This window comes from Parasteatoda tepidariorum, chromosome 3 (assembly GCF_982258835.1).
Source record: "Parasteatoda tepidariorum strain Cologne lab strain chromosome 3, Ptep-v5.0, whole genome shotgun sequence".
Classification (NCBI taxonomy): Eukaryota; Metazoa; Arthropoda; class Arachnida; order Araneae; family Theridiidae; genus Parasteatoda; species Parasteatoda tepidariorum.
This window is the reverse complement of record NC_141757.1, coordinates 67,052,556-67,113,503: the sequence shown is the minus strand read 5'-3', so window position 1 is coordinate 67,113,503 and position 60,948 is coordinate 67,052,556. Positions and strand designations below refer to the sequence as shown.

Sequence of the window (60,948 nt, the reverse complement as noted above, 5' to 3'; positions counted from 1 at the left end):
ATTATAAATTTGAACAAATGAATCTGCGATACTCCATTAATCCAAATAAATAGTAGAAAATATTGAATTATAGACGTTAATGTGCTTAGCTTACGCAATATATATATAATTTTTCAGGAAAATATATACTTACATCAAGTAAACACCACTACACAAAGAAAGTCATTATGAAGCAAATTATTTAGGTTAAACGTTATCTACGAAGAGCATTTATTTCATCATTTCTTTAGTTATCCAAATTAACCGTTTCTTACTCATAAAATTTTTTTTTGGTTTGCTTGAAATTAGAATTGCCTTAGATAATTTTTCACTGAGAGTAGTTTGAAGAAACTTTGTCTGTAACAGTTTCTTTTTAGAGTATTTCAGATATAAAACCTGCTAACTGCAATTCATGTAAGAAAATTACTTATAATAAACAAAGATTTTTAAGTATTTTCTCAGCTTCAATAATGAACATATTCTTGTTTTAGTTTGCATTAGCCTAATGTTTTAAATTGCTAACAATGACCCTTTGACGCAGATGGATTACTGGTGTTTTTATGTATTTTTTTCTCCGACACTCTAATTGCAAGCAAATTTTAACAAAACAGTCTATTAGTCACTAAAAAAAAATATCTGTCAGATTACCGGAATTGTATTTGTACTCCAACATAAAATTAAAAAAAATTTTTTTTTTCTATTTATATTCAAAAATTTATCAATAATTAATTTTGTAAATAAAAGAAATTTCAATCATGTTCATAACCGTTTCTCTTAAATTTAAATAACTGCAAATTGTTTGGAAGTGAGCGATGCTTGGAAGATTTTGCTTTTAACGCAGAAAGAGACACCGGCATTTCACAATCATACTTTATTAAAATGCTAAATATAATATTTTTCACTTATTTTGACCTAAATAAATACAAAACAATGAAAAAAAATTAAGTTCTGCGTCAAAGGGTTAAGCTAATGCAACCTTATTTTTTTCTAATTTTCGAAGCACAATTTGCAATAGTTACATCGATGTATATAGCAAATCAACAATTTGCAACTGGGATCCTCGATTACTTTCTCAGGATTCTTAATTTTTGTTTGTTTAAATATGTTTAAGTAATGCCAATTGCACTACTACTACATGATGTGAGGAATATTCTAACTCGACAATATTTCCGTTGGCCTTACAGAGCGACCTAATTAAAAAAAGCTCTTTCTGCACCATTAAAACATACTTTTCAAAAAAGCAGGTGCATAGAAAAACTTTCATTTCTCGTGAGAAACCTATTGAACTACAGAAATTCATAATTTTCATCTTCCAAGTGGAAATAGGAAAAACACATTTTTTTAAATAAAATTTCTCGACGTCACACCTTTCCCCCCCTAGAAACATATGCCGTGTACTTCCGCCTGATCTTGATCATGTGGCAGGGGTCTATCGGAAGTACTTTGTTGTAAGGTTGAACACCCCCTTCTCAACAGCTGGTTTATACAATAAAAACATCTTCCAGATGGAATATCCATGGAGTAGTACGAAAAATTGTAGCAGGTGTGACCCCATTGTAGTTTACTACCCTTGTCTTGCTCCTACTACGGTTTGTTTACATTGAGCAAGAGCGAAACGATTTCCGAGCCCAGCGTTGAAAACAAAATTCGAAGTAAACAAGTTAAAATATAAAGTACAGAGTTGTTGATAGAAATGACAAGCTCTTCTACCAATTCATTATTTCATAATAGCGATTACGAAATTTTATCTTAACTAGGAAGAAATTGCCTGCGTAAGCTGGAAGAGGCTTACAATACACTGCAGAAACTTACAGAATTTTCCGGCTCTTCAATGAAAGTTTTTGTAATAAATATAAAATTTGTTAAGTTATTGCAAAAAATTGCGAAGCGCAAGTACATAAATAATTTGTTTCTCAATGGTAATTGAAGGTTCTAAATCAACACAAACTTTTAAGTTAGCAGACGTAAATTTGAAAAAAAAAATCAAATAAAATTTTTTACAATTCATTATATGTAATTTCTTCACATTTACACTGAGTGCAAGGTAATTACAGATATAGAAATTCAATAACAATATTGTTCAATTTTAACCTTCATCTTTATTTAATAATTTGACAGAATAAACCCATGCTTGATTTCACTATATATTATCGTACAATTGGAAAAAACTCAAGTGCTTCACGAATAAGTTGCAGGTACTTTTTTTTTCCAATTGTGAGGCAGTATACATTTTAAATTCCTTCGTCATGGTCTTAAATCCTAGGAATATTAACTTGTTCACAACATTAATTAAAAATAAATTTAAACCATTCCTTCAGGTTATTTTTTATAAGAGAGAAAGGTAAAATAAAATTTTTTATTATCGTTTCCATAAAAGCAATTTAATATTTTTTAAAGTTAAAAAAAATCAAATTATAGATTATTTAGTTACTGTTACTTTTCTTATGCTGTTACCCTATTCCGAGATGATAAATCTATCTTGATTTAAAAATTTCTGTCTCACTAAAAGTTGCGTCATCTAGTTTATTATCTCGCTTCTTTTAGAATAAAATTTTAAACATTACACAACTAGGTGTTAGAAACCACACAAATGTCACAGAAGCATATTTTTTGGGGAATTTACACCAACTTTTTCGCCAACTAAAATAAGTAAACCCTTTATGCTTTTACTAAACTCTTTCCAAAATGCTACGTTATCCTCTAAATTAATAATATTAACAATTTATAAGAGATTTATTTTCTAATTGAGGGAAGCAGCGTTGCTACAATCACCCGACCTTTTCAGCAAAAAATAAGAGCCTCCTTTTCACCTTGATATGCTTACATAATTATATTTTATCACATTATTATGTAAGCATATCAAGGAGTCACTTATTTTTATTGAAATGTGTCTTTAAATTGAAATAAGCAGAAAAATATTTATCCAAAAAATTCAAACTTTATTACTCAATTGTAATCATAAATACACAAGCTAAAATAGCTTGAGTCACTGTGGCACTCGAAAATAGACAAATGATATATAAAATAGAAAATTTTTCAGTCTGCATATCATGATATTTTTATTTTCCACCCTAGCAGAAGACAGCCAGTTGGTCTGTCATAGCGATAGGCATAAAAATAGCTTTTACACATACATTATCACATATTCGATTTCAACTATTGCTTGTCTCAATATATTTACAGGAATGGACACATAAAATACACAATAAAATTGGAACCCTATAAAATGAAAATTGTAGCAAACATTGGACCCCTTTTTTTCATAACCAGCTGTCTTTCAAAAATATATGCAGAACAATAAATTCGCTGCAATTACATTTGATGAAGATGATAATGAATAAATGCATAGAATACGTGAAAGATGCCATCATATATAACAAGAAAAATATGTAAAGATAGGCACTTTTAAAAAACAGCACTTAAAAACACATGGCAGTAAACACTACAGAGTCAAGAATCACATTCCCATACGAGATAGATGTGTAACAGTAGGAACAAGTATAAGAGTTAAAACATTTAAATTTCCATCTCCACTTTTCAAACACGAAAGAAATTACAAAATACACATTAAAAAAAATCAATCTAGAAAATATTAAATATGATGTTTAATTAATTAGAAAAAACGAAACACTTTTACACTTAATGAAAATAAACTGCCCAAATATGAATGATTTTTTTTTTCAATATAGGTAAATCGCAAAGATAAATTTAAGAAAAATAAAAGGAAAATAAAAAATTTCACTAGTGCCAAATCTGACAGAATTAACATGCAATCAGAAAAACGAAAATAAATATATTTCGATACGCGATAGAATCTTTATCATGTAGATTTTAATGTGAAGAAAATTAAGTTTATTACTTGATGGTTAAAGTTATTAATTAAAATAATTTGGCACCGATGAAATTTTATTTTAATGAATTGATTTAAATATAAAATAAATAAATGATCACATTAATCAGTCTAATTTTATTAATAAATACTAATAAATTCTATCTTCAATCAAGTATGTAGTACATACTTTTTGATTGCAATTTCTGCAGTAGACTGCACAGTCAAAATAAATAATTAAATTAATATCACACACCTTCATAAAAGGGCATATAGAGCATTATTGCACAATTATCTGCAATTTAAAAAAAAAATCTGTTTTTGAGGAAGGGAGTATGTTGAAAAGTCTATAAATGGAATGAATTTAAAAAAAATCTTGTGTAAACATGATATAAAAATATTTGAGCTTTTTGTTTTAGAATTATAAGTTACACAAATGTTGTTTTTCAATGATAAAGGCACTTAATGATTGTGGCAGCATTAAAACTGTATGAAAAGAGTTATATCAACACACATTTCAACTTAAATGTGAATGGACACAACTCTTAGTCATTAAAAATGTTTCATTATAAAAGTCTTTTCAAATTTAATCTAAAACTCATTAAACATCTAAACCTTTTCCATCCAGTCTCCTTGCAAAGTCATTGATGACATCTCTGAAATTTATCGGATCCAAATTTTTCGACAGCAAGTCGATGAGAAGCCAGTCACCCAGTTTGCATTTGTTGATGATTGTCTCAAGATAATCTGGATTGGAAAGACGCGCTCGGGAACGAGTAACCATCAAACGGGATCTTGGGTAAAAAACGATCAAAGCTCTGTAAAGTAGGACCATTCCGGAGAGAATAGCAAGAATGATGAACCAGAACCAGAGGAAGACGTAAATTTTTTCGTTGATTATGTTGATTGGTAGGATACACATAGCATCGTGTTTCTGCACATCGCCAGAAGAACCATACCTGTGGAAAGTACACTTGGTAAGACGCGGGAATACTTTAATCATGGGATCATAGCGAACAGACCAATCCCAACCAGTGAATTGGATTACTTTAGATCCGTAAGTAGAGAATTCACCTCCAAGGAAGGCATCCATTAGAAAAATCTGCCCAACCACATTCACAAAGTTCATAACTTCAGCCAAGGCATAGCTCATGAAATAAACACTGTGATTGTTGAGATTGCTATACATGTACTCGATTAAAAGCTTTCGGTTGGTCGTTTTGGTCTCCTCTGGTAAAATAGGAGAATTCAGGCCCAAAATAAGATTTTTAACCCTACCGCCTTCCATAGCTTTCCAGAAGTATCTAGGCACATAGAACAAGATAGCTTGCAGAAACAGAACGAAACAAACCCACTGATAATAGGCATGGTAGACACGTTTTTCACCTGGAGTATATTTATCTACTCCAGGATATGGCACTTCCTCACCAACTTTTTTGAACCACGCGTCCGGTAAACTAAAAGTCGTATGTATCCAACAAAAAGTATCTAATAAGTCCGACGGTATGTCATCTTTTGATATGCAATCAATTGGGTCTCCAATATATTGCCTGCCTGTTACAAGAATACTAAAAGCAACAAGAATTACAGCAGTAGCTTTGTAATGCAAACGGAATACATTGTTGTCTATTGTTGTAGCATCTGTTTTAAAGAAGCTCTTCAAGCCAGAAAACAAATCCATGGTCTGTTACCTGAAAGATCAATTTTAGAAATCAGATATAGAAGATAATACTTAGATTAGGATACAGAAATAGAACAGCAGTATACGAGTATAAAACCAACAGTGTCCACACATAAATCATGACATGACACTCTAATCATTATATCGAAAGTTATTATGGCCGCTTAGATTTCTCATTATTTACACATTTTTTTAGGGGGCACATCCGAAAATTTCAAAAGTGAGATTAAACTCTAAAAAGAAAGGACTTTTTTAAGTTACTAGTCTGTTTTATGATCAGGTTCTCTAAGTATTTTTCATACATAGTTAGGAAGCTCCATCCAATGATCTCTGCTAACCAGCCATTGCTTCGCATTTATCATTGTTTTTCTCTTAGAAGTCGATATCCCTCCCGAAAAAAATAAACAATGCACATTTTGTTCTTTTAATAATTGCATGTAAAATCATTTAATTAGTATGTTAACTTCAACGCCTGGGGCGATTACCCGAATTTGAAAATTAATCAGCTGTACTTTAATGTCAAGACTTCGCATCTAGCAACATTTCGCATTTTTTCCCCAAATGTTTTTTTACAACATCAACTTAAGTATGAGCTTATAAAAGTAAAAAAAAGAGAGCATAAAATTTCAACTCTACAGCAGCATTTCTGAGTGTAGCAGAGTGGCCTGCATGGTATTTTTTCTGCAGGTTAAACAATTAACATTTCTCGAATTAATTATTGCATGTTACATCTTTTAATTTCGTGATACTCCCGCTTTCCATTTTTCGACACATCTTCTTAATTTCAAGCTTTTAATTCTTATAGTTTTTGAGCAGTTGAACACTCAAAACAGGGCGGTTCCTGCGATTTCTAATACATACAGAGATAAAAACTAAACAAACATTTGCTACTCATTCTCCTCACTTTAGACGAACTGCGTAACATAATAAAAAATTTGCTTTCGCTTAAGTCTGCTTTCACAATTTACATTTTATATTTTAAATCATTTATTTAAAGATTATCAAATGATAAATACTGAATTACAATGTGATAATCAATCTGATCAAAATCAATTTAAAAACTCATGAATAGAAAACCCACATCGTACACTATCTGTCAATGGAGGAAAACATAAATTAAACGCCATGAAAAGATATTTCAGCGACAACAAATAACCTATAAAAAATTTCATTTGTTCCAGGCTGTTGCGTTTTGTTCACTGTGCCAATAAGGTGGAGCACTTTATCACATTTGTTTGACGCGCAATAATTAGGAAGTAATTTGCGCTGACGGAAAAAAAAATGATAATAAACGCTACTAAAAGATGACAACGGCAAAACAGAAAGAAAAATAATACACCTGGGAAAAAGGGTGGAAATTAGATTAGGAAAAAACTTGCTACTGAGCTTGTATTCAAGACTCAAGGTTGACGAAAATATAGGTTCCTGTCACTGCTTTTAAAAAAGACATCTATTTCTATTATTTAGAAGACCTTAAACATGTATTAGGTGTGGGCGTTATAACTACTACAACAATAAGCCTAGAACTTGAAGATAAATTTTTTGCTTCTTTAGGTACGAAGAAAAACACTTAGAACATTTCGCAATGCTAACTTGTTGTTAGAGGGGAGCATAGTAATAATGTTAATGAAGTTACGAAATCAAACACAAAAATGTATTTTATTTCGTAGACATAACTTTAAAAAAAATAAATAAAAAAAATTAAAAAAAATAAAAATAAAATAAAAAACGACATTGTATTTATAATAAGTCCGAATTGTGAATATAATGTTATTTTTTGTACAAAAATATACCTCAATTATTTAAAATAAGATATTTTTTCTTTTTGGTTACAAAATTTTTGATAACTATGAATGAACTTCCGGTATCGTTAAAAAATAAGCAAACAACTCCACTAATTAAAACTAATCACAAATTAAATTAATTACCATTAGTCTTTTAAAGTACACAAAAATTTTATTTCGCCAATTAAAATTGCACAAAAAAGAATGTTGATTAATTAAATAACAAATTCAATCTAAACAATAAAATAATATATTACACCATAAAACAGAAATTATTAATAGCATATAAAATTTTTATTACATAAAATATAGTAGTTCTGCAGGGACGTAAATAACTATGCTGCAAACATAAATTGTTCTAAAGGAATTTCGATTGTTCAGCGACATAAGTTACAATTTCGAGCACTTTCTGCTTTAGGGCACAATCATACCTCAAAAGATAAATTAAGCTTTAAAAGAGAGCAGCCAGGCTAAATAGTAAGATTTTTAAGGGACGCGATATAATGAAGAAAAATAGAATTACCCCTATGAAAAATAATTGAAGCCTTTCAATTTTCTGAAAATATCTGAATATTATTAAATTTAAATTACAAATTACGATAATTTTTTTTTGTAAATATATAAACATAACATGATTGAAAATTATGCTCTTTTAAAATCTATGCATGGAAAACCATAACAAAACATCAGGCTACAACCCTAAGCTATTTACAAATCCTTTCCCCTCGCTTCGAAAGCACAGAGGTCTCATATAAACTATTCAAATGTACAATTAGGTACCGCAATGAGCCGCAGGTTGAGCACACCTTTTCCATTTTCTATGAATAAAATTCACTTCTTTTATAAGTAAATTAATAAAAATAAATACGTAACATTAATTAGTTGCAGATAGGAAATGCACAAGAAACGGAAATGATTAACTTTAATTAAATGATTTAAACTTTATTTTGGGATATAATTACTTATTATTTCATTCAATAAAATAATTAGCATACAAAAAAAACCGTAGGAAAAAAAACGATATTTTTTATATTATTTTAATCTCTATTCATACGAAAAAAAAAAAAAAACTTAAACCTGAAATTCTTGAATGTAAATGTAACAAAGCGTGAAATTAAAATGAACAATAGATTAAAAGAAACAGTAAGTCTAAAATAATTTTCCAAGACTTTCGATTCCGGCAAATTTTCAGAAAAGACGCAAATATAAAACTGCATATTAGGTCAAGAGTAAAATTAATGATAGTTTCTTTTTTTCTTCACAGAAATGAAATGAAGTGGAACGTACACAATTTTCTTTTTTAACTCATTTGAGTAAGAAATCCCATAATGTGATATAAAATCCAACGTTAAGGAATTCTAAGTGAATAAATAAATACACCATTGTTGCAACGATAAAAAAAACTTTCATTTAAAATTATGTAATTGCATTCAATATTTTGATCAATGCAACCTTGGTGTTTAGTAAACATTACTAATTTCTCTTTAAAAGCTTTCAGATTGTTTTCTTTGCTTTACTATTAATTTTTTTTTAAAGATTCTGTCCAATTCTAAGTTTGATTTAAAGCTTACAGTTTTAAAGCTTACTGTATTTTTATCATTTAGACAAATATAAAAATAGATACAAAATTCTTGGTAATTATCTTATGAAAAATATTCTTGGGAATACTCTTCAGGAAGAATATTCTTTCAGTAAATATGTATAAAATTAATGGCATTTTACTTGTGAATAACCAACTCAAAAATTTTAAATAATTAGAGAACAAGCGTAATTATTAACAGTTAACAATTTTTATCGCATCATTTGTAAATTATTAAAACATTTCAACTATGGTTAAGAATAAAATAAGATTATATTTAAAATGAACCGAGAAATATTTCTTGAGACTTGTTTTCATAACATTGAAGTAATAAAAATGATCAATTAATAAATTTGAATACATTTAAAAAAAAATCAATATATTTCATTCGAGATGATAGGATAAAATAGCTATAGTGCAATAAATTAAATAGAACATTCTCTGAAAATTGACCTCAAAACATTCAAAATTATTATTTAAAATTAAACGAATGCCCTTGTTAGATATCATTTTTTATTTTTGAATTTTAAATGTTAAATTTTAAAATCAAAGGTATTTATTTATTTAAATCCGTTTTTCAGATCAAAGAGGAAAGAAGGCTTTTATACTTAATTTTTTATTATTATATTAATATAATTTTTATTATTATAATTTTTTTAGTATATATATATAGTATTATATTTATATTATTTTTATTATTATAATTTATATCCATAAGTAAAAAGAATATTCTCGATTACTCGTCAAATATCAGCCTCATGTACGCCTCAGATATGTAGTCAAAAATTATTTTTTCCCAATATTTCGGCAATTATTTTTCAAAAAATAATTTACTGATAGCACACACAACTTTTATAATTCAATTAAAAAAAAAAAAAAAAAAAACTAAGCCCAATTTATTAAATTGTTACTTAAAATTATTGAGTTCTCTCACAGCGTAAAAGGGCTCCCTTTCTAACTCAACATGGATAATGGAACTAAAATAAAGAAGTAAGGATCTTAGACAGGGTTAAATAGCAAAAATGCATTTTTTTCTTCCAAGCTTATGGTTTGGTGTAAATGTCATTTTTTAAGTTAAGAGAAACGTTAACACACAAATCTGATCTTTTAACAGAACATCCTCACATACAAAAATTAAAATTCTGACCGCTGTTTCGGATTGTCGTTATAATCTATGATACAACACATTTCCGAAAATTCAAGTGAAAAAAATTATATAAATGAAATTTAGTGTAATACACATGTCGTTCGATAAATGCAGTAATGATTCTTTGATTTAAAATTACAGTAAAATAAAATAGGGCTCTTGAAATAAGATCCTCTTTTTTAAGGGTCCGTTTTGATGATAAACCAAATTTCTCCCACACAAACCCCTAAAAAAATTTAGCTACCGAATTAAATTTATATTTAAAAGATGTTGAATCTTTTACTATAAATTTAAAAGTGTTGTTGTTATCAATTAATTCTTCTTGATCTGGCATCAGTCAAATTCATGAGTCTGTGAATCCCAAAAAGATCAAGCACCAAAATAGGAATAAGTTTTGCAAGGAATAAGTTTTTAAGTTCTAGATTTATGCAAGTAAGAATATAATCGGGAGAAGCTGGATTGATCATGCACTTGCACATGTAGGGAAGACACTGTTTCTAGACTCGAAGGTCTAACATTTCAAATGTCCGCTAATGTGTAAATTAAAAAAATCTTTTCAAAAGGAAAAAATATATAACTAAATTTTTATGATCTAAATTTCAGTACGTAAATTTTAATCAGTTCTTATTAGTACGACTACAAAATGTTTTTTATCCCAATACAACGATATAATATAGATTACAGAATACAATTTAATGTTTATTTAAACTACTTCCAGAAAATCTTTCATAATAAATTACTTATTTTCATGTTAAAGACAATTTCTCAGAAAAATCTTTTTGTTAAAAACAAAATCTTCACTAGAGAGAGAAAAAACGAATTTGTCTCACTTAAACATTATCTCACTTTCAACATATTTATTATTTAATCTAATAAACGGCATCACTTTTTTAGACCACTTTAAAGCAAAGATTAAGGCATCGTATTACAAGTTTTACACCCTACAAGGCTGAAAAAATTCTATTCCCATTAAAGTAAACAAGAATGGATACATAATTCGGTGCCACGTGACTGCGACCTTGTCAGGGGCATATCAAAACTAATATCGGATGTTACGAAATCAACAGGCTGCGGAATCTATCAACTAAGTTGAAAGGTCCTGTTTATGTTCTAGATCTAGGGGGACTAGCAATGTTAAAACTTATGACAACGTTGCTCCTTATTAGAAAATATCTCATTAATCTTTAGCACATTAACTGTAAGTGTTGTATCAGTTTTAACCGATTCAACTGATGCAATACAAATCAAATTTATAGCACATAATAAACAGACATGTGACCCAGCCAGAATGATAAATACTGAAAAGGCGTAAAAATACCAATTTGTCAGCACATTTGGATACATTCATGCTTAATTATACAAAAAAGATACCGCAAATACTGAATCAGTAAAAATACACTGAAAAATCACATGCCTGTGTTAGAGCTTAGATCTGTTTAAAACTTAGTAAACGCACTCGTTTTATTTTTTCTTTGGCGTAATTTTATGTTGAATTTCAGAAATAATTACTAATGACAAGTCTGCTGTGGTCTTTTAATTTTGACTGTTAAGTAATTAAATTCGGATAATTCCAATTTTGGAAAATAATCGTTCTAATGATAAAGGACCGACACTAGTTCATTAGATTTACATTAATGTGTGACACATGCAGATTCAAAATTTTTTTCTTCTTTTTTTTAATGTTTTATGAAGTTGATCTAGGCATTCCTGGACGAGGGGGAAATGAAATGACATATTTTATAACAACGCATTAAAAATTTTTTTTTTATTGCTGTTCATTAGACAACAGGTAGCTAAATTCTGTTCGGTTTGAAAATGCAACCAGCAGAGCTACTTATCAATTGTAAGCTTTATGTTTTAGCTGCAACTGGTTTATATTCTACAATTTTTTTTTACATTTTTTTCATACATAAATTTTTATGATATAAGCATATTTTATTAATGATTCTCGTCAATAAAAAAAAAATGTTAAATTCTTTTTTAATGCACAATTCTTTTCACAACTTATTAAGTTGCATTTTCATTGCAAACAATTATATTAATAAAATTAAGCATAAAACTATCATTAACCATTTGACCCTTTCATACAAGTTTTACACGATTTGCATTACTTTTGATTGCAAAAAATTACCCTAAAAGTTAATAATAATTGTGATTAGTGATGAAAGTAAACTTATACATAATTATTCATTTAAATTATGCAAAGAAGGCTAAGGTATCCGCCCTTTTTATAAAATAGAAAGCCCCTTTTTAAACTTGCTGTCCTTTTTTTTTAAAGTATAGTGCCCTTTTTTTAGTCCAGATTGAACCCTGGTTAAAAGTAATTTTAAAACGCACAATTTTTTCCGTAAGGTATGAAAAGCATATCACTATATATTTTGAGTTTGGACTAGAGCTTTAAAAAGCCAAAACATAACAACTGAAATGAAATCCTGTAATAATAGAAATAATGCCGCGTAAAAGAAAAATCAACGCAAACGGCAAAAAATTCAAAATTGAGATTTTTATATATTTGGTATTTCTGTTGGATCCATTTATTGAAAATTATTCTTCTTTTCTTCTTTCCAAAATTAAATTCTGTTTTATCAGTCATTTTATTTTATAACTGTTGTTTAACAGCCGACCCAATTTTTGGGTGTACGACTGCTAATGTTCAAGGCAGTAGTAGCCTTGTAATTATGAACCCAATCCAGAAAACAAGGAAACTCCTGGATCAAGTATTGGGAGAAATTTGCCTTCGTGGAGGACTTTTTGATGGAACTAACCAACATTTGCGTTACATGGAGAGGAAGACCACGAGATTCTTCCACGGTTTGCCTGACGACCAAGGGGACTCTAACCCATGATCCGTCTATCACTAAGGATATTTCACGTCAGCACTGTGGTCATTGCAAGCCGGATGCGGAATTCGTATCGAGCAGTCAGCGCTGGGGTTTGAACCCGGTTCACCTCATGGGACGCTCTATTTGAGCCCTTTTGGCTCTTCGTTAGTTATTTGATATTCTATTTCAGCACTCATAGTATTAGTAAGCAATAGAAAGAAAATCGCTGTCAAGTTACTTTTCCCGAAATCTGCAGTAAGGCACGCTGTTTTTTTCCATTTGCACGGCAGAACAGACACCACGATTTCGTTACTTCTTAACACGCTTAAACATCATTAACCAGTTTTAGTATGAATCCGAAATTACACAGCAGTCAACAACTTAAAAAAATAAATAATGACGGAGGGATTTAATTTTAGCGTCACGAACAAATAAATAAATTCAAATAAGTAAGAGTAAAGTTTCTCAAGCAAAATAGTTTTTATAAGAAATTTCCTCACACTAACATTAGGTTAAATAAATAATATTCTCTCTACAAGTGTCTTTTAATCCGCCCTTTTATTAAAGAATTTTTATATTCTTCTAAAATTCGTCGACCATTTCTGCTGGGAAGTAATTGTATCAAATTACATCAGTAACACTACATTGTAATTCTACTACCCCTACGTAATTCTACATTTTCAGACAGTTTTCTAACAAAATACAATGTGGCATTTTGTCTGTAATCAGTGTAAAATTTATAATATAATTGAGCATATTTATTGACCTTTCTGATATAAACATTATTTACAACAAGAGCTCTAAGTTCAAGAGTATAGTAAATGCAAAACATCTTATTATCACATGATGACAAGTACTAGGAAGATAACATAGTGAATATTGTATTTGTTCTATCTTTTGAAAGCCCGTGGAATGCCGGACAATTATTTACGATCCTAATGCGATAAATAGAATACAGTCCGGCCCATAAAACAAGAAACACGAAAGAGAGATAACCGTGACATTTTCGACGATGGACTCTGACCTCAATATTTTGTTGTTTTTACACTACGATTTCATAGGATCATTTACGAACAGGAACGACAGCTTACTTGTAAGAGGCGTCGCGACTTTAAAGTCTACACTAAAGTGGCGAAATTAAATAAGAAAATGGAAAAAAACTTAATAGGAATAAAAAATGTTTTTTTTTATAATAGTTTAGTTTAAGACTGTCAAAAAAATTCCTTATTTTTAAAAATTAGTCAGGTGCTTTCCAGTTACAAACTAGAATGCTTTTCATAAAATAAAATCATTAAGTTCATTGATAAAATGTTAAATACATTTGGTATTTTTTTGCTTAGTATTAAAATTAAGTATAAAAAAATTATAAAAACAGAACTATAGAACAGAACATGTTTTGGACGCAGAGAGCGAGTGGTGGGGTAGGCATGAATGAACATTTCTGAAAGTTATACTTTCTAATTTTCTTTACATATTTTTAATGCTCTATCACAAAATTTAAGACAAACTTGAAGAATATTTTCCCCTTAGACCTTCAAGAAACAATTATAGAATATAATAAAAAGTAATTATAATAAAAAGACAAATCTATACACAATAAAACTCTTATTCTCAAAAACCATTCAACTGAATTCTTTCAAATTTTAGATTTGTCATAAACAATTGCTATGTAACACCACAACTTTTTCGAAGTGACATAAAAAAATATTCGCATTTTATGTAGTGCTACTAATTTAAAAAAAAAGAAAGAAGATACTACTATTTTAAATAATGATTAAAAAAAAAAGGAATGTTTTGCAATTCCATGACAAATGGTAGGAATAACGCAATAGATTTTTATTCAAACATTTTATTTCTGCCCTTTCAGTGTTATATCAATGAACATTAGATTGTATTTGAAGACTTAAGAACAAAAAACATCCTTTATTCTCAGGATTTAAGCTCTAAAATATAACATTTTCTGCTAAGCAGGGAAAAGTCTTTCATACAAAAACCTTTTTTCAGTTAATACAAATAAAAGATACAGGAAAAAAAAAACTTGTCAATGAAAGTTAATTAGCATATTTTTTTCCGTAATTATCGAATTTAAAAACGAAAGTTTGCAGTTTTTTCTTTGTTATTAATGCTTAAACAAAAATTAAAAAAAAACTGTTCTTTTGCTCTCATTATTATATTTAACATGACTAATTCTAAATTTTTTTTAAAAAAAACTTTAATAAGTGATGAAAATTCTGTTTGAATTGCTGTTTTTAATAAATTTAAATCAAAAGCATAATGTATTGAACACATAATTTTTTCTTTCAACTAGCATGATTTTCTCTCTTATTAAGCTGTGCAAATAGAGTATCATTTAGGTAGAAATTAAATGTTATGACAAAAATTTTGAATTTTTAAAACGATGAAAATTTCTGTCTCTCTTTCTGTTATTAAATATACAGAAAAAAAGACATCTTCCATAGGACCTCAAGAAACAAAAATCTCAAACTAGTTAGAAAAAAAAATTGGGTAACATGTCAAACATAAACGTTTCTAAATAATGAAAATTTACAACTACACAGCACTAAAGTAAATAATACATTTATGTTATTATTATATCATTGCATCATAAAGGAATGGTGTAAAATTTTTTATATGTGCTTAACTTTCCAATTAAAAAGGCTTGAGGCCAGTGGTTTAAGACTGCTGTAAAGTTTAATTGTTTCAATTTTTTTAAACCAAATGTAATAAATAAATCTAAGAAATATGAAAATTAAGTTTATGTCAGTTATTAAAACTTAAATACCTTTACTGATTTGTAATGCTATAATAAAAAATCATATTATAAAAATTTTGCTCTTTATAATTTTCATATTCCAACTAAAAATGGATAGTAAATAGTGAAGATCAAAAAAAAAAAAAAAAAAAAAAGTAAGCATTGAATTCAGTTTTGACTCCCTTATGGCTAATTATTTATGTTTAAAGCATGTATTTAAAAATTAATACATATAAATTGGATATTGTGTGACTATGATTATAAATAATTATTGATGCAATATTTACAAATTAAGTTAACTACAAAAATTGGTTAAAGGGAAGAGAAAAAAGAATAAAGTTCCTTGACAAGATAAAAGGAATATAAATAAAGAACAGAATGGAATAAATTTTTAAATAGAGCTCAAAAGAAAAGCACATAGCACTAAACTGATTACTAAAATATTAATTTTATCTCTATGTGTGAAATAAATGAAGACATCCCTTTACTAGTAAAATCAACATCAATCAGATGACGCTTAGAGTCTAGACTGAATTTAATAGCCTTTACTAATGGAACAATGATCATAGTCAAAGATAACATTGTTTATCACTCTGAAGTTAAATATGAATTTAATTACTTCAGCAATACCAAAAAGTACAGTGAGATACACTGGATTTTGTATAAAAATACATCTATATACTATATAGGATATGGCGTATTAAATAAGACCTAGTCACAATCATAGTAAGTCTTCATATAGGATAATTAAGGAAAAAATTTAAATATTTCATCCTCAACATTATTGGATACTAATTACAAAATTGCTTACTAAAGATGCTACCTAAAGATTCAACTTTAAAATAGTTAACTAAAAATAAATAAATAAAAGAAACTGCTTTATTTTAGCCGATGGTCTGGGCCGACCACTGGGCAAAACCGGTCCAGCAGCGAACGTGAAGGAATTCATTATCTGTAACGCCACAACAATTTCATCATTTTACTAGCAGCTAATACATTTATAGATCTACAACTTAAATCTAAAAACATTGATTTATTAACTCACCCTTGTGTGCCACAGTAATGTTGTGTTAAAAAAAATCCAACAAGGGATGTGGATTTAATATCCTCAGTTAACTTAAATCGTACTTGCTGAGTGGTTTACACGATGAGGTTTCAATTGTAATGGCGGCTGCGTAAGAGGACACTTGTTGAACTGGCTAGTTGTTCACGCCCCTTCTAACTTATAGCCAATGGAAATGCGAGATAGGATCATTATTATAGAGAAACATTAACCACAGTGTTGGTGACGTCACAACTCTTTCTGTTCTTTATGATATCTGACGTCATTATTATCGATTCTTTTTTTCTCTTCACTGCTTTCGGTTTGACGAGAAGTGGATATTTACTTTTATTATGGGATGAGATGAAATGGGGGAGAATGGATTTGATGAAAGATGAGAAATCGAGAAAAAGATTTGAGGATTATAGTTGCGATTTCTTAAATTTTAATTAATATCGAGATTTAGATTTTCTCAAGCTATGGGTTCAGTTTTTGAACATTAAAAGAGGTCTTAGTGAAAAAGAAATGGGTGAAATTTATTTTTGTTTGGAGAAGAGATGGAATGGGAAAGATAAAAATGATTTTAGAGGCGAATTAATAAAAAGCATCGATGATTATTCGTGAGACTTCATAAAATGTTATAACATTTCGAAGATTAAATTGGTATCTTTGCCACAATTTTTAATTTTATATAAATAAATGTATATACATATCTTTCTTATTTTTTTAATGATAAATTCCTAAATATATAAGTACCGAAACATAAAAAAATCATTAAGTTTTTATTATAATTTTATGTTTTCTGTATGTTCTTTATTCAATATTTAAATTAAATAAAATAGTATGAAAGGAATACTATTATAATCAAATATAACATCATTTTCCGCAGACTCAGAAATTATAGAAGATTTATCAGTCACAATTTTTAATTTTTTATTTTTATTATATGGCTCCAAAAAAAAAAAAAAAAATACGAAAATTACTATTACATTCATTACACTGTTATGAACACCGGGTTCCCTAAAGACTTTCCTTTTGGCTAACATTTTCTTACAACAATTTTTTGGCACTCTAATTATATAAATGTATTGTATTTATATATATATATCTTAATTAAAATATCTTATTAATCTATATCTTAAATATATATCTTATTATCTATAGATCTATTATATCTTATTACTTTCATATCTTAATTAAAAAGGAAGATAATGAGTAAAAAATAGCATAGATTCATATCGTTGACAATCGTTAAAAGAACAAAACTATCAACATTTCTCACGTGCTATCATTTAGCCAATACAAATTGATATCATTTGTCTTATGCCATCATTTGTCGACAACTCTTTATAAAAATTGATAGTTTCTATAAATTTTACACAAAATTAATTTTTTTTGAAAGTTGATAAAATTTAAAATATTTCTACTTCATCTACATTATTAATTTGTTTTGCTAGTTAAATTAAAAAAATATAAATTCACTTTTACAAAAGCAAAAAAAAGTGACATTTTCGATTGTCCTAATTGAATAGTTTTATTTTTCCACAGAAATTTTTGAATACCTTTTTTTTTACGTTTCGAATTTATAATCCTGGTTGTAGCTTATGTGTATCTTGAAATACAAAGTTGTTAAAATAGAAAAAAAAAAAAAAAATCAGTACACTCTTGTATTTATGGTATGACAATCGTTCGGCGTGAGCGATTTTCCATCCATTCCTTGAAAAATTTCTTCCGCATATATATAAAGCCGCATACACATCCTATCAGCTACTTGTATATTATATCTGCGATGATGATTCTTTTTTCAATATTGATGATTCTTTTGAAAAAAAAAATTTTTTCATTTTTATTCAGACAGTAAAGTCAAGCTGCAAGGAATGTATAGAAAATCACTTATGCCGAACTAACGTCACATCACGAACACATAAGTATTTACAGCAAGATTTTTTAAGAATTTTAGAAACTTCTTGTCATGTTTTTTAAATTCTTGAAAACTTGAAGAAATTATAAAATTTTGACATTGTTCTTGAATTGAAAGTTACGTTAGACATTTGTAGATTTTTAGATTAAGGTATAGGTTTCTCGTGACCTCAAATTTACTAAGAGATCTCATCAGGAGACGCGAATTGCAATCTAAATAATTAAACTTAAAAACATATTTACTGTAAAAATTGCTAAAGGAAACAATGAGTCTGAAATAAATTATTAATATATTGATTACACTCAACTGAAATATTTTCTGATAAAAGAAAGTCTCCGTAGGAAAATACATGAAGTTAAAATTACTGTGGAATTCCTCTCATTGCAAATCTTTCGAATTATTTTATCATTAGTATTATTTTGTGAAGTCTCATTTTCGAAAAAGTTAGCAATATTGAGATAAGTTTTGTTTGGAACAGCAACTAAACCACAGGTTACAGACGTATTTTTTTATTATTTATTATTTTATATTTGTGAGGTTGAAAATTGAATTTATAAGAAGATTGGATCTCGCTCTACAAATGTTAAAAAAATATCCAGTCTAAATAGTGAAAATCTCTCCACAAAAAATTATTTTTCATTTTTCTAACTTTAGAGGGAAAAAAAGTATTTAAAAGAATAAATGTGTCCCCTTAAAATGGCTTGAACTCTACCCTCCCCCCTGTAATCGAATAAATCGTCATGTCGATAAATTTTTTTCCTTTCGTAAATAATAGTTTGTGACCCACAATGTGTACACTTTTTATTCTTAGGAGGTTTTCTAAAAACATATACTAAGGGCAGTCATTACGGAATACCCTACATTATGATTTCTATAATCAATGTAAGGATAAATTGAATACATATATAATATTAATATTTTGAACATACTACTTAAATCACCTCAGAAAATTTAAATTCCTCAGATAAACTAGGGTCAAACTGATTACGATGTGCTGCGATGATTTTTCCTGTGGTTCTCTCCGTTTCTTCTCCGCTAGTTTTAGTTTATAAAATCATTAGTTGCGTAATGCCGTTACTGTTAAGCGCAGTTTAGCAGATTCCGGCCATTATGCCACTATGTTCCATATTCAATTCAACAAAATAAATAAAGTAGAAGATTATGAAATTCTGATCATTATTTATAAAAATTGTAATTAACATAACGAGAAAATGATATCTGCATTTAAAATCAATGTAAATTTAAAAGAAAATATACTTAAAACTGCTAAAACAACAACATAATCATTCCAATAAAAAACTTTAATCGTAATAATCATTAATAACGTTAGAACAATTTCCTGCATCCCGCTGCGCGGCAAGTGAGGATGATTTATTAGTTGCCCTTGAAATAATATTCAAAACTTTCGCTCACCTCTATCTGTACTTCCTCTTCCAATGCCTGATATTATTAATTACAGCACAATAGCAAAGATAGAGTAAGGAGGGAAAAAAGATTTACTTTAACAAAATCACGATTAACGTTTTAATTTAGTGATTTGATAGTTGCCGCGCTTTTGTCGTCACTGCCGTTTTCCTGAACGCAGGAAGTTGACAAATTTAGAATTTTTTTCCCCTACTTACCCCAACAGGGTTATTTCTTATGAAACTCGCCAACTAACGCCAAATATTATTTTCTTAGCTGTGACAGAATGGAAATATAATAGCAAAATTAAATAATCATATTTTCATTACACACCAAAATATTTTTATTTATGGAAAAATTAATTCTTTAATCGATTTATTTAATTTTTGTAAATCAACAATATGTTTCCGTTTTATGCTCTTTAAAATGTATATCTTGGTGCAACAAACAAAATAGAAATTTAAAGTTTTGTGATAGTTGAAGATAATTTTTTTTAAAGTTATCGAAATATAAAATTTTTTTAAACAAATATATGGCTGAATGAGTTTTACCTGTCTAGAGATTATAACATTTCAAAAATAAATAAATAAATAAAATAAATAAATCAATAAATAAATGAAATATATAAATAAATAAATCAAACCTGGAAAATCTTGACTTGTTAGTGACAATTTGTTCTTGTTAGTAATCGAAACTTTTATAATTTTAGAATGTTTTGGAACTCAATAACTTGTAGGAAAATCTTTCGAATCCAAAAATCCCAAATTTTTTGCCCCATGGGACATTAAATCAGAGCGTCTACCTTATTTTACTGATTTTTATTATAGTTACCATTATCTTATTAATGGTCAAATAAATTAAGAATTGTTCTAATTTTGCTAAATTTTATATCTTCGTGTTTTCTACGACGGGAAACTTTATAACTAATGCCTGACTAATATTCGAAATCGAATAAACCGAAAACTGCGAAAATTATGACTATTATGAGACAGAAAATTTTGTTGAGTGAAAATTCATGCCTGATGCATCCAATATGTGGCCACGTGAAACAATCTTGCAATATGTTTTAAAGTCGAAATACATTTTCTGTTTTGTTTAATTAGTTTAGTTGATGCATGTAATTTTGGTGAAAACGCGATCTATTAATTATGTTTAATATTCTTATATTTTTAAATGAGTCGTCGCTATTTCACCCGATATATTCCTTTTTGTTAAATACGGAGAATAACACTTAAATTTAGAGACATTTTTATTATATCTCTTTTGTCTAACTCTCATAATTATTTTTAAATTCAGTATTTCGATTAAAGGTATTGTTATAAATTAGTATCCAACGTAAAAATAATAATAATAATGATATTAAAATTAATAATAATACAATTCTTTGTCTTTCCCGAAAACAGTGCGTTCTTTGTGATGGCAAGGTACATTATTTTCTGTCGATTAAGATATTCATAGTGAAAAATGAAACTCAATTATAATTTTTAATTATTTTTATTATTCTAAAGATGTATTTCTTGGAGAAAAAATATGAAAAAAGTTTCGACAATTCGAATGAAACACATATAGTTTTCTTTCTTTTTTTTTTTTTTGTCAAAATTTTGTTTATAAAAGCTGAGCCAAATAATTTTTTAATTACAATTCAACAAATTATGTGAGTGTGTGTTTTTAAAATTTTTTTAAATAATTTTTATCTATGTTTGAACTGCGAAACAATGTATGTTAAAATGTAGGAAAACAATCGAAATAGGCAAAAACGACTAAATAAATAAAATAAAAACGTTTAAAATTGATTTGTCCAAAAAAATAATGAAGGATATGAGAAAGGTATGCGAATTTTGATTAAAGTTGTTTATTAAAAATTTATGAGCTTAATTTTGTATAAAATTTTAAATATTCCAATGTGGTCTCGCTTAAAAAAGCTTGTTCAATTAACGAGGAAATGTTCCACACGCTTGTCAGCATAAAATTTTCTAGTGCTGGTTTAAAAAATAAAACAAACTATTATCTAATTTAAATAACAATGTCAAACTTTAGCTATGGTGCTGCCATCTAGTTTCTATATAATGTTCTCAATGTTAAAGGAATTCCTCTATTGATGAATTTTATCGTATGGTTTTGGCTTTAATGTTTTAAAATTTGATAATAGGCAGAGCTAAGCATATGATTCTTAAAAAAAACAACAAGAACATAATCTTAATTTAGATATTAATAATAATTATTCAAATTGTAAAGTTTGAAATTCAGGTTAGAATGCTAATAATATCGATGGTTTATAAGAACAAGAAAAAGTATTTATTCAACCATTTCAAAAATCTAGTATGGATATATTTATCGTAATTATGAATACAGTTTTTATTATCCAGGATTCTTTCTTAAAGAGAATACTCCAATACGTCTGTGAACCCCGTTAAAATATGTATTGTAGAATAATAGATACGTTTCCCAAAAACTTAAACTTTTATTTATTTATTTATTTTTTAAATTTCCAATGGCAGATTATAGACAGTAACAGCATACATAAACGTCTAAAAATAAGAACAGAAGCAAAAGATGCTGCAACAGAGTCTATTAATCACAACATGTCTCTAGCTTCCCAATAGCGTTCAGTGATAAAATTCCCGCAAAGTGCAGGGCAGGACTTAATATTATGGATAATATTAAGTATTACGATATTTCCCGCATTTCACTTAAATTGTTACATGAAAAATTAAAGTTTTAGGAATCAATTTAATTACTTTCAGAAATACGTTAAGTATTTTTTTCATGAAAAAAAAATTTAAACTATAAAGTTTAAAATATTGATAAATATTCAGAGCAAAATTTTTGTTTAATATTTAACAAACAATTTAATGAAAATCTATTTTTCAGTCTAAAATTTTTTTTTTGTGTAATAAAGTAATTTTAATTTACATTTAACTTAGGAGTTATAAATAGCTTCTTTAGTACAATAAATGCATCAAAACATGTAAATTTATTCGAAATAATTACATCTTAAACAAGAATATGTAACTTGTTAAAATGTACAGATTCTTACGCTATAACAAAATGTATTAAACGAAAAAAGTAGTTTTTTTAATTAAAATATAAACTGCAATGCTTTACAAATATATATATATATATATATATATATATATATATATATATATATATATATATATATATATATATATATATATATATATATACATATATATATATATATATATATGGCTGTTGAAATTTTATGAGTGAACTAAGAAAGAAAAACAAGATAAAAAAGGTTAACATTTTAAGTAGCAAAATAAAAATAAGCATACAAAAAGTAAAACTCTGAATACAAAACTACATAAATAAAGCAGAAATGTTTGCTGAACCGATTCGCACCAAATTTGGCGTAAATACGTTCAAAACTTGGCGTATCTATTAACAGTCTTTAAAACTTTCCACAACTTCCGATTTTCGCGGTATGCCCAAAACAAAGGTTAATCCAGAGGGTTTGATTAATGTTTTCCAGTATTTGCTAGCTTGCAGCTCTAACCAATCAAAAATTGGTTTTATCGCATGTTCATGTGAATTTTTTATCTTATGTTTCCTATGTTAGTTTATCACAAATAAAATCAACATTAATAATTTCGCAACGTATGAGGATAACGTCACCTAATTCGTGTGATACCTCGTGATGCTTATATTGATACTTGTGACTCGTATACTGATACTGAATTAGTAGAAACTCAACAAGAACTAATGAAATAGAATTAAAGTTTTCAATTAAGATATGGAAAAATGATGGAACATTCTGATTAAAGCATTTTAAATTATACTATATGTATAGTTAATTTTTACTTTTATCACTAAGTATTACTAAGAAAATAATTTAAGTACTATCACTACTTTTATCACATTTATGACTAAGTGTGTTGAACTTTTATATCAGTTTATGGTAATTCTACTAGTATGAAGCCGCAACGGAATATACAAATAGTAATAAGAAAATAAAGGTATATTAGGTGCCATACATGAGAGTCGCAGTGTTCCGATTTTTGAGGCGGACTAAATTAAAATACGCATTCGCAATAGTTCTCTAAATTTACAAATGAGAAAAAAACGTTTTATATCTGTTAAATAACTGCAAAAAGATTAATTATTATTATTTTTTCTTGTTTCTAAGTGGGAATATTTTAAAGCGATGATGATTTCTGAAAATTTTCTTTATTTATCTGAAATATTAAAGGTTCTTCGAGATTTCTAACTACTGAGGGGGCATATACCTATCATTCCCCTTTCCCCAACGACGCCCATGGTGCCAAGAGTGTGTAGGATGGTGATATTTTATAAAATTTTGGGTTTACGACTACTAATGTTTAACTCCGTAGCCTTGTAATTTTGAACCAATCAAGAAGACAAGGGAACTCCTGGATCAGTACCCTCTGAGGTATTGATTTGTTATGGAAAAATGGAGGACTTTGTGACTCGACAGATTTAACGTGCATCAGTCACCATTTACTACACGGGGAGTCTTCTGCCGGCGGGGATCGAACCCATGAACTCTTGGACATGAGTCCAGAGCCCTATAAACCAGGCCATCCCGGCCCAGGATGGTGATATTAGGATTATGGAGGGCTGTAAAAACATCTATTACAATAGTAACTATATTATGCACGTTTCGAATTCAGTAGCCATATAAGTTCGTTCGCCAATAATGATTATAAAAATATTTGTTTCGGTACTAATTATTTTCGAGAATAATAATTAATTAATTTTTGTAATAGATTCAAATTAAAATATTTTTTTTTGTGTTGAAATGCTAAATTTATGGAGAAAAGGTACTTATTTGTATGTATAAACCGTAAAAAATTTCCATATTGTTATTGATAGCACTGATGCCTAATTAATTTTGGTCATAAACATGAATAGAAATGAAAAAAAAAAGTTTTATACTAAAAAGCTAAAATAACGGAAAAAAGATAGTTTTTTCATCTAGGAAAACTATAAAAAACCACCTTATTATAATTGACGCCAATAATGCTTCGTTAATTTTAGTAATGGGTACTACAGCTATTATATTAATTGGTGTTTTCTTTATAAGTACAAGGACTAATATTGGCACCAAAGTAAGTGTGCGGAAATAGGTTTTACAGCCCACCGAAAGGGATATGTTCAGGAGAAAATTACTGATTATGGTAATTTTTCACTACCAGGAGACAACAATATTATGCTAAATGCTAGCTTAACAATATTACGCTAAATGATACTGGATATAATTAATCTTTATTACTAAGGGATGAACTTTTAAAAATATGTTATGCTTAACCTGATTACATAAAGCTACCGGGAAGAGCAACAAGTAATAATAATAATCATATAAAAATTATATTGCTTCACAAATTAAATTTCATTCAAATTTGTGTATGATTTCGTAGTGTTGATTAATAGTGATTTATTGATCTTCTACTCTTTTTTCCTCCCTCCTTACGAAGAACGAGTTGAGCATGGGAGTAAAACAAGCGAAATTCGAAGTTTTTAGATCACAAAAAATATTGGGGGGCGGGGGAGGAGGAATTCAGGAATTTGCCAAACCGCCTAATATAAAACAATATGTTCTGAAATGAACGCTCCAAATATGTAGTTTTATAGACTCCGTACCAAAAAAAAAAAAAAAAAAAAAAAAAGGCATTTGTAATAGGGTACGAAAATTAACATTTAAGTGAGGAAGAGAAAAAAAAAGAACATCCTCGGAGTCTGCTGAATCACTGTTAAGGAAGACAGGGTTAAAAACATTAAAAGTCTGTTTGATTTTGGAATGAAACATGAAGGTATTTTCAAAAATCACCACCGTTTTTTTTGGTTCCTTCCTTCCTTCCTCACTAGTAATTCATCAGGTTTCTATAGCATGAAATATTAATTTGAGACACCTATTGCGCATTTTTTATTTAACTTTTTACAAAAATTCTATAAAGGGCATTAAGGGCAGTTGTTACGGGCATTTTAAGGGCATTTAAAAGGCATTTTAGTAATTAAAGGCATTTAAGGGCATTTTAAAAGTTGGCAAAGTTGTCCCGGTAAATAAACAAGCAGAAATACTTATTTTAAAATAAACAAAAAAGAAATAAATTAACAGGTATTTTTTTTTTCTGAATGTTTATAATCTCTAAAAAGTTTAGCTGCGAACTAAAAATAATCTCGCGGAACAATAATCTAGGGGTCACAGGTTAACCATCAACGACTTATTTCCTGGAAAACTCCATTTCAAAACTAATTGCTACACGCATTTCAGCAGGCGATTAATAGATTTTCCTATCGAAATCTTAATGGCGAAATCTTGTCTTTATCAACAAAGAATTCTTTGTTGGTGTATCATATATACTGATATCGAAATATACATTTTCTATTTTATGATAATACCTTCATAAACAAAAACATAACCATTAGTATGGAAGAAGATAATGAAATAATCTGTGGATTGCAGTTTTGCCACAGTTATGGGGGCTCTTTCAGGGACATTTTATCTCAGATTAAAAAGTTTCATTTTTGTTGACAACTTAATGGTATGTGAAAAACAAGTAAACTGACGAATTTCTAGAAGTTTTGATAGGGTGCTTATCTTCCCCCCCCCATTAGAAAGTTTGAATTATTTAAGCAAATGTTGCTATCCTATAATAACAAGAATTATTCGTATCTAAACAACTTTTGATTTTATTTGATTTCCATTATATTCCACTTGTTTTGTTTCGACTATTCTAAATAAATAAAGTAACTCTCAGTTCCAGAAACTGCTCACTTTCATGCATATTCTTTCTTATATCAAAATCTCTAGTTTGCCACTAATTAATATACACATACTTGTTTTTAAATATTTTTTTAAATTTGTGTTTTCATTTATGTTATGTTTTAATGCTTTCACGTGAACTGATTTCTTTTAATGGTCGTATATCTTATATACATGAGTTACTTCATGTTAGGGAGAACTTAATAATTCGTGAAAGTGTATTTATTTTTAATGTAGGGACAACTGTTTATGAGTCCCGAATAAGATTGAAGTAATTCAAGTATTTTCAAATGAAGTCAAAAGAGTAGAAATACAAAATAAGGGAATTAAGTATATAATTTATAAATAATATATCTACAAAAGCTTTTGAAAAATTTTTAGAAACAAACTTTAATATTTATTGTAGTGAAAACATTTTCTAGAATAACACAAGTTTTATTTTTGTAACTTTTACAGTAAAGCTCTCTAAAATAAATATCCACATTATGTTGTTTCATTAAAAAAAAAAGGATTTTTTTTAAGTGGATTTAGTGGAAATAAATTATTAAATAAACTACCGTTATGCCTTCAATACAACTTAAATCCTATTTTCTTCCTAATAATAAAGAATGTTACATTTTTTTAAAGTAATGTTCTTCTTTTTCTTGAAAACTGTGAATACGGATACTTTTTTTGTGAAACTGAATCAAATAAATAAATAAAAATGGTCAAGTAAAGACATTTTGACAATCGGTAGCATTGGTTTCGGAAAGATTAAACACTGAATGTGAACTACCTAGAAACAAATTCTAGCAGAGGTGTACTGAGAGGCAGAAGGAGTACAGGGACTAACAGCCAAAGGGGGAATCTAATCGAGGATTAAAAATTAGATTTCGAAAATATTAAAATTTTACCAATGGACAAAACTGTAATTTCGTATTTTCTTTGAGCAGCAAAGTTGTTAAAAATAAAATAATGAAGGTAATATTTTCCAATTTCTGCCAAACGAATAAGAAATAAAAATTTATTATTTAATAATTGATGGTAAAATATAAAATAATTGTTCAGTAATGAATTCAGTCGGTTCTTAAGCCATTTTCCTCCCGCCCTTGTACTTTCAATAACTACGGAGAGGATAATCCATCAATTTATCAATCAAAAATAAATAAATAAATAAAGAATAAAAAGTTGCCTGATATAGTAAGCAGATTAACAATTGCTTACTAATCATAGCAAATCAAAAGCTATGATTTACTTACTCGAACTTTAAACCTAATACTATTATATTTCAAATGATAAACTTTTTATCAAGCAAATGTTTGGCTGAAAGAAAATATTTTATGATGACTATAATGTGACGTATAAGTAAATTTAGTAATGAAATTTTAAAGAATTAAAATACTGAAAAGTGAAGGACATAATTGGAATTTTTTTTTTTTATCACAGAGTCATTACAGCTAGATATTTTCGTAAAAATTAAAGTACAAATATGGAAGTAGATTTTTATAAATATCGCTATGTGTGTGTTTAAATTAAAATAGGTTTTTTAGTATCCTTTTAATTGATTACACCCCTTTATTCAGGGGCCTCAAACGGAGAAAATAGCCTGGCATCCTTATACTACTACACCCTAGAGCAGCGTTTCCAAACTTTTTCGTACCATGCCCCACCTAAGCCTTTCTAAAATTCTTATGCCCCCTATGTAACATATACATAATTTTTAATATTAAAAAATCGAATTGTTCACTTAAGAAACTTAGGAAATTGTTTGCGAAACAAAGTAAGTAAATTTTCAGAACATATAATGAAAAACTAAAATTCAAATTCGAAATAATTTTAAGATTCTTTATACAGATTAAGTCTTTATAAAGATTTTTGTATAATAATTTAATATTTTAATTTAGTGAGATTCTTGCCCTTGATGCTTGCTGCACGTAGATTTTATCTTAGGTTCCAATTTGGTTAGCTTCAGTCTCAAGTCTCCCCGTTGTGTTGTATCCAGACGATTTCTTTTTTTTTACCAATAAAATCATTTACAGCACTAAATCCACATTCAGCTAAATATGAATATGGAATCGGTAACAATAGTTTTTTTGCACATTTGATTGAATTTGGGTATTTGTTTTCTGTTTCCTCACGAAGCCATGCCATCACTCCTTTCATATTAAATAAAGTTTTAACTGACTCATCATTTTGCATTTCTGCAAGTTTTTCTTGATATATTTGATATATCAGACAAATCCACCAACATGGACTGCAACATCCATGTTGGAAACTAAATTTGTTTTAACTCAGAATATCTTTCTTTTAAATCAGCCGATAGAATTTTCAGATGATAGACAATAACAAGTAAAGGGGTATCATTTACTTCACATTTTTGGACCCAATGAAACTGTTCAAAGTTTTTGTTGTTATATTTCTGACATAACTCAATAAGGGCAATGAAGCCAAAATCTTCGCTTTTGCATCAACAAGAGTTTTATTTGTTCCTTGAAGTTTCTTATTTAATATATTCAGTTTTTCAAAGATATTGGCTAAATAACTCACAAATGCTTTACCATCGACTGTAAACGGATACTTAATTTTAGGTTTATCGCTTAAAAAATTCGCAAGTCACATAATATTTATTGACCGCAATTATTTAAGAAATTGGCTTTTTTCTTTCGATTTTGTCACCGAAATCTCGTATTGCATTTAAATGGCCCAGAGCAAAAGGTTTAAACTCACGTCGAGTCCATTTTTGAATTGCCCCCCTTTACAATCAAATTGCCCCCCGGTGGGGCGCGGGCCCCACGTTGGGAAACACTGCCCTAGAGGGCTTAATTTTGGAGGTCCCAGCCCACCCCTGTCCGAGATACATAGGATTACATAGAACCCTAGTTCGTCCGAGATTAACATGGGATATATTTTTTTTTTGGTCCTTAGTATGAGGATAAAAAGTTTTAAAAATATATATTAATAAATTAAAGTTACATAACTATAGATTAATACTAGGCAAAATGCATGAGCTATTAAATAAAAAAGGGAAAGAAATATTCTACCTTTTTTTACCGTTTTTGTTGCACCGTACTTTTACAGACAAGAATTACGATATACTTGGAAGCTTAGCTTCTGCAAGCTAACGCTCGCCAACCCCCAAAGGGTGCTCGTTTCACGATACATTGAATATTACTTTTTTACGACCCGACTCAATATAATCTGTCACTGTGTTATTTGAAAGCCGTAAGTTCGCCACACATTGCGTCGACACGTTAAGGGACGACTTCCAACGCTTGTTATAGTACCGATAGAAATTCCAAAATGACTAAAAAAAAATTGAACAAAAAAAAAAAAAAAATCGAAATTTTGAGTTAAAACATCTTAATTTTAAGTCTCACAAAACAATAGTAGCAGATCTCTAATTTTTTATACCTTATAGATTTTACATATTTTATACTTAATAATTGAACCTAACGTTTGCTTTAAAAGAAGTAAAAAAGTGTATCAAAACTTTATGACTCTGAGCGTGCTTCGGGGTCTGCCTAAGGCTACCTCATCTCTACAAGGTGCCATTGAATTCAGCATTTTCGATTTGCTGTCAAACGTATTTGAATAGCAACCTATTGTTCTAATCATTCTAGAATATATCTCTCTTGCCAAAAAAAATATTCTTACATTCTTCGTAGATGAAAGTTTTTTTATGAAAGATATTTCACTTATTTTGATTACTCTTAACGTTAACAAATCATTCGAAATCAAAGTCAACAACACTTAGAGAGGCATCAAACGGCTTATGCTAATTCACCTTTTATGGCTAGCTCTATGATCATTGTGAAGCAACGAACAAATATTTCATCTATGTTACTTTCGTCTATGTTCTAAATGATGGAGACACCAGACAAAAACAATCATCTCAATTGTTTACTTTCTCTTTTATTCATGACATCTGGGAATGGATAAAAAGTCAAAAAAGTTAACATATTTGCGGGTCATTAACTTTAAGAAAGCAATGGGGTCGAGATCTAAATGAGTTTTTTTAACTCGAGAATCTTGCATCCAGGGATGAGTTAGATGGAAATTGGTTCCGGAAAAAGTAATTTAAGATTATATTTCATTTACGTTAGAGGGAACAGTATGAAAAATGAGGTCATTATATTCATTAAGCTGTCATTAAAAGATACAACTGATTGCCTTCTTGAAAATTTGTCAAAAGAAATAATTGCGTGTGTGCAGATGGTTCTTTTACTTTTTTTTTCGTTTTTTCAAATTTAATCATTTTGACAATGTTTAATTAAAAAAAAATCAAACAAATCTTTGTTGCATTTATTTTACAAGTTTAAAAAATTATAAGAATTAAATATGAAATCTTAATATTTATCATTTCCCTAAAATTAAAATCAAGCATAAAAAAAATTTGCGTTTCCAGATTAATGTCTTTGTATAGCGCATATCTATTACTGTCGGTGAATTTTTATTGGTCAGAAAAATCACATGGTAGGATTCAGTTTTCCCACATTGATTTCCGTGTTGTTCTGATTATCGTCAGTATAAAATTTATAAAAGTCATAAAGGTATTGTTTTCCTATAAACATTTTTGTATTCCTAATTTAAAAGTATTCACCTGTACTGCTATTATTAAGCTTTTGATTTTATATTGTTTTCTAAAAAAAGAGTTTAAAACTAAGAGAAAAAAGGCCGGGATAGCCTGGTCGGTAGCAGCTGGGCCCATGTCCGAGAGTTCGTGGTTTCGAGCCCAGCCGGTCGAAGACTCCCCGTGTAGTAAATGGTGACTGATGCATGTGAATTCTGTCGAGTCGCAAAGTCCTCCATGTTCCCATAACAAATCAATACTTCTGGGGGTACTGGGTTGGAGATCGATCGTTATCTGATCTAGGTCAAAAATTACGATCTGTGGATGAATGAATGGGTCTTTCCTACAAACGGGTGTGACGTGTGCGTGGCTGAAGACGAATTCTTGGCCACAGATGGTGCCACTGAAAAACAAGAAACGCACCCTCTGCCTTAAATTTGCTCGGTTTCACCAGTCAGCCTTGCTAGTGTGGCAAGTGGCATTAGAAACAACAACAACAAACTAAGAGAATTGTTTGTTCTTATTATAACGTAAATCTACGCTACATTTTAAGAGAAAGTTGTTTAAATAGGTGTCTATTTGTATTAACCGTTTTACAATTATTATTTTTTTGGATAAATTACACTTAAAGTGATTCGTTAAATGATTTAAAACTTACAGATCAGCTTCATGCGCAATGTGATGCACGCAAAAATTGTATTTAATATGTTATTCGTTTGGTAAGCGACGAAATATTAAATTACGGTTGTGAACTCACTAAATTTGATATAAAAATGCACTTTTAATTTTAAAAAATGATTACTTAGAAAAATTACTTACATTTACTAACAGACCTTAATAGAATCATAAGTGGAATATAGTATACTCTCGATATCTCAAATGTGAAGGGAAGCAAAAAGTATTTTTTCGAGATAGTGAGCTTTTGAGATAAAAAGTTCAAAACTAAATATGTTCTAAAAAGTAGAAAAATATATTCGAAAATATTACTCCACAGATTAGTCATGAAACGTGAGAGTAACTACTTATAAATATGTATGCAATGATAGTTTACTATAACCCTGACTATAACAATTATAATTTTATTTTTAAAAGTAAGACAAAAATAATTATGCATTAAATGGAAAAGAATTGGTTTACAATAAACTTATATTGTGATTTTTCTGAAAAAATTCATTTTCAATTTCGAATAAAAATCGACAAAACAAGGTTTTGAGAAGAAACTCTTCGACATAGGAATTGAAATTAACATTAGGTTAATATATAATGTAAAGGGGAAAAATATTTTTTTGATATAACAAGGTTTTCGAGGTATCGAAGTTTGAGATATCGAGATTCTACTGTATTTGGACGAAGGAAGTTATATTTTAAGTGATATAAACTTTCGTAGAAAAAACTTTTATGCCCAGAAAAAACAATCATCGGAGTTGATGAGCTGCAGCGAACAGGTGATTCAGCCCCCTAGTATAAATATAATATTTCTGGAATATATATTTAATATATCAGATAGTAGATCAGACAGATCAGATAAGAGCCTTAGCAATGTATTAAATAAAAAGTTTTTCAAACTTATTCTATTGTATTTAAAAAATAAGCTGTACCATTGTTAAATTAAATACCATTGCTGATTGCCCATGAAACTGTATAAGCTTAAAATTTATCACATTAAATAAAGAATATTTTGATTAATGTTTTAAAAAATATTTTAATAGTTTTCAGGCTGTTATTTTCTAAACTATAATATCCATGGTAATTAAAGATTTTTCTGTATTCTGAGCTTGAAGTAGGTTCCCCTCTTTTTCGATGCTTTATACATTAAATGTGCAGGGTGTGCCGTAATCACCGCTTATAATATGTATTTTTAAAATCCTTGTCAAAATGAAGTGCAACAATAAGCATATAGTATTAGGAGGTGGCAAAATGGTATTTACCCAAGGAATGAACTAAAACGCTATTAAAATCTGTCGAATCACCAGCGTGGAAAGTGGGATGAAAAAGAACAAAAAAACAAGTTGAAACTTGGTGTTCCGAGCAATAATTTTACAAATTACCTCTGTTTCCTCCGACAATCAAATAGGTTTTGATGTTTTCAATCCTGCCTTCTTTAGTAGTGATTCATTAGATTTTGATTCAATTTTTATTTTCTCCACGCTGAAGTATTAATTTGCGACCCATAATCTGCTTTCATTTAAGACAAGTATTTTCAAAATATAGATATCAAACGGATACTAAGGAATACTTAGTGCACTATAAATATAAATAATTTTCAGAAAATGAAATGTAGTAATTTTACAAAATATTTTGTTAACGAAGTAAGGAAAACAGCTATTTTTGTTAAGAGTTTATCGAAGCTATGATCTGGTATAAAGTTTCAATCAAAAAAAGTCTAAGAACTCGTTAAGAAAATAAACAGTCAATGAAAACAACAAACCTTATAGAAGTCAGTTAATGCAAATACTCGTGACAACAATTTGTTCTGCCATATTTCAGCTAAATATGTTTTAAAATATTGATTATTTCAAAGGCAACCGTTGTTTTCATTGTACACTAAGAAGAGTTACAGTTTCAGGAGAGGGTGCGGGTGAGAATTGTAATGAAGGAGATGAATGAGATAAATGTGTTGAACATGAGTAGATTCATTCATTTCATTTGTTTTTGTTTCTAAGCCTAATTCTTCTTTTTTTAGAACAAGATCATGTTACATGGTGAGAGTTGTTACTAAGCGAGCGGAATAAAAACATTGATAAATATTATCGGAGAAAATTTAGCATTCACTTTACAGATTTTTTTTTTAATAGAAGTGTGCAAACGTATAATAATTAAAAAATATTTAACAGCCAAATTGACATGCTGTTTGTTTATTTCTAATTTTATTTCTAATCTTGCCCAGAGTAAAGGATTAAAGTTTAGTAGTAAAAAAAAGTGAAGATAGATATCATTAAGGGTTTCGACTTCGATATCTGAGGGAAGAAAATAAAGTTAATCACTAACTGTGTAGAAACTTAGGAACATTTATTTCAATTAGACTTTACGAAGCTTTATATTTGATGAAACTTTATACTAATAATCCATAAAACTTGAGACTGAATCGATGAAATTTTGTATTCGATGCTCGATTTAGTATATATTTTTTCTTAATATCATTAGATATTATGTATTAACTACATTCACAAAATAAAATTTATAAAATAATATCAATGTACATTGCCCAGAAAATAAATAAATAAAAAAATAGATAAGTGAATAAAAATAAATAAATAAATCACCCAGAATAATATTAATCCAATATTAATTTCCGCGTACTAAAAGTCAATCTTATATTAATTTCCGCGTACTAAAAGTCAATCTTAAAAGTTCGAAGGAGTGACCTCAAATATACTAATTCAGGGGTCTGTTTAGAAGAAATTTGGGTCCGTTTACGGACCCTTCAACGGACCCTTCACAAAATATTCTAACTTGAAAACGGACCGTTCACAAAATAATTTATCTTTTAATCGGACCCTTCACAAATTTGTTTATCTTCATTATTGTTTTGTTAATCAAATAAACCCTTCCCAGGAAGGGGGGGGGGAAGAAAGACAGATGTAAACGAACTAAATTTTGTCTTCAGCAGGCGCTTCTTCCTTTATTCGTCCGAAATGAATATTCTGCGTTCAGCAGTATAGGCTAAATACCAAATATTTATATGCTGCATCGCTAATTTAGTAGCTGCAGTTGCTGTTTATTTTTTAAAAATTTAATTTTTTTAATTATAATTTTTACAGTGTTGAGCACAATCTTGTATCTATTTACAATTTAAAAACTCCTTGAAGAGGTTTTTTGCAATAGCAGGACCCTATTAGGGCCCTATAACAGGACAGGACTCACAAAAGCAGGATCCTGATTGAAAGAATGTGACTTAACGTTCATTTTATATTCACAAATTACGAGCAATTTTTTCTCAATTTTACAAAAACGGACCTTTCACGAAATGTCTGGACAGACCCTTGTAATTAGTGCAGACGATATTTAAGTTACAAAATCAGACGCAAATCGAATTTTGAGTATCTGAATTTTTTGAAATTCGATTTTTCAGGAACTCTTCGACCGATTTTATTTATATTTTGTTTCTTGCCATACAAAATTACATTATTTAAATTGATGTAAAAATCTATCTACTTAACAATTCAAAATTTCTCCGATTGTTATTAAATAAAATAATGATAAATAATTATTCAACGTTAATTTTACTTTTTGCTTATTTCGCTAGATCTCGAGAACCTTTTAAGCGAATTGAAAAATTTTTCCACACAATTATAAATTTCTTTTATCCAAAGACACAAAAAAAAATGTTAGATATTTTTTGTATCTTTGGATAAATGACAAAATTTATTTCAATACAAAAAATAAATTCTAGCAAATATTTATTATTTAATAAAATAATAAATATTTGCTAACAGTCAAAACATTTTGAATTGTAAGGTCATTTTAAATTGTGTCACTTAACGTGGTAAAATACGAAATTTCAGCGAAATCGGTTGAATAGCTCCTAAAAAAAAAATCGAATTTTAAATATGCGACCTTTTTAAGCACCCTATATTTTGGGGGTCAGAAATCCGAATTCATCAAAAAAAAAAATTACGTTTATTCAGAGAAAGTACGTTATTGTGTTTGATTTCGTAACTTAAAATATTGTCTGCACTAATTAATTATCATATTTGAGGTCACCCTCAGGTGTATTGAGGATTAAGAATGAGTCCTAGAACGTGAAGATCCGATCATTAAATCAAAAGTTGTTAAAGGTATTTTTTTTTGGGGGGGGGGTGCACTATATACAGAAAATGTTATCAATTCGTAAAACTGTTGGGATTTGCCCCGTTGAATGTGATATTTAGGGTTAATAAGAAACAAATTTCTGTTTATTACTGACAAAACAGTAATTAAAAATTTCTGTTTTGAAATTTTTCACACGTGATATTTAGGGTTAATAAGAAACAAATTTCTGTTTATTACTGACAAAACAGTATTAAAAATTTCTATTTTGAAATTTTTCACACGTGATATTCAGGGTTAATAAGAAACAAATTTCTGTTTATTACTGACAAAACAGTATTAAAAATTTCTGTTTTGAAATTTTTCACACTTCTGAAACATTATGTTTAAATATAAAGAGGTTATGATACAAAAAATTTCATTGAAACCAGTGATTTTTGTTATTGTTTATCGGAAACTTGAAGGATTTTATTTATTTTTTTAAGCTTATTACGTAGTTATAAGTATTTTTTTCAAAAAAATATTACACTATAAAATAAAAATAAATTTGAAAAAATTAGACTTTTAGAAATAGTATTTAAAACAGTTTTAAAAACATATAAATTTAGTGAAATTGTAAGAATTTCTCTACTGCACATTTAAAAAAAAAAAAAAAATCAGCTTTTGCAAGTGTCTTTGAAGAAGATTGTACAATTTATGCAAAAGGGTAACGCTTTACAAACTTGATTTTAGAAACTTAGTTCTAACTATTATTCATTTTAAATATAATAGGAGATATTTATTATTATAGTTTTTTTTTTTACAAAAAATTGGATTCTAAAAATAGTAAGGGAGGAAAAAAAATTGGTACAATAAATGCTTCACTTACGTTTAAAAAAAAGTAATAAAACTCACGTTTATGAGTTCTGACTTGATAGACAATAAGCAATTTATACAACTTTATTATAACACAAGTGCCCATAAATTAGTTTTGCAATCTTTGTAGCTATGTGTATAAAAACAAATTTGAAAAAATTTAACAGTATTTAAAACAGTTTAGAAAATATATAAATTTAGTGCAAATTTATAAATTTTACAACTACACATTTATTAAAAAGATCTGCTTTTCCTTATAGCTAAGTATCTTAAAGAAGATTGTATAATTTGTACAAAAGTTTTTGAGTTTCAAGTATTTAGAGTAACAATTGTAACAGAGTAAATATAAGTCAAACCGTTATTCATTTTGAATACAGAAATAGGTATTCCTTTTACAACAAAATAGGTATTTGCTTGAACAATAAGGAAAGAGAAAAAATCGGAATAATAAATGTTTTTATCGCGGTTAGAACAATAAAAGAATTAAAACTTACGTTTATGAGTTTTCACTTGATAAATAATAGGTAATTAACAAGACTTTATTAAACCACAACTGTCCAGAGTTTAGTTTGCAAACTACGTGGCTATGTGTATAAATACGGATCGCATATATCTTTTAAATCCACCTGCTCTTAGTGTCTACAAATGCTTTCGAATTCAATTTGACGTCATGGATTAGGCTGGAAATTTAGTAAGCAGAAAAACAGAGATTTTCCTTGTTAATGAATAGGTGCTTTAAAGTTGATAGTATTGGCATGAAATTAGAGATGTAGAATTTGAAATTATTTATATTAATGGTATCTTTTTTTCATGCACATATTTCTGTTCGTGATATTAGCTACTTATAATTTTAAATAAATAGTCTTTTAAACGTAAAAACTTAAGGAAAATTAGCTAATGAAGATGGGTAAGAAGTGAGGGATTTTTCTTGCTGGCTTTTGATTTTATTTTAGTTTTAACTCTTCTGTTCTGAATCAAATTTTCCTAACTATGTAAATTAGGAATAAAATAATACAGTTAAAATCTTTGCTAGAATCAAAATCATATTTATATTTCAAATAATTTGGATTCTGGTGAACTGTTTTAAGAAACTGAGCGCAATACATTTTATCACATGAGAAAAAATGAATGAATATTTCGTAGAAATGAAATTAAAGATTATCAATAAATAAATAATAAATATCAAATTTTATTAAAAAAAACTAGCAAAACATTTAGACGTAGAACAAAGATTTATGCTGTATATTTAAAATCTGTAGAGTTAAAATAAGTAAATAAATGGATCATCCTGAATAACTTTTGATCAAATGACCGGCTTCACTTTCTTGGACTAAGTTATGAAATCAGATACAAAAACGTACTTTCACTGAATAAACATACCTTTTTTCGGCGAATTCTGATTTCAGACCTCCAAATTATAGAGGGCAGCAGCAATCTGGGAAACATGGTCGTAATAGTTTGGTTAGGAAAGCGGTCTAAAGTTTGGAAACCTTAATGTTTATTAAACTTTTTGTGCATTTTACCATATCTCGAGAAATTTTTATTCGAATTGAAAAATTTTTGCACATAATTATAAAACTCGCTTATCCAAAGATAATTTCATGCAAAAATATCTTCAAGTAAATATTTATTATTTTATTTAATATTAGATGGAGAAAAAAAATTTGAATTGTAAAGAATAAATTTTTTTAAATACTATTTTAAACAATGAAATATTACATGACAAAATACAAAATCTGCAGCAAAATAAATTAGTCGAATAGTTCCTAAGAAATCGAATTTTAAGTATAAGACTATTTTAAAATTTGACTTCTGCCGGATAGCTTGGCTGAAAGGACGTTGGGCCCACGTCCAAGAGGTCGTGAGATCGATCTCCGTGCATTAACGTATCATTAAAGTGCATTGCTAACATTTAGATTAATATACTCGGCTTTAAAACAAATAAATAAATCTTTAAATTGTGAATTATTACTTTTTTGATACTTAATGCCTGATTATTACATGAATAGAAAGGGCACTTGCCCAATACCCCTAATTTTAAGGGGTCGTCAGTAATGTATATTAAATATATTACTGAGGTGGCCGGGATAGCCTGGTCAGTAAGGCGCTGGGCCCATGTCCGAGAGTTCGTGGTTTCGAACCCCGCCGACCGAAGACTTGCCGTGTAGTAAGTAGTGACTGGTGCACGTTAAATCTGCCGTTTCACAAAGTCCTCCATGACAAATCATACCTATGAGGGTACTGAATTGGAGATCGATTGTTTTCTGGTTCAGGTCAAAATTACGATTGGTGAATGAATGAATGTATGTATGAATGGGTCAGCCCTATAAACGGGCTGTGACGCATGTGTGGTTGAAGTCGTATTCTTGGCCACTGATGGTGTCACTGAAAAATAAGAAACGCTCCCTCTGCCTTATATTCGCTTGGTTTCACCAAGCAGGCTTGCTGGTATTTGCAAATGGTATTAAGAAAAAAAAATCGATTTCTTAGGAATTATTCGACGGATTTAACTCAAATTTTGTACTTCGTCATGTAAAGTTACACCCTTTAAAATGATGTTAAATATTGTATATCTTACAATTCAAAATTTTTTCGACCAGTAGGAAATAAAATAATAAAAAATAGTAAGTATTTATCAAAAGTTCATTTTTGCATGAAATTATCTTTGGATAAACGTATTTAATAATTGCGAGCAAATATTTTCCACTTAGCTTAAAATGTTCTACAAGTATGGAGAAATACTTAAAAAGTAAAATTAACGTTAAAGAGCCCCAACTTTTGACACCACTCACCTTACCAAACTATTGGGACTTACGTCTTTGCGTCTGATTTCGTAACTTAACAAGGGCGGCGCCAGTAGGGGGTCAGGGGGGGCTGGAGCACCCCGTCGGGCATGGCCAGTCCCCCCCATCGGGAAAAATTTAAAGTCTCGTCGGGAAAATAGTCTGGTCACATTTTTTTTTCTAAAAAATGTCAAAAATTCATTCACAAATGCCTAATAAAAATTTTTGTAGTTGACTTTTTATTTATTTATTTTTAAGAATTAGGAACAAAATTTAGTAAAATATATTGTAAATTCTATGTAATTGTAGTTTCACTGCACTACTCTTAACTTTGCTCATACATTGTTAAACTACAGTCCGGATGCGATTAGACATGGTTGAAATTGAAGACTTTTCGAAGACCCATAGAAATCCTTTCCCCTCAAACACATCTTGATTTTCTTGGAAACTTATCTTTCAAACTGCTATTCTTTTTTCTCGAGAACTGAGGAGGGGATAGATAATCACCCCTCTTTACTGGGAGAATAACTGACAAAAGCCTGAGGGACAGAGAGAGAGAGGCAGGTCCTCTTTACAAATTCTTTTTTATGTAACATGTTTATTAATGGTTTATGGGATCACATAATTGCTTTGTGAAATTTTCAAGCAAAATGAAAGTAAAAGAATAAAATATAAAAAAATCAGTTTCAATTTTTTCATTTTTTTTAATACTTTTAAATGAGGAAAATCATTTACTTATTCGGATTCAAGGTTTATATTTTAATCAACGCATAATATAAGCAGTCGGAAAGAAAAGAAAAACAAGCAGTAACAAAATATTTGTAATTTATTTTAATTTTTTTTGGCAGATTTAATTTATTATTTTTTTTTAATCATTTTCTTAGTAGTAAAAAGATTGTTGATTGATTCAGAGAAACAATTTAACTGTCGGTATTCAATATCTTAAAATATATATTAATCAACATAATAGATTCTCATTGACTTATTTTATGAACAGTGCATGAAATGGAAAAAGGGAACACCTTGATTAACTTTTGATTTAATCGTATATTCACGTATAAAGAGTCAATACCATATTTTTACGAAAAAGAGCATTAAAGCGCATTTTGTTCAGGATAAACATGCAAGTTTGTCAAAAGTTTAGTTTTAGGTTTTTAATTTTCAAAATGCGGAAACAGCCGCAATCTGGAAGATGATAGTGTCCAAAGTTATGGCAAAAAGAGAGATGGAAAGTTTGGGTCCTTTAATTTTAACTTCATACTTCGATTATTGCGCATTATCTCGAGAACTTCTTGAGTGTATATTATCTTGAGTGTATTTATTGAGTATACATTAAATTACAAAAAAAAAAAAAAAAAAAAAGATATGCACAAATTTTTAAGCAAAAATAATTTTAAATAATTATTTGTTATTTTTTACTAGTTTATTAAATAATAATAAAATATATTGAATTGCATGTTCTACATATTTTTACATCCTTTTAATTTCAAAACACAAACTTTCAGAGCAATCGATCGATTAGTTTCTGAGTTCAAATTTTAAAAACGTCGGTTTGTTTAAATTTCATTTATCTTTAATTATTCAATCAATTTTATTCAAATTTTGTATTTTACAATTTAAAATTACCTTCCACAAAATAATATAAAAATTTGTATATCTTGCTATTTTATTTTATTCTATCCGTCGTTGAACAGCTGAACTAATTTTCGGGTTTACGACTACTAAAGTTTCACTCCGTAGCCTTGTAATTTTGAACCAGAGCCATTTTTAAGGATGGGCTCATTGGGCCCTGGTCCAGGGCCCCGAGTTCTGAAGGGGCCTCCGAAAAGTCTAAAATCTCATTGCATTAATTGTGTTTTTTTTTTTTTTTTTTTTTTTTTTTTTTTTTTTTTTTAAATTCTAACTCATTTATTATTTATAACTCAAGAGGGCCACCAGATCCACTTTTTTCTTCTTTTTTTAAAGTTTTATTCAGAGATTTATTCAGATTATTTTTTTCTTTTTTACATAGTTGGATGCTTTTTAAAATCTAATCGAAGTGCTTACAAACATAAAATAATTGTTATTCTTCACTTTTCTAACCAAAAGAGCAATAAAACGCTTTTTCTACTGATGAAAATATCCCCACTTTCGTAGCTACCACCCACAGAGTTGTTAAATAGCCTCCTCACTTTTTACACTGTGAGAATATGTTTTTAGCTTCTTGATATTGCCTAGGGGCTCTTTTTTCCTAACTTCGGAAATATCAGATATCCACAGAAACACCCTTTTGTTTGATTTCTGGTCATAAATTTCTAAGAAGAAAACATTTCTAGGGCTGTAGATAGGGGGAGGGTCTTGTTAGAATCTGTCTTGAGATTTCCATACTGTCCTTAAATTGGGACTCGTTCCATTCGAATTTTTCTCTCTTACAAAATTTAGAAGATATTTTTTCTCATTTATTATAAAAGCTTTTCTTTCCTTTAATCATCCTAAATGTTTCAACTAGCATAATTGTTTACTTTATTTAATTATTTTAGTTGATTTAATTCTGTTATTTTTCAAATTAATCGTAAGAGAATGAAATAGGAATTTCTATATCAACTTTTTGTAGGATATTAAGAAGACATAAATCTTTCACATGGAGGTAAGTAAATGTTTCTATTAAATCAATTTTGGTAAATCAATCAAAACGTGAAAGATTTGAGCAGTTTTTTATATATACATTGAGATTTTTTTTGTTTTGTTTATTTATTTAAATGGCGGGCCACTATTCAATTCCCTCTTTGACTGGCCTGTTTGCCAAAACTCTTGATTTGGTCTTTTCCGGATAAAATTGATGTAACAAATGTAATTTAATTTTAATTTCACTTACTGCTAATAGACAGAAACAACATATGATTTTGTTTAATAGAGCATTGAAATCAAATGATCATCAGCTAAAAAAATGTTACAACATGAGAAAAAAATTGTCTAAAACTCCTGTATGATCAAATTTTCCATGTTTCCCCTAAATATGAAATATGTTTAATTTGTAATAATATAGTTCGTACACGAAATTAATAAATTTAGTTAGCTTACGATTTTATTGTTTATTGATCATTCTATTTTTAACTCCTTTTTGTTGTTATTATGTGTTTAAAGTTAATAAGGCTTCTCAATTTTTTCATTAATAAGGCTTTTAAATTTCCTAATCAAAGTCGAAGCAATTTCTTAAAGTTATAAATCGAAACTATATATAAAAATTTGACAGCTTTGTTTTTACTTTAACCGTGTGCATTTAATTTAATGAAATAAAAATAAATAAAGAAGTGGAAAAAATGTAAATAAATGACTGAATAAAAAAATAAAAAACTTCGTTGTCATATCATCTTTTGAATAATTTAAGTATTAATAAGTTATATAAAAATAAGCAAATTTTTAGTTTAAAAGGTAAAAAAATTTTTTTATTTGTTTAAAAGGTAATTATGCTCCATCATTCGATCATGAGACTATTTAATATCTGTTCCTAAGGATCAGAATTCTTTTTCATTTTACTTTATTGTAAAAATGATATATACTTAATATTTTCATGTGATATGCTGCAGTTTTAAATACCTAAGAGATGATTGAAATTGTCAATTCAAAAATCAATTAATATTTAAACAATTAATACGTAAAAAAATAATTGTCGCAAGCAAATTAATATTAAGTAAGAACGAAACAAAAATGATATCAATATATGCTGAATCACTAGTGAGACAGGTGGGATGAACGACATCGAAACCAATTTGATTGAATAGTAAAACTAGAAGGTGTTTCTAAAATCCGGAAATCAATCAAGCTTCAATTTTTTTTTCTTTTTTTTGTCACGAAATTTATCAGGGGCTATTCGTTAGATTTCAATATGTGTTATGTTTTTTCATAGATTAAATATTAAACATTAACAAATATTTGTCTTTTAAAACCTTTCACTCTATAATAATTATTAATTCTATATTAATTCTATAATAATCTTATAATAATTATTCTATAATTGTAATTCTAAAACTAATTGCTAATTGATATAAAGCGTTAGTGTGTATGTATATTAAATGTCTTCCATCGGCGGAACCCCCACATTACGATTAAAGTTTATTAAGGTAATTACGAATATTATAACCTAAAAACAGACTATTTTTAAAATATTTAATTCGAGGAATGTAGATTTTTCCTCGTTTTACCATTTTCAATCTTAAATAAGGTTTTATATCCGACAGTTAAGTTTGCAGTCCTTGAGTTATATCTAATCTAGTTTTGAATAATTTTTGGTGTATATACATAAGCTGAAAATGAATAAGATAAGCCGAATTATGGTTTACTTCTAAATAAACTGATCAATTTGGAAAGCATTTTTCAAGAATGTTAAGTATCCAAATGACTTAATTTATTGAATTTAAAAATTTTTTTTAAGAAATATCCGCAAGGCAGGTTTGTATATTTGGGGCTGATGATTATGAAATCTAACACAAAACTGTGAGATCGGGGGCTCTATTCCAGCTGATGGCAGTTTTTAATTATTATTTCTTAATACTGAAAAATGTTTTTCGTATTTTTTTAAGTATGCATGTTAATAACTAGTAATTTAACAATTATTTAAAGAACTGGAAGGCTCCGCTACCTGTTCATTTTGCTCACTAACCCTCGTGGCTGCTTCTGCATTCATTGCAGGTTTAGAGGAAAAACGGTTTATTTCCCTTTTTTTCTACAAAAATTACGAATGAATTACCATTTACATTTTGAAGGTGATTAAATTTAAGTAAATCAATAAAATTGGTACCAATCAATAAAGTTGGAAAATTGGTACCTGCCGCAGAGTTATAACTCAATAAAGTTGGACTCAAGGGATAGAGCATTCTCCTCCGAATGAGGTGCACCGAGTTCGAATCCCAGTGATGGCTGAGTGATATGAATTCCACACCCGGCTTTTACCGACCACAGCGCTGACATGAAATATCCTCAGTGGTAAGCGGATCATTTCGTAGAGTTCCCTTGGTATCAGACTAACCGTAGGAGGATTTCGTGGTTTTCCTCTCCATGTAACTCAAATGCGGGCTATCAAAACGTCCTCCACGAATGCAAAAATTTCTTCCACTACTTGATCCTGGAGTTCTCTTGTCTGCTGGATTAGGTTCAAAATTACAAGGCTACGGAATTAAACATTAGTAGTAGTAAGCTCGAATTTTTGGAATTTTTTCTAGTTGTGCATAAATTTTTTATTGTTTGAGTTGCATTGTTTGAGTAGAATATTTAATTGAGAACACTGCAGAATCTTATGATGGATGTGCATATATTGTTTATTTATTCAGATATCACTTTTATATTTTTTCTTTGTTAATATTTGAATCATGATAAATTTTTTATCAGAACAAATATGTCTATGCCATATTAATTATTTTTCGTATATTAAAAATTATTGCTTATTTTCAAAATTATCTTAGCCCCCCTGTCGGGGCATTGCTGACCCCCTGTCGGGCTAAATCTAGCGCCACTCTTGTAACTTAAAATATAGTCATTACCTTGGCGAACAAAGAAGGCGCGCTCAAAAGAGCAGAAAATCAGGGTCATGAATCGTGGTTGCCGGGAGAAAAGTGTTGCACCAAGCAGACTCCTCAATTCTGCTTTTAACATGTAAAGTCTATGGCGGGCTTGTCGTACTTTGAATCGATTTTTCTTGTTCAAGAATCGGAGTGATCAATTAAAAAAAAATACTAATAATTTTTTCAATCTTTCCTATCCACGAAAATGTAGGTTAATTTTTTTAATCTTTATTACTTTTTGTAATATTGCCTTTGAAACACAAGTCACTTTCTACCTTTGAGTAAGGGAGGAAGGCAACTTCCACCCCCAAGTTCACTAATCTTCTCGGTGGGAGGTCTTGCTCCCTTAAGAAAATCTTTTTCTCTCTCTGTCCTTCTGAAGAACTGATATGGGGAACGCTTTAAAAACCGATAGCTTTCTTTTTAGTTATAAGCTTGTAATTTATTATGATGAAAATTATATTTGCTGATAATTCGTTCATTCTATATACATTTTATTTATTTAGTAGTAATAATTTTCTTGTTTTTATTCATTTTGAGAATGGAATTTATTTTTTAAATACATGATTCCCCTTTTTTTAAACTTTGTTTCTTATTTTTTAGAGATGTTTCAGAATTAAAAAAATTAGCTGCTGAATAAAGTGAGATTAATTAAAATCGAATAAATGACGTAAAGATCTTCCAATATACTATAAAGCATCACAAAACTGCAGTTCTCCTTTTTTTTAAAAAAATATATCGTACACTCATTTGTAGGTTTAAAAAAACATTTACATTAAAAAAATTTAAAAGATTCCAATTTTTTCATTCCGTAAATAGTTTTAATTACTCCAATAGCTGGGATAGTATGTTTTTTCACGGTAAGGAAAAAAAATAGCTAGTACACAAGACCACGCATCATCCAAACATGAACAAGCACTTAACCTTGTTTTTAGTGCTTTAATGTAAATACACAAGAACACTAAAGTATTATGAAATTTTCATTTTAATCAGCAAATGAAGAAAAATATGAAAATACACGCATGTATTGTAAAATTCTTTAAAAAAAAAAAAGGAAGTAAAAGAACATTAGTGGTCATAATTAATATTCACGAGAGAAAAATACAAACGGTATCAAAATATAATGAATCGATGCTTAGGAACGCAACACTGAAAATATTGAAACCAGTTTGATTGCCGGATGAAATAGAAAGAATGAGAAATGTGATTATTATAAACACCACGAAATTTCATCACGATAAATTAAAAAATAAAAATAAGCTGTAATACTTAGAGTTAAGCTACTCTTTGCTACTTCAGACAGTCAAACTGGTTTTGATGTTTTCAGACCTGATTCCTTAGTTGATTCCCTGATCTGTAGTTCCTAATTAATACACTTTTTAAAACTTTTTTTCGCAATATTCTAAAAATATATATTAAGAGTAGTAATTATGCAATATCTTATGTATTTAATAACGAGAAATTTTTCGAATTCATATTAAAAGTGTATAATTTAATTTTTATTCATAACGTTTTGCTAGAACAAAGTATGTAATCAATGTGTTATTTTAATTTCTCTTCCCTGACCCTTTTTTTTGCCATTTATGGGGAAGAGTTTTAGTAGAAATTTCTATACTGCAAACTTTAATTAGTGTAATTATAGTTAATTAAAATATAAGAAAACTAACCGTCATTAGCATTACATAAAGAAGAAAAACACGAAAACCTCCCAGGGTTAGCCAGCATGCCATCTATATGAATATATCTCCTAGATAACCATAATTTTCTGTATTTTTGTATTTGATAAAATTTTGTAAAGTAAACTTGTCTCAATCTGTTTTTATGTTGTAAGTTTTAATCAAAACCAATAAATGCCTTTTCTTTCAAAAATTTCGTTATCGTACTTTTTATAAATTAATTTCGATTATTTTGATAAATCTTTATATTAATTACAGTGAGCAGTCTCACAAATCTATGTACTAAAATGTAAAATAACAGAATTGTTTTATTTTGTTGTTTTTAATGATCCATCGAAATGAGCTATTAGAAAAATAAATTTAAACTGTCACTTCAGCTTATTAGTCGAAAATGTTATAATTTACTTTTACGACAGAAATAATGGTATTTTTTTATGAATCCTCAAAACTGAAATGAAAGAGTTACATCAATTTTCTTATAATATTACTTCTACGTTTAGAAAATTATAAAGCTTATCAAAGATAGTTTTTAAGGAATTCCTTAGAAATAAGTTATACTTTTGTAAGTTATTTATTTGTCCTTTTATTTACGACATTTACAAATAAAATGCGTTCATTACCCACTTTTACCATTATTCTTTGTTATTAGGGTTATAATAATTTAATTAAAAATGAAGTTCCTTTATATAAAGTAATCACAAGATATTACTTGATAAAAATTATTTGATAAAATATAAATACCTTTTAACAAGCAAAAGCTGATAAATAAAATATATTCACTTTTTAATAAGTTATATTTTCCTTTATTCCTTTAAAATAAACTTCATATAAAACTGCGCTCTCAAAATATGCAGTTTAATAAATTTATACTAAATAACTGCTTTAGATCAATAAGGAATTTCTTTTGTATTATTGTTAAACAATATCTCTGGCGATAAGTTTTTAAAGTAACTATAACTGAGAAGAAATAATGTAAGTAAAAATGATGAATATGAGTTTGTGGGTGAAGTTTTAAATGTATCCGAGCTAAATTATTTGAATAAGTTAAGTGATATAATCGGAAACTAGATCTGTCTTAATATGATTTAAAATTTTGTGATAATTAAATCGAATAATTTTCAATTTTGATGTTTCAATTTGTTTGTGACAAATAACCCCGGTGTTTATTTTTTAAGATCGAATCATAATTCCAGTTCGGAGTTATTTATACAATAATAATTGTAGTTAGCAAAAGTAATAATTAAAATGAAGTGAGTTTTTAGTGAAGGTTAATTTAGTTCATTCAAATTGCGAAATTCAAATATTTAAGTCTAAATCAAATTTACATAGTAAGCAACCATATTTGCTTAAACAATGGATTAAATGTTAACATAGTTTTTTAAAGTGGTAGAATTTAATTAGTTTCAAAACGGTGTAACAATCTTTAAAAAAAATTAATTAAAATTAAAAAAAGATTGTGAAAAATATTTGTATTTGAATTGTAATTGAAAGAAGAAAATTAAATACGTAATAAAAAAATAAAATCTTGAACTCAAGGTTTTACTTTAACATAAAAAGTTTTAAAAATTAGCAAATCAATTTTAAAAAAATTAACAAACTTTATTTGATCTATAGAGAAAATATAAATTTATTTTTAATGTAGTTACTTTATATGAATTACTTTCATATGACTACATAGTAAAATTTTATAAATTTAAATACTTTGGTTATTATTAGTTCTCTAAATAATCAAATCAAAATAATAAACAATTCAAGATATAATTAGAAAAAGTGCATGTTAAATAAAATGATAAAACTATTTTGAAAATAAATAAAGTCGTTTTAGAGTTAAAAAAAATATTTTTTAAGTTTTTCTTAGAAAGAGAAAAAGCAAGATGAAGAGTGAGTTTCTTCTGATATCTTTTGAAAGCTAGTTGACCCCCGCACGTTGCAATCCCCCTTCTGCGACAGTGGTTAGTCGATTAGTTTCGGGTTACTTAACTCACGCACCCCCACAAAAAATGTAGGGGAGACAGAGGAACGGGTTTTGGAGGTGCAATATATTTCGTCCCTTTTCGAACCTATCCTTACTGAAGGTTAGAATTGAAATGAAAAGGCCTCTTTAGGTATTCTTTGGCCAAGGTCATTACTAATTAGTTAGCATATTTAAGATCACCCCCTGAACTTGAAACTGAGACTTCTGAGAAAATATGATCGTTACATCAGAAGTTATTCAGGATGGTCTGTTCTTTTTTACGCACTGTACATATGTATGAAACAGATTATAAAATTATTTTTCGTGTTTCTAACTTATTTTTTTTTGTCTATTTGCGATTTTTGTTATATGCGGTGCACTTGCTACCCAATTTTGCGGATAATGCGAACTCTACTCCATTTATATAAATAAATTCCTATGTGCTTCTTAAAATAATGTGCTTCTGTCAGGTTACCCGTTGGTGGTTTTCGATGTTTTTTTCTCCGTCTAACGCTATTGCGGTTTAGTTCCATCAAAACGTCCTCCATGAAAGCAAATGTTTCCCAATACTTCATCCAGGAGTTTCATTGTCTTTTGCAATGGGTTCAAAATCACAAGGCTACGGAGCTGAACATTGATTGTCGTAAACTCAAAATTGATCGATTGTTCAACAATGAATATGAAATAAAATAAAATAATAAAATATGGATGTTTCATAAATCAAGACTACATCACATATCTCACAAAAATGATCTATCGCTTAAAAAATTAATTTAAAAAATTGAATGAGGCAGAAATGTACGGTATGCTGCTGTCTGCTTATGACAGTGGGCATTAAAAAAACCAGATTTAGAAATAGTTATAAAGTTTATCTCTAGATGGCGCTGTTAATGGCAAAATTATAAAACAATGTTTTTTGCTGAATGTCACATCATTCTAACTGAAACATCTGCATGCCTGTCTTTCAACTCAATTTGATCCGTAGCAACCACCTTGTTTCTACAAATGAAGTTATTCTGAAATCAGTATATTATAGTTTTCCATTTATAGTCTATAGAAAAACGTGTTTAATAAATTTAAAACTTAGAAAATTTTCTGTTTTCTAAGCAGCACCCTGCCAGCTGACCGTGCGTTTTTATTTCCTGCACTTTTTTAATTGATTTTACGAATCGTCAGGCCCTTTCTTAGGAGACGGGGTAACATCTAATTCGGTAGGAACAGAAAGTAGTTTTGTTTATAAATTGATAATTGATGAGGTGCCTTCAGAAAGTCTTGTTTCCGTAAAGGCACAACGGAGCATGAAAATTTTGAAATTTAATATACATACATTATAGACATACAATGATCGAACTTTTTAAACGTGAAGGCAGAAAAATAGTGAAAATCATGCCATTGATTTGTTCGGTGCTAATTTTTCGCTTAGGAATAAAAAATAAAAAAATTCTGCCTCGGGCAATAGATTCTTAAAAGTATTGATCGCAAAATAATTTTTTAAAATCATTCTAGCTTCTATAAATGAGTGACAGATTCCTTCTTGTAAAAATCAAGGCTTAAAAATATTTACCTTTTTTCACACTTCCTATTTATTTAAAACGCACTTCCATAACAGGAAGCGATTATTTACTCCATGCTTATTAAGGAAGACTAAAATACTATTTGAAAAGGCTTTTTGCTATTTAGTCAGTAATGTAAAAAGTGCATGAAGTTATTAAATAACGTTATTTTATCCATTAAAACATTTATATAAATACTAATTTAGAGATAAGAGATTATGGCTCCTTTACCAAAAGACACAAATGAAGATTTTTAAATTATCTTTGGCATTGTTCATTTTTTCACTGATGGAAGCATTCAATTATCCCAAAGAAGATTTAGTTTTGATTCTGCTATTATTCGATCTGGGAGAAATAGTTATCAAGTATTTCAGATCTATTTATCATTCTCAAATGGACAAGTTTTTCTACATTTATTTTATCAACTCGGTAAAAATTTTTAACGTGCTTTAATGCCAAATTTTTTTTTTATTTGTTTATTTTTCTTTAACATTTCGCTTTAATGGAAATCAATCCCTATATTACAGGCAACATATACAAGAGCGAGAATATGAGCAATATGAATACATGGACAATAAGAATACACAACAATTAAAATACAAGAACAATAAACGAGAACAGTGAAGATTAAGGATAACAAAATTAAAGTGAACTACAGTAAAAGTTGTCAGAAAAATGGAGACAGAAATGTCCTACACAGAATTCATTGTGCTCCTAGCATCCTGATTTAAAATGCGCAAATAATTTTCTTTTGTCATCGCCACTTTTAGAGCTTAAGAATTGCTAAATTGTAAGTACAGTCACACAAAATAATGTTATATTAGTTGTTTAGAAATTTGAATTCGATTTCAATCATAATTTTGCTGTCCTGATTTCAATTATGAAAAAATAAATCTCCACGAACTTTGTTATTAAAGATTTTTCGTATCTCTTAAGAACTGTTCCAGAGATGCGTTATGAAAATTAAAATTTGAATGAAAAAGCACCGTACATAACTTCACCAGCAATATATAACTTCAATTGCTCTGATTCAAATAAAAGGCTTTTCAAAACTATGAAAGATGCTTTAAACAGGTTTCTCAGTAAAGAGATAACTAAAGATGTTCTAAATAATAAAGATCTATGAAATTAAATACAGTTAGAAAACATAAATCCAGAAGGTTATTCGTATCGGAGCATCAGATTGAAAGAAGAGCTTCCGTGAACGATATAGAATGTTTCTTGGAAACCATCTCAAGGATTTTTCTGGTTTTAAATTCAAGTATTCCATTGATTCAAAATAATTTCAAACAACGAATAGATTTAAGTTATTAATAGCTAATGGAAAAATTAAGCCAATCTTTTCGTTACCTCAGTAACATGTCAGTTTTTTTCTATATTTAAGGTGCTGTAAAAATAACAGTAGATATTGCTTGCTTTGTTAATGGAAAACTGTATTATTGAGAAGATTATTGGATCGGATTATGGGCAGGGAGTTCCGTGACTACAACCCTTAACGTATACTATAGTTAATGCATAGGATAACTGTTAACCATAGTATGAAAATATGCACATCGTACAAAATATTCAAGCGGGAAGAGAACAAAAACAGTATCAACGGCTGAGGAAGGTAGGTGCACAAAGCATCAAAATATGTTTGATTGCTGGAAGAAATTTCAATTTCATAATGGTCTTGCAGCTTTTCCATATTTCACCCGGCAATCAAACAGGTTTTAACGTTATCTTCCACTGCAATAATTTACCAAATTTCTGTATCGTTTTTGTCTCGCTTCTTGCTTAAATATTAATTTGCTTCCTTCAGATATGTATATATTTTTTGTTTTTTATGTTTAGTAAAGATTCTATGAGTCAACAAGGCACTCTTCAAAGTTAGCAAAACAGTTCACCGAATATTCACCAAAACACCAGCTGTTGGTGGGTTTGGTACTCTAACGCAGATGTGATCTATTATGATTTTATGAAACCTTGTTTATCTATTATAATAGAGATATGCTACATTTAACTATACGAAATGATGCTAAAACTTAAAGAGAAAAATAGTATAGATTGATTAACTGATGGTCTTCTATTTTATTGCATGGCATAGCCAAATCAGACAGCGCACAAATGACTATGGCAAAACTACAGCAATTGGAGCTTCTTCATCCTCCTCCATACTCACTTGACCAAGCCCTAGCTTCTTTATTAATTTGGACACCTTCTGAACAGGAAAACAACTTAACTCCGAAATTTCTAAAAACTAGCGTTTCAGGAATGAATTGGTTCTCTTCCGTCAGGGTGTTATTCCACCAACCGCTTACATAGCACTAGTGCAGAGAATATATGAGTACAGGCTTCGATGAAAGAAATAGTTCTTTATATCTGTAAGGTATCAATCTATTTTCTCATTTTTTCCATACTATTTGCATGTTTGACCAATAAATAACAAAAAAAACAGACGTAAAGTTCTCCTCAACTTAGCAGATAATTCAATTTTCTACAATTTAACATTTAAAATGGAAGTAGGATAAATAGATTTTAAGATATCGATAGGGAAATGTTGAAAAAAATCGGTTCTTAGAAAACGAAGATAAAGTTTGAAAATTCCTACGTAGTGATTGTTACGCAGATCTTTTTTGGATCTATATAAATCATGTAGTAGTTCAAATCTCGGAACTCATTATTTTACAAATAACAATTTTCAGAAAAAAAGTTTTACCGGTGTTCTTTCTTATAGTCAACTTGCCATGATATTTTTTGATACTTGCTATGATATTTCAAGTCAACTTACTGTGATATTTTTTTCACATTTTGAAATTTTACATTGATTTCGGTTAAGTGAACGATTAGAAAAGATATAACTGTAACTATTATAATCATTAAAAGGCTAAATACATTAATTTGTGTTCCATTATTATCTTTTGTAGGTAATAATGTTTCAGCAATTAACTATATCTTTCGTATGCGGAATATGTGGATAAGATGATATTTATACCCCTGAACCACTTTTAAATTTCCTGCATTGTTTTCAAACATTTCTATACCACAGACCTAGACAAATAGTGTTCTAATATTGTAGGTGATTTAGTTTGCTTTCATTGACATAAAACCTAATTTACGAAAGATTCATTATTACGTTTATTATTATTCGTTATTACTGCATTCATTATTGTTCATTATTACGTTCAATTTAATATAATTCTTCGAATGTCACTATAGCCCTTTCCTGCTCTAAGTGGTTAGTTTTTTTTTCTACTTTTCTATTTTTTCTATTTTTTTTTATTTTATGACCACCCACGTACAGATGAGAAATCAAATTAAACACTTAACGTGTGCAGATTGACAGATCTTAAACAAAATTTCTGCTTCAATTATTGCGAAAATAAACGTCAAGGTGTCCTCCCATGCGTCATTTATCTCCCAGCACATCGGCATCAGTTTCATAAACTTTTACGCAGCTTCTGTTGTTCTCAGGGGTGGTCCAAAACGTTCGACACTTGTTTTTAATCTTTCGTTAATCTTTCAAGCGTGGAGGAAGACAATGTTGTGTTTCATTCATTCTGAGATGCAAAATAAAATATCAAAGTTGTTCCACTGAATTGATAATTGCAATCAGATGATGTCTTAATTTAGAAATATAGTTTATCTCTTAAATTGCTTATGACGGGTAATCGAAAGACATTGATGTTCTGATTAGTAAACGACGGGAATGATTATCGAATGATAGTGTTCTGATGAAACAGTCGATTTCTCCTCACTAACCTCTTTCGGAAAAAAAAGATGTAAAATGACTGTATGATTATTGCGTACGAATTTCATGAATATAAATAAGAATATACTATTTACGATTGAAATATTACACAATCAATCAAACTCTTAGACTGTGTGTCTCTCTCTATTTCTGATTACACAACATCAAGAATTATATTAAAACTAATACAATATCGTTGAAATCTAAATAGTTCTGTTAAGGTTCAAATTAAGAGCTAACTCGAATTAATATATTTATAGCTCATAGAGTAAATCATTAAGTTTGTAAGTTAATAAAAAATTTTTATGAGTGGCAAAATCCAAAATTGTGCTATAAACGTTGTTTTAGTTGAAATAGCTTTAAAAATAATGTTGAACGAAGAGTTTTACAGTGAGAAACGTAGCTAAAGTTTTAAACGTTAAGGCCCTCTTAGAAATTAGTTTCTCAAATGTGATCTGCCACTTTTAAGAGATAAATATTTTCTGCGGGTGTTAGTTTTTAAAATGGATATCTATTCCTTGTATTTGAGTTCTAACTTTTTTTTTACTAATGACATTGGTTTTATAGAGGAAAATTCTGTTAAAATTTCAATATCATACGGAACACTTCAAAAATTTCAAACATTTGTAAATCGGAAACTACACTTTTAGAACATTCTACGAGTGCCATATTTTAAAATGGTGCAATACATTTGGTATTGAAGTGTTAACGTTTCGTCAAAATGGTAATATAATGTCGAGTTTTAGTGAATGAGACTTGGCTGAATTTTTTTAATTTTCAAGGAACAGTTAAACAGTTATCTTTGGGAACAAATATATATTCTGTGAGGGTCTGTCTTTAAAGTGGTAAGATACATTTTATCTTTGGGTGGTAACTTTTTAAAAAGAAACATGGCTAAATTTTTAATGAAGTATGAAAATCTGAATTTTTAAGGCATGCATCTTTTTTCCGACAATCAGTTTTTAAATTGGTGCCAAATACTTTTCATTGAAGCTGTAAAAATTTCACAAATTGAATTAGAACGTCGAGTATTAAGTCGAGGGGAAAAGGTTGAATTTGTGATGTAACTAGGGACGCTAAAAATTCATTTCACCAGTTTGTACCGCGGAATTCATTATTTTTCAGAATTTTTTTTTTTATTCTTGTCAATTTTTAAAATAGGACCATACACTTTAGGGCCGTTCATAAATGATGTCGAACTGGAATGGAAAGGGATCATGAAATTGGTCAGTATGTGTGAAGTGGAAGAGGAAGGACGAGAGTAGCGGTGGCCCAGGGGATACAACGTTCGCCTCTTAACGAGGTGAACCAGGTTCAAATTCCAGCAGTGGCTTGTAGATGTGAATTCTACTTCCAACAGATCGATCACAGCACTGACGCACAATATCCTCAGTGGTAGACGGATCATGGGTTAGAATACCCTTGCCGTCGGGCTAACCGGGGTGCACTTTGTGGTTTTCTTCTCCATGTAACGTAAATTAACGCATGTAACATCAAAATGTTTGATCCAGGAGTTTCCTTGTCTTCTGGGTCTGGTTTCAAAATACAAGGCTATGGAGTTGAACATTGATGTTCGTGAACTCAGAATTGGGTCAGCTATTCAGAGCCGGTTAAAAAATATAAGATTAGCTTGACAAAGCATTTTTATACGAAATAAAACATTTTGTAACAAGAGAATACATTTTTCTCTATAATTTTTAATTTATTAGCAATATATATATTTTGATACTAATTTTAAGGGAATAACTATTATTTCAATATATTTCAAAAAAAAATTTTTTTTTATCGAAATAAGTGCAGATATTTATTTGCTCATTGTTTTGCTCTCAAATGTCTTCCCAAGAACACAGTTTAAAAATAAAATTTTGAAATGTGATCTATAACATAGGTTGTTGTAGTTGTAGTTCATTTACGTCCCACTAGAGCTGCACAATGGGCTATTGGCGACGGTCTGGGAAACATCCCTGAGGATGATCCGAAGACATGCCATCACAATTTTGATCCTCTGCAGGGGGGATGACTACCCCGCTTCGGTAGCCCAATGACCTGCAAGCGAAGTCGAGCACTTTACGGTAGCACAGTTTAACGATGACTAATACCGCACACCCTCGGTCCCAACGCAAACTGATCCAAGTGGTCACCCACCCGCACACTGACCACTGCCAGTGATGCTTTACTTCTGTGATCTGCTGGGAACCGTGTCTTAACGATCAGTCCACTGCGGGACCTATAACATAGGACTTCGTATCTGAAGTGCAAGTATTGATTTATGTTATATAGCGGGGCCTTTACCAAAGGCGCCAAGAGCGGGGCATATGACAAGAGTTTAGGGGTGCGTGAATTTTGACACTTAATGAAAAACGGAAGGGTAGGGATCAAAATATTGAAGGAAAAAAAAGTAAATTCCTTATGGACAGCTCCTTCGTTTTTAAGAGCTATTACATTTTTACAAATGGCAGTAGAATATCGATTTTTATGGTGGAAAAGTCAGCTAAATTGTTGACGTTACAATACAATAATTTCTAATTAAGCATTTCTGACTGGAGGTGTAATAGAAGATGTCTGTTTGTCAAACAGGTCCGTTAATTTCGTAACATGTTAAATGATCAACCACGATTTCATCCAGTGGTTTAGTGGTTTTGATGACTGATTTTATCATGTGTAGTTTGTTCTTCAGTTTATCTTAGCTGCCCATTACGCTTCCCTCACTGGGTAAGAGGACCTGTCACCAAATTTGAAATTTCAATTTCTTGGAAATCAAAATTGATCACAGTTAAATAAATGATGCTACTATTTAACAGTATCTTGTTAGCACTATTTGTCATATAACAAATTATTTTAAATGAGACATAACATCTAAACCTAATTTGCACAATTCTATGTTTTATTTAGTTTTAAGACAAAGGAGATTAAAGTAAACAGTATGGATCATGCCATTTAGCATAAACCGCAGAATTAGTATTCAGAGCCATTACTAACTACAATCGATAACTGAATAACAAAAAATAAAATGAAAAAATTATTTCAAACTTCGCATAATGAGTTTTGGTTTGTATAGTGAAAAGTTGGTGATTTTGACCATCACGCGACGCTGCGGTTTTGTATAATTAATACACAATATTTATTTTTTAAACAAAATATTTATAAGAGCTTAATCAGAAAAGGAATACTTTATGTATGATGAAATGTAAATCGCAATGTATTTAGGTTATAGTTACATGCATCATGTTTTAGTTGGTATAATTGCCATCTTTTTTTATACAAAAGACACAACGATTGAGTCTTAAATATTACAATTAGTTCGGTTTATTTACTTAAAATAATATTATTTTAAAAAACTGGGAATTGCTTTTATAGTTTGCATGTAAATATTCACCGGGCTCGATTAAAAGAGGTGGAGGCCTTAGGCAAAGTGCAAAGCTCTCAAATATTCACTAACTTCTGAATCCTTAAAAACCCAAATAAAGCAAAAAAATATCGATTAAAAATTATTTTATATTTTCTTGTTTGTATGTTTTACTATTATATAAAAATATAGAAAATAGTGAAATTCTTAAACTTCTTATTGTAAGACAGCTCGATAAATGGCTATGATAAATTATAGAGTTCATTATCATTGATAATTCATTTGTGTTGTTTCTATTTTAATAAAAGTTATCGACATTGGTCTCGAATAAACTTAAAAATCCATACATTTTATAAAAAACAATATTTTTAATGAAAAATATTGCTAGCGATTTTAACTCAATAAATTATGATTTAATTAACTTCATTGAACTCGTAAGACGCAAATTCGCATAAAGCAATCACAGAAATATTAAAAATCTTTTTAAAAAGTTTGAAAAATTAAATTTAAAATATAAAAACTTGAAAAATTGAAATTTTATGCAATGAGAATTGATTTTTTAGAACGAGGAGCTTTGTGTAATTCGTCGTTCTGCTCATGCGATAGTGAGGTCTTGATTACTGGTTATTCTATTGAAATGAAAAAACATTAGAAGTAAGAGGCAGGTGTCGAAATTAGGGAAAAAAAGCACTTATTATAAATAAATTATTTTTTTTAAATAAAAATATATGAATTAGGAATTTATTTAAATGTATTTTATTTATTTCCTTAAATTATATATTTAAATGTAATGAGTTAATTTATTTTTTAATATTATTCAGCTAAGTAAATAGAAGTGCTTTCATATGAAATTTTAGACCATAAAAAAGCTAATTGTCATCTTTCAACGTAAAATCAACGTAAAATTAATATATTTTCAAAAGACATTTACCGATAAAATATTTTTCTTATCCCTTATTTAACGATAGATAATTGTAATATTTATCATCCTTACTTAATATTATTTTAGTTTTTGATTTCCATTATTCGTTTAACAGTAGAAATAATTAAATTTCTAAATAGCTTCTTTTCGAGAAAAATTAAGGAGCTTTATAAAAACCAAAAAATTAGATGCGAATTATTTTGTGAATTAAGTTCTACTAAAACAGAATTAATATCTAAATTTTATTCTAATAAAATCGAATATTAATTAACCAGTGTTAATGCACTAAAGACTTTTGAGATTTTTTTAAAAATAGATAATTTTAAATTTTAATCTTTATGTAATATATTTGTCATCACTAAACAAAAATGATTGTGGATATAATGGGGGATTAAATAATGGGGGATGGGGAACGAAGCGAGTATGGGGCAGAGCCTCTCAGCCTGAAATAAAAATTAAAAGTTTTGTAAAAAATTAAAGGAGAAACTGTGAACGACCAATATTTTATGAGTCATTTCCAACATAATACATTTTGTAGCTTAACTCCCAATTTCAAATAATAAAAAATTCAAATGTAATTTCTGTTTTTGGATTGTATAATCATCCTTGTCTAATGATTAAAGGAGAAAAAAGTAATCTTTTTTTAATAATTGTGATGACTGAATTGCATGTAAATAAGTTATATTTACATATGAATACAAAAAATATATGTCCGAATATTTAAAATTTTGTCATCTTACTTTCAACTATGTTTTTTTTATTTTTTTTTATTTTTATTATTCTTTTTAGCGTGATATAAAACTCGAATTTTTCAACACAAAAAATTAATTCTAATCTGTCAAATATCACCAATTTTGTTCCATGATCTTTTGCCTTTTTTCTGGTAAATTCATGATCCTGCTGCTCATAAAACTTCCGATGCTTATAAGCGAAAACTCAAACAAGTACGATTTGAGGTCATCGTCATTGCTAAACTTTTTGCTATTTAAAAAGTTTTGTAAACTTAAAAATAAATTAGAAACCAGAGGTATAATTTCGGGGTTAGGTTGGGGATAGACAATCACAAAGGAATCTTGAGTCACCGTGACAATACAATGTTTCACGCATCTTTAACAACGTGTGCAAAATATTGGAACTTGGTTGAAAAGTGATTTCACACCCCTGATATGGCTTGGACCTTGCACCATCAGATCATAATTTACAAAACTCTTCAAAATAGGTAAAATTTCAGTAATAACAAGGACCTCAAATTGCACTTGGTTAAATTTTTTACCGATAAGTTCTATGAGCGAAGAATCAATCATGAAACGAGAACGATGGCAAAAGATCATTGAATAAAATTGATATTTGATTAAATTTAATGTTTTGAGTGGAAAAAATTTAGTTTTATTTTGCACTAAAAAATAGAAACCACTTTTTTTGGCCTACCGTACTCATTAGTATTTACCATTCTATTACGATATTAAAATAAATATAGTCTTATTTTCAATGTTGAAATTTTTTATTTCAAAAATAAACAATACTCCCAGTCGTATACACAGTAAACTGGTTCTTAAATTCTATAATTTAACAACAAATTTGTACAAAATTTTTACCATGTAAAATTGAAAAAAAAAACATTCCACAGTATTTTCTGAGTTAGTTATTCGACATATACTTGATTTATTCCAACGACATTAAATTTTCGCATCATAAACAGAGCAAAATTACTATATTTTTGTGCGCTTAATGCAATTTAACAAAATCTTCAAGTAAAATTTACAGTGAATGTGACTGGCTTATCACAGTTTTGCTTCATTACATTTCAAAATATTACATTTCTATGATAAATATTTGTAGAAGTTATGAAAATAGTTTTGAATTAACATGCAGATTTGTGCAAAAAATTATCATAAAATAAAACTCATCGGTATCAACTTGCAAGGACACAAAAGTAAATTTGAGAAAAAATTAATAAATAAAAGTTGAAAAAAAGTACAAGAACAGTCGAATTTAACAAATAAGAAACTATTACATTAATATTTTAATGCTAAGTGGATAATGTTGAAGATTTGAAACGTTTAAATAAAATTATACAAATGAAGCAAATAAATTTATATAAATTCTACAAAATATGTTATAAACAGAAAACAATATGTACATAACAAGGAAAATATTAATAGTAATGTTTTTAAAAAATAATAACTATATTAATTTTCCACTTCATTTGTCACAAGTCAACTAATTAAATAAGCTCTCTAGCCATGACAATATTTTAAATAAATGCTATGGCTGTTTAGCATGAACTAGTTAAAGTTAATTAATGCGTTCATACACGTTGTTGACGTGAAGCAGAACTTTTTAAACGAGTAACAGTGGTGATAAGGAACCCTCAATAACAAACATAGCAAAGCTTTTTTTTTCTATAAGCTCTCTAAAGTAATCACAGCTCTTAATTTGATTGTCTCAATTTTATGTCAGAATGCCAATTTAACATGTCACATAGTCCAAATGCTTCTCGCCGACCCTTGTTGAAAACTCTCTAACAATGTCGCGGAAATGTAAAGAATCTAAATTTTTGGCTAACAAATCTAAAACTAGAAAATCTCCCAATTTTGACTTCCTAA

At 28.8% G+C, this 60,948-nt stretch overlaps 2 protein-coding genes across 10 annotated transcripts in view; both read right to left on the bottom strand.

Moving 5' to 3' along the window:
* Positions 1–2,897: 2,897 nt before the first annotated feature.
* Positions 2,898–37,671, bottom strand: LOC107449275 (innexin inx2). 4 transcript variants are annotated; one of them, XM_016064776.4, is made up of 2 exons: positions 37,336–37,671; positions 2,898–5,499 (listed from the first exon to the last, which is right to left on the bottom strand). In XM_016064776.4, exon 2 carries the CDS (start codon positions 5,487–5,489, stop codon positions 4,410–4,412), a length of 1,080 nt encoding a protein of 359 aa, XP_015920262.3. In that variant the 5' UTR covers positions 5,490–5,499; positions 37,336–37,671; the 3' UTR covers positions 2,898–4,409. The 4 variants fall into 4 exon arrangements, with proteins under 4 accessions (XP_015920262.3, XP_015920268.3, XP_015920255.3 ...); XM_016064782.5 differs by lacking the exon at positions 37,336–37,671 and adding an exon at positions 19,950–20,151; XM_016064769.4 differs by lacking the exon at positions 37,336–37,671 and adding an exon at positions 16,619–16,936.
* A 22,153-nt stretch (positions 37,672–59,824) lies between these two features.
* The window catches only part of LOC107449238 (innexin inx2), a 33,401-nt gene continuing 32,277 nt past the window's right edge, over positions 59,825–60,948 (bottom strand). For all 6 annotated transcript variants that reach the window (XM_016064727.4, XM_016064759.4, XM_016064735.4 and 3 more), the window contains exon 2: positions 59,825–60,948. This exon is cut by the window's right edge and continues 965 nt beyond it. In XM_016064727.4, coding sequence (XP_015920213.2) covers positions 60,812–60,948 — 137 coding nt within the window. In that variant the 3' untranslated portion in view covers positions 59,825–60,811.

Excerpts from the sequence above, each read along its gene's own strand:
- LOC107449275 (XM_016064776.4), bottom strand. The coding sequence starts at position 5,489 with ATGGATTTGTTTTCTGGCTTGAAGAGCTTCTTTAAAACAGATGCTACA.